This window comes from Durio zibethinus, chromosome 21 (assembly GCF_047325235.1).
Source record: "Durio zibethinus cultivar Kanyao isolate XHJ-2024 chromosome 21, ASM4732523v1, whole genome shotgun sequence".
Classification (NCBI taxonomy): domain Eukaryota; kingdom Viridiplantae; phylum Streptophyta; class Magnoliopsida; order Malvales; family Malvaceae; genus Durio; species Durio zibethinus.
This window is the reverse complement of record NC_143182.1, coordinates 20,808,673-20,880,761: the sequence shown is the minus strand read 5'-3', so window position 1 is coordinate 20,880,761 and position 72,089 is coordinate 20,808,673. Positions and strand designations below refer to the sequence as shown.

Here is a 72,089-nt window from a genome sequence, read left to right as displayed (position 1 = left end):
GATTCATGGCCCAAAGTGCAATTTTTCATTTGGGTTTAAGCCCAATAATTGTTAATTGGATTTAGGCTTTTGGCTCAATTAATATTTTGTTTTCTTTTATGTTATTTTATTTTTATTTTTTTCTAATTTTGTTACTAGATTTCCTAATAAACAAGAAAAAAAATGTAACAATAATAAAAAAAAATGAAAGGTAAATCAACAAAATTTTAGAATCTTGTATGTGTGAATCGAGCAAACAGGGTTTGAAATTTCATAAAATTGGAAACCAAAATCAAATTGAAATCCTTGTCCATAATCAAATTAAAATGAAATCCCAAAATTTAAACCCTAATTGAATCTATTAAAACCCTTAAAATTTCTACTCAAAAAGATATAAATCAAGCTTAAAATCCACATGTAGACAAGGGGAAGGATACAAAAAAAAAAAAAGAGAACAAGCTTAGGTTTTTTTTTAAGCTTGCTGTTTTCTAGATTTTTTTTGGAACGTTTCATTTGTTTTCAAGTGTAGATTTTGGGTTCAATATTGATAGGATTCTAGAAATAGGGTTAAGGGATTTTTAGGTTTCTTTTTTTTTGGAAAAAAACATTAAATTTTCCAGTGTTGTTTGAAGAATTCAGCAATCAAAATCTGGGTTTTCAACCAAATTCTGGAATTGTTGAACTAGCTTGTTGAAATTTTAGAGAGAGGTGAGAGGAAAATGGGTAGAGAGAGAAATAAAGGGGGGCTTTTTAAGGAGAAATGAATATTTATTCCCTAGCTACACGACGTCATTTTGGGAGAATAGGAATTCCAAGATCCGCATGTTTCACATCATCCGACCCTAACCCAATCCCATCTATTGCCTTAAGCTGAGCTGCACGGGAATCGAGCCGAGCCACTTTAGCTATCCATCGTGCCTAGAGCCAACCGCGCAGCCCAATCATTTTCCAAGCCAATTTCAGGTACATTTTTACTTTTGTTTATTTAATAGTTTTACTTATTTATTTGTATATTCATCTACTATTTCCCTAAAAAATTATTTATATTTTTCTTAAATAAAAAGCCTTATCAACAAATTGCAAGGTAATTTTCTTTTTAAATATTATTTTATCAACAATCCTACAATTTTATTTACTTCAAAAAAAATAAAAATAAAAGCCTTACTAATAGATTGAAGGGCTAGTACTTTTCAAAAATAAAGTTTTATTAACATATTGGAGAACTTTATGATTTTCAAAAAAATCAAGTTTAAAAAAATAAAATAATATTTCTTGTATTTTTGCATAAAATCTTATCAACAGATGGGAGAGTAATTTTCAACAAAAAATCTTATCAATAGATTGGAGGGCATTATTGGCTATAACCCAGTTTATAGATGTTTGTTTTTAAACATAAAATTAAATGAATACAATAATGGAGCCTCTTCAAAGTGTGATAAACACTCTCCTTGAATACTCTTGTGGTGAGGAAGTATTCTTGAATTATTACCAACTTATTTGAGTAATTTAAGAAAAATTTTTAATATTAAATTATTTGGTAAATTTTAAATATGTTTTAAGGCTTGGATAACTTGAAGTTAGGTTGGTATCTCTTTTGGATAGGTGTTGTGAGGGTGCTATAACCTATCTCATACATAACTATACTTTTGGACTTAATATAGTTTCATGGAATAGAATATACTATTTAAAGATACTTAAATTAATCTTGGGACTTTTCTTTAAATGAGATAGATTCTGTCAAGTGATTAATCACATCTTAATAAAAAAAGATTGATGATGACTCCTTTAGCCTATTTCTAGTGGTAGGTCCATGAATCTATACGTCATGATAGTTTAATGACTCTACTGGGGACATCGAGATTTGGGCCAGTGAATGATTTCTTGTTATCCAAGCTTAACCTAATAAATTTAAGATTTGTTTTTTCTCTTACTTGTATTTTATTTATTTGTTCATTCATTCATTTTATATATCTATCATTCATTTGTATATGTAAAATCTGAGCTCTGTACCCGAGTTTTATCATTTAGGAAAGAGTAAAGTACCTATGCCTTCTTGAGATTTCATGTCTCTACTTAAGCTAGCGAAATGCTCTCACTCAAATTGAACCTTTTCTACTTGTAACCTATAATGGGTGATGATTAGGATGTCTTATTAGTCTGTGATGGACAATATTAATGTAAGAAATAATTTGCGAACCTTTAGAAATAACTCAAACTACATATAGATAACCTTATGAGCTTAACCCATAAGTAGAGCCATGTTTCCTTAACCTTTAAAGTTTACCTGAATTAAATGCCATGCTAGTTGTTGTATTTATTTAAGGGTATGTTTCATTATTTGTGTATTGATTGACTAATTTTTTTGCTTATTTTGCATATTTGTAAAAGCATTCATATAGATTACATAGCATACTTGCCCTAGTGATATTTTTAACAAAAGATCTCACAGAACCTGCTGAACATCTAGGTTGCACCTCGTCTTTATTCTCCAACTATGAGTCACCTAATGATGTGAAGGTGGAGTCTGAAACAAGGTAACAAAAAAAAAAGTGATTGCTTACCACCATACTATGTTTCCACCCTTACTAAAAAAGTTCATTTGCTCCTTAAACAAATTGATTTGAATGACTTGTCAGATATATGAAAAAAGTATAAGTCAACCCAAACAATTAACTTTTTATGAGAAGGATGGTCATATTGCACATCTCCTTTCAAATATGGTTGAATATTCCCTTATCTGAGCTATGGTGCAATTATAGGATCCTTCGTATAGATGCTTCATCTTTAATGAGGTTGATATAACACTAATTATAGAAGAGTATTCTACACTGATGAATTTGCATCTCTAGTCACCAGATAATATATATGTTAAGAGGCAGAAAATAGCTTTTCGCAAGAAATTAGCATATCGCATAGGAGTAAAAAAGGAAGATGTAAATGTACAAGTTCAGGAAAGAAATGACCATATTCGTTTGCTTTAGGAGTTTTTCCATGACTTTATCATAAAATATTTGAATGATGATTAAGGGATAGATATGTTTGCTTTGGCTATATATGGCATGATGGTATTTCCCAGGGTCTTGGGTCATATTGAAATAGAAGAGATTGATTTCTTCTAGCTTATGGAAAAATATCGCAATCTCTAATTTACAATTTTAGTTGAAACGATCAAATCTTTGAACCATTGTCATAAAAAAGGTAAAGAGCATTTCGTGGGCTATCTACCATTATTACACTTGTTGATGAAAAGTCATTTTGAGTGTAAGAAGAATGTATTTTCCAAATTGTACTTCCACAATCAAGCCCTGATTAATAAGTTTTGTGAGAGTGAATGCCCAAAGCCCAAACCCAAGGAGGAATGGATGGCCTTGCTACAAGGTCTTACTTACATTCAGGTAAAATCATTAAATCTATAGATGAATCATGAATCGATGTTATACCAATGTGGAGACAAGAATGGAGTTCCACTTTTAGGTTTATGGGGAGTAACGAGTTATGCATTGTTTTTGGTTCAAAGGTAGTTTGAGGTAGAACTGTTTGTTCCTATGACATACAAACTCACTGAAGTAGATTTTTTATATAGTGAGCAAAAAATGCTACAAAGGGTGGATAATGTAATCAAGGCATAGAAGAGGCCCAAGAGAGTGAGTCTTGGGTTATTTACTAATAAAGTCACTTATAAGTATTTCATGTGGAGAGCTAAGAGGGTTAAGGAGGTTGTTTTTAAACTCAAACATCATTGCCACCCAGTAAATAGAGGGTTAGATGAGATACCCTCGGAATTAGAATTTGCAAAGAAGGAATTTGAGGTTAAAAAAAATAAGATGAAGCAAAAGATTCTAGGACTTTAAGAAGAGAAAAAGCAATGGAAAGATAAGGCAAAAAAATTAAAAGTTTGAGTCCGCAAGATCTCTAAAGAGCATGATACAATAGTTAAGTATTTTGCTAAACTTCATTAAAAACACAAAAATTTAGAAACTGAGAAAAAAACCCAAAAGGTTGTTAGGAAGTGTGACAATGCCCTTAAAGAGTTGATGGAGTTGCATCAAAAGCATAAAAGATTGTGCATTCAAGTAAAGGCTAAAGAAGTAAACATCATTGATTTGACTTATAAGAATTAAAAACTGAAAAGAGAATGTTCCCAAATAGAGGATGATTATGTTAAGGCCCAATAAGAAGATGAGATGTTTAGAAGATATACTCAGACATTAAAGCAAAAGTTGGATGAACAAAGGAACCATATCATGGCACTCACGAAGGAACATAGAAAGTTATCTTACCAAGCATGGTTCAGTAAAAAAAAAGATTTGGAAAGGCAAAAGTATATAGAATATCTTGCAACTTATATAAGTAAGGCAATGATCAAAGCAGGAGAGATGATTGAAAAAGCTGAGGCATTAAGAACAATGGTTATACCATCGGGGAAATATGGATAGCACCTGTTGAACTTCATCAAAGAGGTTAAGGATCAGTATGAACAGATTAGGCATTTTTATAAATGGAGAATAATAGATTTAATGTAAAAAAAACTTTAGTGGAATAAATGAAAATTCACTTTTGCTGAAATTTTTTTAAAAAGACAAATAACTTCTTTTTCATGCATTGCATTCATTCATTTATAATCATTGACCATGTTAATTTATAATAAGGTCATTAATTTTAGATTGTGGTATATAAGGTTCAAGGATAACTCAACATCAATATAACACTTTGGCTCAAGATAAGAAAATGGAAAAAGATAATGCGAACCTTGTTGAGAAGTTGGAAAAATCTCATGAGGAAATTAAAGGAGAATTGAGCAAGATCCTTGAAATTTTGGGTAAGCTAAATAAGAGAAAAGTAGTGGAGAAAGATGTTTCACATGAAGTCACCTATCCACTATATCTTTCAAGTTATGGCCTTCACCAACCTAATCCACTCAAAGCTTCTTACCACAACATCCTGCATTCCCAAACTATAATTACCCACGAATGCCATATACAATCAGCCAAGGAAATGTTCAAAGTTATATTAATCTTTTTTTTGTTCAAAAGGTAGTTGAGTCGGTCCAAATCTCGAATTTGGATGAATCAAAGGATTTGGACATATCAAAGGAAAAATTAAAGTTAAAAGTGGCTGAGTCCTTAAAAGACTCTAAAATTGATCACGCGATGAATATGCTTGAAGAGAGACTACAAGTCATGGAAGGGATATATTTTTATAGTTCTATGGATGTCGTTGGGCTTTGTTTAGTACCATATATGGTGATACCCCCGAAGTTAAAAGTATCAAAGTTTGAGAAATATGATGACACCAAGTGCCCTATCACACATGTTACAATGTACTATCATAAAATGTCAACCCATGTTAGTGAGGAGAAATTGCTCATGCATACATTTCATGACAGTTTAACAAGGTTTACTATAAGATGGTATGTCCAATTGGATAAGAACCACATATGATCTTAAAAGGATTTATCCCAATCCTTCATCAACTAATACTGCCATATCATAGATATGGCTCTTTATCATCTTTCGTTGCAAAGTATGGAAAAAAAGGTGACTGAATCTTTTAAAGAGTATGCCCAGAGGTAGTGGGATATAATTGCTTATGTCCAACCACCTTAACTGAAAAAAAATAATGGTTCTGTTTGTGAGTAGTTTAAAGTCACCCTATTATGAGAAAATGATAGGAACTAAGATTAAAATTTCACTGACATAGTGTCTCAGGTGAGATCATTGAAAATACCATCAAGAATGGTAAACTTGAGGAAAAAAAACCCTCTACTGCCAAAAGAATGGCCAAGAATAAGGAAAGTGAAACTCAAGCTGTGAGTTTTGAAAGGCAACAACATAGAAGCTATACCCTTTATCCCCAACCTATCTATCTCATATATTATCCTACTATAAACTATGCTTCAGCTTTCCCATACCAACTAGCTCCATGACTTTCTTATCCACCTGTTTATCAGTTGACATTTAGACTACTATACAACCCTAACACCTCGATGGTTGCAAGACCTTTTGCTTGTCCAGCCAACCTAACAAATGATACACAAGAACCACAAAATAACCGAGAAAAACCTACCTTCAATCCTATTCCCATGAGCTATATAAAGTTGTACCAAAAACTTTACAAAAATTATTTGGTAGCTACTATCCTTATAAAATCACTTAAACCTTTTTACCCCAAGTGATATGATTCTACTACTTACTATGACTATCACTGTGGAATAGCTAGCCATTCCATAAAAAATTACACTTTTTTAAAGCATAAGGTGCAAAGTTTGATTAAAGAAAAGCTAATTAATTTTGACACCAGTGGAAAGGCAACACCCAATGTTAATGGCAATCCATTGCCAAGTCATGTAATGAATGCTTTGAATAGAGACAAAAAAACGTATAAAGAGAAGAGTATAAGAGATCAAGATGCCATTCAGTTAGTTGTATGATGCTCTGTATGAGGTTGGTATGGTAAAACCAGTAGACTCGCGTATCTATCATGAGAGATGCGTCTCAAATCAAAAGTGCAAATACCACAGTAAGGCTTTAAGCCATTATATTGAAACATGCAAACAATTCCATGATGAAGTATAGAGGTTAATGGACTCATGTCAGATCAAATTGTATGAGGAAGCAGAAACCTTAAAAATTGTTAAAATGGCTATGACTGATATGTCAAAATGGGTGCCAAAGCCAATAACCATACATTATGGTGAGAAGCCAAAAACAGTCATAGACAAACTTATTCCTAGGCCAATGACTTTCAAAATCCCAAGCCTATTCCCATACAAGGATGAAAAAGCTACCATAGAAGTATAGTTGTGTAGTGACAGTTCAAGGGCAAGAGAAGACTATGCCAAAATCAAATGCCACCAACATAACTGGTGTAGGTGGCATAATCAGAAATAAAAGATGTTATTCTTTATAGGTGATAGAACACGTAAGAAAAAAAGAAAGTAACATCAAGGGAAAAACAAGTTGAGCCAGATTTAATTTTAAAAAAAGACAACTTATAGCCTGTACCTAAAAAAAAAAGCCTACGAATTCTTGAAGCTGGTAAAACATAGTGAGTATTTTATGGTTGAACAGTTAAACAAGATGCCAGCTAGAATTTCTCTATTGTCATTACTATTAAATTTAAAACTATATTGCAACACTTTGTTAAAGGTGTTAAATCAAGCTTATCATGTTTTTAGAATATGTGAACCATCTTGTTAAGAATTTGGTGGTACCACACTACATAGCCTTCAATGATGATAAAATCCCACCTGAAAAAAAAGTATATAGGCTCTTCATATCACAGTTAAGTGTAAGAGTCGCACTGTAACAAAGGTCCTTATTGATAATGGGTCGACTATTAATGTTCTACCCATGTTTACCCTAGCAAGACTACTCATTGATATATCCTACATCAAAAGTAGTTACATGGTGGTCTAAGCATTTGATGAGATTGAAAGTGAGGTATTGAAAGATATTAAGAAGCCTATACAAATCAAACCTTACATCCTCAATGTCAAATTTTAGGTCATAAACATTTCTCCATCATATAACTATTTGTTGGGAAGGCCATGGATCCACATGGCAGGTGCTGTTCCACTTTTTTACATCAAAAAGTCAAATTTCATGTGAAGGATCAACTTGTGATTGTGGCTGAAGAAGAGGACTTGTTAGTAACTCAACCTATGAATGCTCACTATGTAAAAGCTACAGAAAAATTGTTAAAGTGTTCTTATCGATCCTTTAAACTTGTTAACACTGTGGGTGAAGGATCTAAGCTACACTAACCAGAGTTTAGTAGAATCGTGATCATTCAAATGATTAATAAAAGTTGGAATCTTAAAGTTAGGCTAGGCAAAAACTTACAGGGGATAAAAGAACCACTAATGATTACAAACAATAATGAAAAACTAGGCCTGGGTATGAAGTTGAGGAATGAGAGATAAAGAGGATGAGAGATAATGGTAGAGGAAGAAGGACAATGAGAAACATGCCAAGGGTTATCCCGCACCTACTTGAAACATTTAGGCCCAGAGGATACATGTGCCTAGGAGCGAAGAAAGATGCCAAAAAGGAATTAAGCATAGAAGAAGCTTTCACTGAACTGTCCATCCAACTGATAATCAAAAAAGTCCAAAAAAAATAGTGTCAGTTCATCCATGTCCACCAGACTTTGAATTGAAAAATTAGAGTATCATTCAGATGCATACTGTCTTTGATATATTCTCAATGTAATTACAACTCCTAATTGCTTATGCCTAAAAGTATTGGGATGGTCTTTTATGTATGGGTCTCTTATTATCCATTATCTTAATAAAAAATAAGAATATGCATTTTGTTCATTTCTTCTATTCAATTTACATCTATTTTCTCATCAAAGCATTTTGCCAATACTTTTCATTTCATTTAATTTTAGGTCTTTAAATGAATATGAAGATAATCATGATAATAATCAGGGATTTAATTTTGAAAATACAATTAATGCTGATGAACTCAACATTGAAGAAGACTTTGAAAAAAATACATTACCTTTAAATTTAATGAGATTGATTGAGCATGAGAATAAATCTATTGAACCTCATCAGAAAGTTACTGAGTTGATCAATTTAGGGGACGAAGAAAACAAAAGAGAGGTTAAGATTAGCACATGACTTTCAGCTACTAAAAGACAAAGGTTAGTGGATCTGTTTTGAAAATTTGTAGATGTGTTTACTTGGTCTTATTAGGATATATCTGGGCTTAACACTAAAATAGTGAAACATAAGCTACCTTTGAAACCCGAATATAAGCCTATTCCACAAAAATTGAGAAGAATGAAGCCTAAAATATTGTTAAAGGTTTAAAAAATAGGTACAAAAGCAATTTGATGTAAGCTTTCTGCAAGTGGCTAAATATCCCGAGTGGGTGGCTAACATAATACCTATTTCTAAAAAAGACAAAAAGGTATGAATGTGTATAGATTATCACAATTTGAACAAGGTTAGCCCAAAGGACAATTTTTCTCTATCTCATATTGATACATTGGTGGATAATATGGCTTGATATTTGGTTTTCTCTTTTATGGATGAATTTTTTAGTTATAATTAGACAAAAGATGGCCTAGGATGACATAAAAAAGACAACTTTTATAACTATGTAGAGTACCTTTTGTTATAAGGTTATACTTTTTAGATTGAAAAATGCTAAGGCAATTTATCAAAGGGCTATGGTGATACTCTTCCATGATATGATGCATAAAGAAATTGAGGTATATGTGGATGACATGATCACAAAGTCTCGAGAAAGAAAAGACCATGTAGCAAACCTTAAAAAATTGTTTGAGAAGTTAAGAAAATTTTAGCTTAAGTTGAATCCATCCAAATGCACATTCAGAGTCAAGTCAAGGAAATTACTAGGTTTCGTGGTAAGTGAAAAGGGAATTAAAGTCAACCTTAACAAGATACGAACCATCCAGAGCCTGTCTTGGCTAAGTACACCAAAGGAAGTTCAAGGCTTTCTAGGCAGATTGAATTACATTTCTCGATTTATCTCTTAACTTACTTCCAAGTGTGATCCCATCTTCAAACTTTTCTAAAAAAATAACCTTAGTGAATGGAATGGAGAATGTCAAGAAGCTTTTGATAAAATTAAATAGTACCTATCAAATCTTCCAATACTACTACCACTTATTCCATGAAGGCTATTAATTTTGTATTTAATTGTACATGAGAGGTTAATGAGATGTGTGCTTAGGCAACACGATGAACGTGATAAAAAAGAAAAAGCTATTTACTACTTGAGCAAAAAATTCACAGAGTACAAGTTTAAGTATTCATCATTGAAGAAAATGTGTTGTGCTTTGGCTTAAACAGCTAAGAGACTCAAGCAGTACATGATTTACTATACCACTTGGCTTATAGCTAAATTAGACCCAATCAAGTACATCTTTGAGAAACCAACATTGTTAAAGAGGATTACAAGATACTAAGTAATGCTTTTAGAATATGATATTCTATATGTGAGCCAAAAGGCAATTAAAGGAAGTGCCATTGTAGAATTTCTTGTGGACCATGCCGTTGAAAGCTATAAGCTAATGGAACTCAATTTTTTGGATGAAAAATTAATGGTTGTCTCAAAATTAGAGAAAGAAGATGATGATGAAAAGTCATGGAGAATGTATTTTGATAGGTTTGTTAATGCCTTAGAGAATGGAATTGGGGCAATTTTGATATCCGTCGAAGGGTGCTATTATCCCATTATAGCAAGGTTGAACTTCAATTACACCAATAATGTGGCTAAATATGAGGCACATGTTACGAGTTTACAAGCTACTTTGGACAAAAAAATTAAGGTACTAAAGGTGTTTGGAAACTTGTCTTTGGTTTTTTATCAACTGAAGGGAGAATGGGAGATGTGAGATTCAAAGCTTATCTCATACCATAAATATATCTCATAATTATGCAAGAAGTTTAGGGAAGTCTAATTTGAACATTTACCTTATGAAGAAAATCAGATTGTAGATGCTTTAGTCACTCTGGTCATAATGATCCTGATTGATGATAATGCTGAGATTTAGCCTATTAGGTTGGATGTAAGGGACATGCCAGTTCATTATACCAATGTAAAGGAGGAAAGAGATGGAAAGCCTTAATACTATAATATCTTACAATACTTAAGGAATCAATAATACCCAGATCAAGTAACAGAGAATGATAAATGAGTCTTAAGGAGATTAACTATAAGATTCTTTTTAGACAAAAAGGTTCTTTATAAGAGAAGCAGAGATCAGGTGCTATTGCATTGTGTAAATGCATCTAAGGCAAAGAAGATTATTGAAGATGTGTATGACAAGATATGTGAGGTACATGCGAATGGACACATGATGGTAAGATAGATTATGAGGGCTAGATATTATTGGTTAATAATAAAAAGTGATTGCATCGATTATACTTGAAAATATCATAAATGTCATATTTATGCCAATAAGATTCATACCCCACCCACTACTTTGCATGTTTTGACATCACCTTGACCATTTTCTATGTGGGGCATGGATGTCATTGGTCCTATTACCTTAAAAGCATTGAATGGGAATATATTCATCTTTGTGATGATTGATTACTTCACTAAATGGGTCGAAGCAGCTTTTTTTGCAAATGTGACACATTTAATGGTCTGCAAGTTTGTCAAGAAAAAAATAATCTACAGATATAAACTCTTAGAAAAGATTATCTTAGATAATGCTAAGAATTTAAATAGTAAGATAATGTAAGAAGTATGTGTTCAATTTAAAATTAAGCACCATAATTCAGCACCGTTTCATCTAAAGATGAATGGAATGATAGAAACTACTAATAAAAACATAAAAAAAATTTGAAAAAAATGACTGAGACATATAAAGATTGACATGAGAAACTACTTTTTACTTTACATGATTATCGAACGTTAATACGCATCTCTATTAGGGTAATTTCATTTTTCATAGTTTATGGGATGGAGACTGTATTACCAGTGGAAGTAGAAATCCCATTTTTGAGAGTTTTAAGAGAAACCGAATTAGAACAAGCTAAATAGATTCAAGAGCGCTATGAACAACCAAACTTCATTGAAGAGAAGAGACTACCGGTGCTATGTCATGGTCAACTATACCAAAAAAAGATGATGAGAGCTTATGACAAAAAGGCCTAACCTCATCAATTTCGAAAAGGAAAATTGGTGTTGAAAAGAATTCTCTCGAGTTAGCATGATAATAAAGAAAAATGAACTCCAAATTTAGAAGGGTCGTATGTTGTAAAAAAAGCTTTTTCGAGAAGAGTATTAATCTTAATGAAGATGGATGAGATCATCTCTCCAATCCTATAAATTCTGATGCTATGAAAAAGTATTTTTCTTGAAAAAAAAAAGAATTCAAATCAAAAACCTAAAAGGGTGATTTAGACTAAATGAAGGTTTACCTACGTTGAAAACTTGTAAAGGCGATTTGGATAAAAAGGATACAACATCATTTGGGAAAACCAAAATTGGTATATTTTGAAAGGCAGTAAAATGTTGAGGGCGTCATATAGTTGAGTTTTTTAAGAAATTCAAGATATGTTGTCATGATTATTTGATTGTTTATTTTGGAGTATTATTATCCCAAAGAGCCATCTTTGTATGCCTTTATCTTGTCTCATTGCCATATGTTTTTTCTCTAAATAAATGATATTCATATTATTCTATTCATGCCTCACATTCAACCCTTACCTATTCTTTTTTATTTAAATGCTTTGCCATGAATAAAAGAAATGTATAATTTGTAGCTTATATTTTGAAATTAGGATAATGATTAATAATTGAACAATGTCATAAGAGATTGTATATTACTTTGAAAGAGTTGAAAAAGATGAAGGCAAAAGATGAAATGCTCTAAGTTAGGTAAAGATATTGGTTTTGAAAATTCCTCTAAAAGATAAAAGTGAGTGTTCTTTTTGAATTAATCTGATTTCGTCCCCTTCATTAGAAATATGAAGAGTTTGGGATGCAAAAGAAAGAGTCTTGAGAACTTTAGTACCACAATCGAAATTTCATTTAATGACATCTATGGATTGGCATTAGTTGGCATTTACATAGGACATGCATTTTTCATTTATCAATGTCATCATTCGTATTATCATCTATTGTATACAAAATTTTAACTTTGATGAAAATTTTTGAATCTGTGATTCTGATAACATTCTCTATATGGTAAGAGCTTTATTTTAAAGGAGTTTCTCCTAAAGACCTCCAAGTAAAGTCTATAAAGCTTCCAGATATGATTTTTGTGGTTATCTTCAACCTTGGCTCAGGCCAGGTCATTGTAATTTTTTGACCCGTGGTTCAATCTTGGTCATTCATTTTGATCTCGACGCTATCCAGATCATGTTTGCTTTCAAACTTGTGGTTCATTCTCGATCGTTCATTTTGATCTTGGCTTAGTCCAGATCATGTTTGCTTTCAAACCTATTGTTCATTCTCAGTTGCTCATTTTAATCTTGGCTCGATCTAGATCATTTTATTTTTAGACTTGTGATTTATTCCTAGTCGCTCATTTGATATTGGTTCAGTCTAGATCATTTCATTTCAAATATTTGGCTCATTCCTAGTTGCTTATTTTGATCTCGGCTCAATTCAGATCATTTTATTTTTAAACTTGTAGTTCATTCCCGATCACTCATTTTTTACTTTTGCTCAATTAATGTCAATTTAATTTTCTGACCTGCAATTTAACCTTGGTCATTCATCCTCAGTTTTGTTTCAATCTAGATCATTTAATTTTTTGACCGTGACTCAGTGTCTGTCATCTTTATTTTTGTATTTTAACACACACTTTATTTACTTTTGAATTTGACTCGGTTCAATCATTTTCACTTTTAATTTGACTTCAATTTTTGGGCTTGGACATAACAGCTGTTTATGTTTTTGTATCATTCATATTTCACAAAAATGTGCAAAGAGAGATAATTGTAGACACCTATTTTCGCTCAGGGCATGTGACCTATGATCGATTGTGATTTTTATCAGGATCTTTGGGTCCCAGGTGAACTTATTACGGTTTATAACCCAAAGTGTGGTTTTTCATTTAGTCTTTAAGCCCAATAATTGTTAACTGGATTTGGGCTTTTAGCCCAATTAATATTATGTTTTTTTTCTAATTTTTTTACTGAAATTTCTAATAAACAAGAAAAAAAGAATGTTTCAATAATAAAAAAAATGAAAGGTAAATCAGCAAAATTTTGAAATCTCGTATGAGTGAATCAGGCAAACAGGGTTTGAAAATTTCATAAAATTGGAAACTAAAATTAGACTATAATCATTGTCCACAATCGAATCAAAATGAAATCCCAAAACTTAAGCCCTAATTGAATATGTTAAAAACCTTAAAATTTCTACTAAAAAAGATAAAAATCAAGCACAAAATCCACATGCAGAAAAGGGGAAGGATATGAAAAAAAAGAGAACAGGCTTAGATTTTTTTGAAAGCTTGCTATTTTTTGGATTTTTTTCTAATGTTTCTTTTGTTTTTAGGCGTAGATTCTGGGTTCAATATTGAATGGATTCTAATAATAGAGTTGAGGGGTTTTTTTTTAGAAAAATAGTTGAATTTTTCAATGGTGTTTGAAGAATCCAGCAACTGGAATCTTGGGTTTTCAATCGGATTCTAGAATTGTTGAACTAGCTTGTTGAAATTTTAGAGACAAGTAAGAAAGGAAAACAGGGAGAGAGAAAAATAGAATGGGGCCTTTTGAGGAGAAAGTGAAATTTTCAATATTTATACCCTAGCTACATGGTGTCGTTTTGGAAGAATAGGAATTCCAAGATCCATATGTTTTATCATATTTTGGCCTGACCCATTATGCCATCCAACACTTACTCGATCCCATCTATTGCCTTGAGCTGAGCCACACAGGAGCAAAGCTGAGCCGTTTTAGTCGTCCATCGTGCATGGAGCCAGCCACACAGCCCAATCATTTTCTAAGCCAAATTCAGGTACATTTTTATTTTTGTTTATTTAATCGTTTTACTTATTTATTTATTTATATATTCATCTATTACTTCCTTAAAAAATTATATATTTTTTTCTTAAATAAAAGGCTTACCAATAGATTGGAAGATAATTTTTTTTAAATAGTGTTTTATCAACATATTGGAGAATCCTACAATTTTATTTATTTCAAAAAAAATAAAAACAAAAAGCCATACCAATAGATTGGAGGGCCAATACTTTTAAAAAATAAGGCTTTACCAATATATTAGAGAGCCTTATGATTTTCAAAAAAATCAAGTTTAAAAAAATAATAAAATAATATTTCTTATCTTTTTACATAAAATCTTGCCAGTAGATTGGAGGATAATTTTCAATAAAAAGTCTTACCAATAAATTAAAGGACATTATTAGTTATAAACCCAATTTATGGATATTTGTTTCTAGATGCAAAATTAAATGAATCCAACGATTGAGCTTATTTAAAGTGTGACAAATAGTCTCTTTGAATACTTCTAAGGTAAGAAAAAATTCTTAAATTATTACTAACATATTAGAGTAATTTAAGGAAAATTTTTAATATTAAATTATTTGGTAAATTTTAAATATGTTTTAAGGCTTTGATAACTTGAAATCAGACTGATACCCTCCTTTGAATGGGTGTTGCAAAGGTGCTATAACCTTTCTCACGTATAACCGTACTCTTAGACCTAAATCTGGTTTCGTGGACTAGAATCTACTATTTAAAGATACCTAAATTAATCTTAAGACTTTTTTTTAAATGAAACAGATTCTGTCAGGTGACCAATCATACTTTAACAAAAAAATATTGGTGGTGACTCTTTTAGTCTATGTTTAGCGGTAGGTCCATGAATTTATATGTTATGACAAAATTAGAAGAGATTGAGAGGGTCTATGGATATTAATAATGAGTAAGTTTGATTTAATGTATGTTTGTAATTCTTTTCAAATAGTGATTTTTTTTTATCCGTGAACATAGGTTGATTGGGTTGAACTATGTTAAATTACTGTCTCTTATATGATTGATTGATTATTTGATTTTGCTTATACTAATATTTAATTGGACTAAGGCTTTTAGCCTAACAAGTGATATCAGAGCTGTGGTTATTTCTAACAAGTGGTATCAGTGCTGTGGTGATCCTTATCAAGTTCTAATGATTCGCGCTATGGGAAGAAGCAAGTCTAGAAAAGCTTGATTTAAGAAAGAAGTTCGAGTTCATATTTTAAAGATTTGTTTATGTAAAGCATAAAGACACATAAGAGAAGATGATTATGAGACTTCCATTGCAAGTGGAGCCAAGCTTGTCTAGTATAAAGATTGGTGATTGATAAAATTTGAGTCAAAGTAGAGATTGTTGGGAATAGTAACACAAATCCCATAAGTGATTTGTTTAGGATTGGCTAAATATTACTTGATGGATAAGAAAACTTGCAAAAGAAGAATTATAAAAGGAAAAGGAGTCTTGATAGAAGAATTCTAATAGGACAATGATTCTTGATAGGCAAGTTTGTATACTTATAAATAGGTAAAGTCTCTATAAAGTTAGGTATGAGAAAAAGATGTAAAAGAGTTGTAAGATTTTATGAGACAGACACTTATAAGACAATTGGAGATTTACGTCTTATGAATGTGTATATTTGAATGTTTATGAGTAGACTAGAGGAGACTGAAATGGTATACATAGATATGGTTTATGGGTGCACATGGGTATGTATTTGTTTGGATTGAGAATACTCCATACGACTCGAAGAGATTAAGATGGTCTATGAATATTAATAGTGAGTGAGATTAATTTGATGTATGTTTGTAATTCTTTTTAACTAATGGATCTTCTTTTTAACATAGCCAAACCATGTTAAATTATTATCTCTTATGTGATTGATTGATTGATTATTTAATTTTACTTCCACTGAAATTTAATTGGATTAAGACTTTTATCTTAACAAATGGTATTAGATCTATGGTGATCCCTAACAATTTGCACAATTCATTTCCCATAAAGGGTAATCAATATTAGCTATGCTTCCACATCTTATGGTTGTTCTGCAGTTTGAGTATCGTGGATCATCAACACTCAGAATTGTTGGAACTTCGATCGAGGCAAAAGGAAAAAAGAAGAGAGCCAGAAGGGGAGAGATTGAAAGAGAATTTGAATACATTTAGTTGAAGTTACAGAAATGAACGATGGAATAAGTTTATGAACGATCGATGTTGAAGCAAGATTAATAATAGAGTAGAAAGGGTGATGAAGTGAATTCCATTTCTTGTCTTTCATTGATGAGGCTTTTGATAAAGTTCCAACAATGTACATTGTAAAATTCAACGATGGAGAAGTTCGTGCATATGGAATCTTTATTGGTCAATGTTAACATCTAGGAAAATTGGCTAGGAGTGTTACCAAGTTCTTCTACGGATACGACTCCAGGGAAGCAGACAAAAACTTCAATCGAAGAAAGAGATGGAAGTAATTGCTTTGAAAACGCAATATGTGGATCACAAAAGATCTTCTTAAAACATATTAAGATTTTTCTTATGTATTTAATAGGGTAAATGAAGATCAAACAAATGAAATGGAACTTGACTTTTATTCTATATCAACCTACAAGCATAGCTACTCACATTTCTCAAATCATTTCGTATTAACAGAAAAAGGATTCTGCTGATCTGAGCTGTTGAGAGTTCATATGCCCAGAATTTCTTGTTGAATGCAGGAGACATTTAGTCTCCTACTTTTGTAAGAGAAGAAATGAAAAACTTTTTCAACAAAGGCTACAAAAATAATTATTTTAACAATATATTTTCAATTATAGAATTTTGAAAAATACCCTTTTTTTTTTAAAGAGTAACCAACTTCATTCATTGATTTGAGATACAATCCATTCGTAAAAACGGTTCAAGAAAACTAGGGTAGTCTTCAACCCAAAACTTATCCTTACTGATTTGGATCCCATATTTTGCCAAATTAACTTTTTTTCATTATACATTACGTTTTCTTATCTTAAAACTATAGTCTATGTTAAGTCTGCTAAAGCCCTCTTAGTAGCATTTTTTGGTTTTCATAATATATTTTTAAGATAGATTATTATTATTTTTTTTTAATCTTAAAAACTTAGTTCATATTGAATCTATAGAGTTTTGAAAATAACTTTTCTATAATATAATTTCAAAATAGACTACATTTTTTATCTTAAAAACATAATTTATGTTGAAACTTTAAAATTTTGAAAATAATTACTTTCATAATATATTTAAAAAATGATGTTTTCATAATATATTTTCAACAGAGATTACATAAAAATGTAGTATATGCCCAAATTTTAAATTTTTGAAAAATAATTTTTTAATAAATTGAAGACAAAAATTTTATTATAATCCATAAATTTGTTAAATATATTTTAATTTCAAATAATTACAATATGATTTAAAAAATATGCATATGTCAACCATTACAATTATATATTTTGTTAAATAAATTCAAACAATTGTAAAAGTTGAATATAAATTTCTTCCTGTTGAATAAAACACAATACAAGTAAAAATTAAATTAATTTCTATATTTTAATAAAATGAAATTTAAACTTGAACATTATCAGGTGTCAAAGGATTGGACTTGAAATATCATTGTACGTTTTATCATACAATTTTTCATATGGAAAAATAAAATAGACTATGATTTTTTTTTTTTTTCAAGATAAAGGATGAACAAATTTGTATTCCGAAAGAATATTAGAAAATCTCAAAAAGAAAAAGATTTCGGATTTCCCTTTATTTTTACCTTCTTATCAGTGTTGGAAACGTAATATTCAGATTTGATTTCTTAAAAGAATTCTACTTTTTCTAACCAAACACCTCTAAAGAGTATTTTTCGTACTTGTCAATGTTTAAATACAGAAAGAAAATTAGATAGCATTATCATTACTGCCGTGGATTCATTTAATATGGTATCCCTAGTGGACCGTGGTTTACACGTAGAAATCAAATCAATCTCTCCCACTCCAGTTCTAACCTTTCATTCAATTTGCTATGGACAAGTCCTGCAACACTCCCATTTCACATCTGGCCCTACATATACAATTTAATATAAACAAAATGGTGCCAAAAATAATAGAGATTTCATATCTTGGAAGTCCATAATTCTTGATCTTTAATATAACTTTATTAATTTATTTTTAAACAAAATTTCCATATATTGGTATATGATTTTTTTTAGGATAAAAAATTCATTAGAATTGATATTTCATTAATTTTTATAAATACTATTAAATTATAAGTTATTTTTTTAAATAAAGTGATTATAAGAAGTTTCACGGTAAAAGATTTTGAATCATTACCGGAGAAGATCACAATCAAAATTAAAGGATTAGCTAATAAGTATTTATCTTATATTAAAAGATTATAACTAATTCAATTAATTGTGCTCATGCAAGATTGAATAGTGGACTAAAAAATTGAAATGGATAGTGACAAGAATGATAAGCAAGGCACTGATATTAATAGTATTGTTAATTACTTAGGATGCTCATATATACCACACATGGAGACAAAGCAATTTCATATTATTCAAGAATGAAAAAGAAACATAAAATTATATGATATGAATATGCTATAACAATTTAAAGCTTCTTTGGATAAATAAAATACAACTTAAAAAAAAAACATACACATACGCATGAAAGTAACCCGCTTATTCTTAAGGAAAAATGAAACGACGACTTTTTTAGCCCAAGTGAACAACTTTTAAATAAGCCCAGCCACTAATGAAAATAGCCATTGTTGCTTTAGTGAAGAAAAAAAAAGCCCAGCTAAGGGCCTTTAGATAAGACCAATAATTAATAGCAGACAAGCCCAATAACAACTTAAGATGCTAAAATCATTAGCCGAAAAGATATGCAGTAATTTTGGTCCATCATCTGATCTATTACGTAAAGATAAAAGATAAAATTGAGTTTTATCTCAACTTTTTTTTATTGAATAATAAAAAAAAAAGCCTTCATTGAATCAAATAGCAATCAAGTTATAGAATCAGAGTGTTTTATCTAATATTCTCTTTATTATAATCTTACAATTAATCAATTATAACAAAAAGTTATACACAAACTAAACTGTATAAATAACGAATATATCTAACATCTAACAAAAAGAATATATTATTCTTTTAGATCTCTTTTGTCAAGCTGAGTTGATGGTGAAGGTGACCAACCCTGTTGAACTCCTTTTAGACAAACCCTAAGAAAGCCATATTATTCATATAAACCTGGTAATGCTAAAGTAAGTGACCTTTAACGCCATATGAGACATACTACCCACGAATATTAAGTTACTAAAACCTTTAGGAAAAACAAAAAGAATTTGAAGCAAATTAATGTACAAGAAACTTTACGATCTTATAACCTTCTACATTGAACAAAAATAACTCATTTTCAATATTAACAAAGTTCAGTCCATCTCTTAAGTTCAAATCCCAAGAAAATATATAAATTCTAACTATTCAATTTCCTATAATATATATACAAAGCAATTTTTATAATTTATATAAATAGAGGATGATCGAATTAACCTCGCAACCTTGAGTTGTGATTGCTATAATCACTTTATTTTGTAAGGAGTTTTTTAAAAAAGTTTTTCAAGATAGTTTTGATTAAATTGAATTTAATTATTAATTCAATTATCAGATATTTAATTTGAATTAATGATTATTCGAGTTAAAACTAAATTTAATTTTTGAGTTTGTTCCAATTAAGCCAAATTTTAAAATTCAATTTCGGCTTTTGAATTGTTAATTGAATTTCGAGATTTTCTAATTGGACTACAAAATTTGCTTTTAGATCCTTAAATCATTAACTGGGCTTTAGCCCAAGTAAGATTTGATTTGTCTATTTCTTTTATTTCTTTTTTATTTTTTTATTTTAATATTTATTTTAAAAAATAGAATATCAAAACAAAAAATAAGAAAAGGAGAGAATCCGATTAAAATGTTTTGAAAAGATTGAAAACATTAAAATCAAGAAAGAAATCAAAGAAAAATCAATCAATTTTCAATTTGGAAAGGCTTGAGTCAAAGAAAAATAAAAGGGAAAATAAAATTAGGATTAGATCCACCTCAATTCTTCCATTTTGATTAAACCCTTCGTTCAAAATCAAGTCTTCAATTCCTTTGAAGTTAAGTCCAAATTTATTTGAAGCAAATGTTATTTTTCAGAAGATAAAAGTTACCTAGACTTTTGAAGTGACGTCAAAACTTCTTCGATCCAAGATCAAATCATCTAGGCCTTTGAAGCAAAGTTTGAATTTATTCAATTTAAAATCAAATCATCAAGATCTTTTAAATAAAGTTCAAATTTATTTAATTCAAAAATAAGTCATCAAGATCGTTAAAGCAAATTTCTTTTTTAAGATTAAATTCATTTAATTCAATTCAAGTTATCATGATTCTTGGAACAAATTTTTTCTGAATAATATAATTAAAGAATTTTCTTTGTTTTAAAATTTTTTAGTAATTATAACTTTTATAAATTTGATAAATAAAATTATTATTTATCTTCAATTTTTTCAGTCTCATTTTCGATTGGAAAATTTTGTGTGCAACTCAGAGGGCATTCGGATGCCCATGTATTTTATTCCAAAATACTTTTCAAACATGACATTTGAATAATCTTGGTCAAGCATCTAAAGGCCTTTAGCGTAAAAACATTCCAGATATTATTTTTCATTTTGAAACACATGGAATTCGAATCCTTTACATGGGCATTCCAACGTACTATATAAAAAGTCTTTCAAATCGATTATTTTATACCCTAAATCAATTTTCTTGGTTTTGGAATATTTCCAAAGCAATTGTATAGTTTTTTTTTATACAAAGAGTGTATATGGTAGCAAACTCATCCATGGAGGGTGGATGTTTCTCAACACTAGTTTCTCATCCAATTAATTAACAGATAAGTTTAATCAATTTTGTTTTATTTCTTTCACTATATTTGAATTCTAACACTCTTTTTTTTCGAACTTACTTTGTAATTGTTAAATTATAATTATTTGTTTAATTATTTTTAAAAAATCATTTCAAATATTAATATGTTATGTCATAATAAATACAATATGTCAATAGTTTTATACCATTCACTTGCAATGTACATAAAGAAAAAAAAAAACTAATATATTTAAAAGAATGAAATCAAAATAAAGGTTTTTTTTTTTTTTTTTTTTACTTTTGAAGATCAAAGTAAGATAATTTTTGTGGGATAAAGTAAGTAAAAGACTATAAGGCTTGAAGAAATAAAGGAAACAAAGATCTGCTTCATCTAGTCAATATTTCCTTCATCTAGTCTCAATCAGCAGCAATGGTGCTTAAATCGATCGGTGAGGAATTGACAAGGACTAATGGATGACAATTAGCCATAATAAAAGGACTTGGGAATAAATAAATAATAAATATATAAAAGAAGTTGGAAAATTTGCCCTTTGTTTGACTAGCGACAATCTTGTTGTCCATCCAAGCGCGGTCAAATTATGCAGGTCTCAGAATGTTGTGAAATTTTAGAATTTAATTTATGTATTATAATTCATATAAATTTAATTTTTACATAATTTTAATTTAATTATCTTAGTTTAATTATTAATTTTATTAAATTTTTGTGGTTAAAAATGCTAGCATGGTCTTGACTTGATGACTGCTGACGTAACAACTTAAATTATTAAAATCAATTGTTAAATTATACAAAAAATTTTTATATTTACATGAAATTTAAAATTTAGTATTTGTATTTGCACAAAATTTAAAACTTAGTCTCTCTATAATAAAAATTTTGAATTTTTTAGAATTTTTTAACTTTTTTAAAAAATAAATTTACTTTTTTCAATATTTTATTTTTTTAATTTCATTTTTTGAATTTTTAATATTTTTAAATTTAAAAATATCATAATGTATTGGTCCAAAGACTCAATAGTTATACATAAAAAATAAGAGTCACCACTAATCTTTTTAGGTGTTATTAGTCACCAATCTTATTTTTAAATAAACCATAAAATTAATTAAGATTTATTTAAAAAAATCTTTTGGTCTACGAATAAAAATTGGATTTGAAATACGGTTATGTATGAGAAAAGTTATAATACTCCAATAACACCTGTATTAAAACAATATCAATTAATTTTGTGTTGTCTCCAATAACACCTGTATTAAAACAATATCAATTAATTTTGTGTTGTCTATTTAGCTTGACAAAATTTCTCAAAAAAAAAAAAATTCAAGAGAATTTAAAATTGGAAATTATTTTTAAATTACTCTAATATTTTAGCAAAAATTTAAAAATATTTCTTCTCTTAGAAATATTCAAGATATCTATTGACATTCTTAAAAAGTTCCATCATCAAATTCAAAAATATTATTTTTTATTTATTTATTAGAATCTTTGATATTAAATAATTTTTTAAATATTCTAATATTTTAGCAGTATTTAAAAAATAATACTTCACTTAAGAATTTACATCAAGAATACTATTATAATTTTTTAATAATTTCACCATTGGAAGATTCAAAACAAAAATAGTTTTTTTATTCTAAAGAAAAATTAATATTTCAAATTTTTTCTAAATTTTTTTAAATTTTATTTATTATAAAGAAAAGTTGATATTTCAACTTTTTCTTTTAATTGATTTTGTATATTTTATTTCATTTTTATTCTTACATAATTGAGGAAAACTTAGTATTGCTATTTTTCTTAAATATTTTCAATTTTTTATTTTAAGAAAAAAAAATGATATTTCAACTTTTTTTTAGCACTTTTCAAAATTTATTTTATTTTTTATTTGTCAAATTTTATTTATATTCTTAAAAAATGTAAGAAAAATTGATATTTCAGATGGTTTTCGTCATACCAGCGGACAAAGGTAAATGGGCGTAGATTTGTTTGGGTCCTTATGTGGGCATATGTAGGTCTGTATAAGGATTGATAGATATACTATAAAAAATATATAAGGATGACATATAACAGGAATAAAGTGAAAGAAAAGACAAGGAAACATTCTCCTTTTAAGTCCAAATGTTAGTATCCCTATCCCATGCGACAAGTTTTGGTCATACTATCCGCGCAGTTGATTGGTTAGAACGTGACTACTTCTTGTTTGAGCAGACTGCAAAGTGATACCTACTAAATATCACCACACTTCTAAGTGATAACTGATAAATATCGATCATTGTAGTTACATTTTATGCATTGATAAATTTAAAGTATATTATGTCATGCAAATGTACAATGAATGCATGGAACAATGCTTGTTAGATTTTTTCACTGACAGACAAGTTAATAATGACTCATTTCTGTGAGGAAGTTATTTTAGGCTTTGTTCCTACTTCTATGAATGATTCTTCAGAAGTTTATCAGTGGCAGTTTAGTTTATTTGGGCTGTTGTTGCTGTACTTTTAAGTTGAGGCTTAGGTATGTTGCCTAATCGCATCACTCTATTAAAAATCTCAATTTTGTTTGTGACATATGCTGATATGCATTCTCTTATCCTTGAAAATATCAGGGTTGGCAGCCCCTTTTGGAAATGATTGTCTCCTGTCAGTGTTTTCTTGGCCATCATTGCATTTGCTTGATATCAAACTGTTGAGGTTTCCTTCTATATGCAAGCAGAGTTTGGTTTGAATTTGAATGCATGATGTAATGCGTTTTCCTTTTGATAAGTGTGATGCTTTAGTAAACCAGACGAAGGTGCTGACAAAAGCATATCAAAAAACACCAATAAATAATGAGGAAGACAAAAAATGAGCTTGGTGCTTCCTTGCATACAAATTTCTAAGCGAAAATTAGAAAAGTTTGCTTAGAATTAGGCACTGACTCGGCGTTACCTGTCGAACCCCCAAATAATATGAGCTTGTTATTCTCCTGGGCAGACTTCGTAGGAGAAGGTGAACTGCAGAGTCTTCAATCCTTATATGTATAGCTCTTCCCAAAGTTCTGTGAGTTATGATGCAAGATTGAGCCACCATTCAGTCAAAGGAAGAAACTTTCATCAGAATCTCAACCTGCCAAAGACTAATGAACAGCATTCTCCTGTTCTTAACCATTTAAAATTTTGGGAAAGTCTTATCCAAAAAATTCTTCTTGACAATGTTTCTAGAGTCACATCAAATGATTGAACAGATAATTAGAATTCCTGAAAGTAGAATATTTTATCATCCTTTTTCTTGACATGTCTCTTTTTAGTCTATCCTTTTTGTATATATATATATATATATTTTTCTAAAATGTTCCTAATTGCGCTCATTTTTTTCTAGGTATGATTACTCTGGCTATGGACAGTCAACTGGGAAGGTTGGTCACCTGGCTTCTCGTTTCTTAGTTGCTAATGTTGGGAGCAAAAGTTGCCCTTATTCATATTAGCTATAGCAATTTAACTATCATAATGGACATTTTAAATAATTACACAGTAATCTCTGGCCAACGCTTTCCTTCTATTTTTCCACTAATGAAACAGAGTGTTCATTTAATGTGCGAGATTTGAATTCTAAGAATGCTCTGAGTGTAAGCCTGTTGGGCAGTTGGTTTTATATCATATAGTATCTAAATGTATTGGATGATGTTAATCCAAATATTTGCAGTATTCTATGTTTTTCCTATCATTTTGATATTTTATTCTCAAGTTTTTTGCAAACTGTACATTAATTTGCTGTGTTCAATGGGTTTCAAAATCTATGAATTTTCTGCGCAGCCATGTTATTTCTGATTTATTGTATGTAATGAACAACCATTTTACTGCTTTGCTGAAAACCTGCATTTTAATAGTCACTTTCTTTTATTGGAAACAGCCAACTGAGTGTAATACATATTCAGACATCGATGTAGCATATAAGTGCCTTAGGAACAGTATGGAGTTAAAGATGAACAACAGATATTATATGGTCAGTCTGTTGGTAGTGGACCTACTGTCGATCTTGCTTCTCGTTCGCCAAACTTGAGAGGTGTGGTTCTACATAGCCCAATTTTGTCTGGCATGAGAGTATTGTACTCTGTTAAAAAGACATACTGGTTTGACATTTATAAGGTAAGTCTTTGTTAGTCACCCTATTTCAATTTTCTTGTTTTATCTTATGGGCTGTGACCTTCATTACTGGGTTTTTTTCCCCATTCTAATTTTCAGAATATTGTCAAAATTGGTGCGGTGAACTGTCAAGTTTTGGTAATTCACGTAAGTATTGTTCCCATTGTTTTAATATTTATCCTTCCCATCTTGTTTCATCACCAATTTCTCCCTTCTCTCTCTCTCTCTCTCTCTCCAGCCTGCTTTGATTTGACACGTTAACATTAGTATTGCATGTTTCTTCTGGTAAGTAGGTGTTTTGGTATTATTAGGCACCCATATGATGTTCCAAACTGTGAACAAATTTCTATCTTGAAAATTTTATCCAAACAATCTAAGAAAGAAAATCTTGAAAGATTGGTTTGAAGAAAACTCAACCTTGACAAAAATATCATGGGTCATGGATTCTCAATACGAATACTTGTGCTAAATGAATATTTAAACCTCCTTACGTGTTTTAGCTAAATCAGTCTGGATTTGGTTTATTGTTTTGTCTGTGATAAATGGTTAATTGAGATTCTTATGTGAAATTAAATAAAGCTAACGGCATTGTGCACAAGTGATGCATTTTAGTTCATAGGTACCAATGAATTAACTTATCTTTAAAACTTCATATTGTGCCAAATGTTATGTAGGTTTTGAGAATTTCAGACTTTGTTAAGAAAGAGAGAAGTAGATATGTGTTTTTAGCCAGAAAGAGATATATATATATATATATATATATATATAAATAGATATGTTTTTTTTGGGTCTTTGAACACAGCGCAAGTGCAGTTTGCTTTTGTTTCTTGTTTTTTCTCCCTATGTTCAGGTTTGGGGTGAGTGGTGACTGTGGTTAACTGTGACAACTGAACACATCTGCCCACTTGCTCATAGTCCCTAAATATATTGATATTAAGGAGAGCTCTTATACATTTCTTTTTTTTTATTATTATTATTTTTTTAAATTCTTAGTTTGGAAGTAGTGATGAAGCTCATTTTGTTCCTTTGGCAGGGGACAGCGGATGAAGTTGTTGATTGCTCCCATGGTAAACAGCTTTGGGAGCTTTGCCAGCATAAGTACGATCCGTTATGGGTGAATGGAGGTGGACATTGCAATCTTGAGATCTATCCAGAATTCATTAGACATCTGAAGAAATTTGTACTATCCCTAAACAAATCAAAAGCAGCCTCAAATGGTTCTGAAAAAACGGCAGTAAACAATGACCATCAAAGCAAACCATCTGATCGTGGAACTTCAAATACTTTTGAATCGGGTGCTGACCTTCCAGAAGCTTCCAGAAACAGTTTAGATAGTCGACTTGAGAAGTCTAAGAAGTCAAACAAGCCTGAGAAGTCTCGAATGAGTACTGACCGCGTCGATCGGTTTAGGAGAAAAAAGGTCTTAGTCTGGTGATTACTTACAGGAAGAGCATCTTAAATAAAGCATGCGCATCTATCCACTTGAGCAGGTAATTTACTTTTTACTTCTGCTTTTGTAATGTTGCATTGCATCACAGTCCAGCATAAGTTATCAGATTGAGTGTGATTTTTCTCATAAATGTTATAATTTTTTTGTATGTATCTTCAGAAAACAAAGTCCACTTAAGCGAAAAGTCTTAACATTATAAATTCTACTGTGAAAACAACAGCCCCAATGCTAAATGAAAGTATTCTATCAGTTTCTGCTATAATGTGCTGATCTGTCTTAGTTGAATCTTGTAAACTTTTTCTTGCTTTTCTTGGCAGGCTTTAGATTTCTCAAAAACATTACCTGGCAGGTTGAAATATCAAATGACTCATGAAAAAAACAACTAATTAGGAATCCATTACTGAGCGGTGGCCTTAGTAGTATTAAAATCATGCATCAAAAGGGGCTGCCTTGAGTAGCCAAATACATGCATTTCTTATTGAACCAAACCTTAGGTACATGGTTAGTTTTGTTTTCTTTGGTACAAAAAAGTTTAGGTGATGAGAGGTTATTTTATTACAAAGTTTTGGATAAATCGCAAGTCTCAATGAGAACCAACATTAAATTTACAGATCGTTCACAAAGGAAAGCTGCTAGTTGGAATAGTTTAATGAGATATCAAACTAAACTTTATTGTATCTTAGGCATTTCAGTAAGTCTTATTGCATACCATAACTTGTGGAGACGAAATAAGCCAAGGTAAATGGTATTTGACGCACGTGTGGCTACCATTTACTTTTACGCTTGAAGGTTTCATTTTTGAATCAATTCGAGGCTTAAAAGGCAAGACGAACACCTGTACTCAAGTGGAAGTTCTTCAACAGAAGCAACAAAGTGCTTCGTGTTAGCAAGTCTAGTAATTAATAAGGGCACTAAGCAACAAAGTGCTTCGTGTTAGCAAGTCTAATAATTAATAAGGGCACTAGAAATGGTTCCGATTTACCATTATCAATTTTTACCTAAGTTTGGATACAAAGACAAGTAAAAAAGAAGTAAAAAATCTTATACATTAACCCTCAAATCTATCATTCAATGGAATCAATTTTAAAATTACCCTATATATAGTTATATATATATATATATAGAGAGAGAGAGAGAGAGAGAGAGAGATGAAATTTAGTGATCCCACTAAATCATGCTAGTGGCCTGGAAATCAATGGTATGATCAACAAAACGAAAATAGATAGAGAGGAACTTTTATTTTGTCTACTGATCAAATGAAACAGTTGCAACTTGTAATTGCAATGATAACAAGCGACAGATGAATCCAAACTATATCGGTTTTCGATTAGGGGAAAACGGAAAGTAGTTTTTATTTGAAGCCATAAAATGCACAAAAAACAGTGCTTGTAAATCACGATTAAGTGCATGAGTTTTCGCTGCAATTGTAAACTCATAATCGTAGTTTACATTGCCATTTTCAACTTTGCAATTAATTACAAAATTTTCAAATGAAACTAGGCCTACAATGATCATGTTGTGGAATCAGATTTAGGGGATCTTACTGGAGATGATACGAAAGGTCTAGGTGGAAATTCCAATGAATGAAGGCTCCCTTGCAACATTTCTAACACCTTTGTCATTGATGGTCGATCAGATGGATCAGATTGAATGCACCAAAGGCTCACTACAATCAACTTCCTTGTTATTTCTTCTTCCTCTTCATCTGTCACTCCATGAAGATTCAAGTCCATTGCCTGATCAAGATGTTTGTAAATCCATGAGGGAAAATATATTTCACTGGTTTGAGCCACCCCAACATCGACATTTTTTCTTCCTCCAACCATTTCAAGGACCATCATTCCATAGCTATAGACATCAGATTTATGAGAAACTACTCCAAAGTTTCGACAAAACACTTCTGGAGCAATATATCCAATTGTTCCTCTAGCTTCTGCCATGGAAACCATGCTCTCCTTTCTTTCGCATAATTTAGACAGACCAAAATCAGAGATTTTGGGACCAAAGCTCTCATCTAAAAGGATATTGTGAGGTTTTATGTCGAAATGCAGGATCCTTGTGTTACAACCCTGATGCAAGTATTCCAGCCCTCTAGCAATTCCAAGTGCAATGTCAAACAAAGTTTTCCATTCTAGTTGACGTCTTTGGTCTGATCCTTGGCAGTATATGAACTTATCCAATGATCCATTGGGCATAAATTCATAAATCAAAGCTCTTTTTGATTTCTCATAACAAAAGCCTAGTAGACTGACTATATTGACATGAGAAGTTCTACTGATGCTAGCCACTTCATTCATAAATTCCTCTCCATTCCCCTTGGATTCACTCAGGACTTTCACTGCAACAAATCGTCCATTAGACAATTTACCTTTGTATACACTGCCATATCCTCCCTGACCTAATTTATCTACAAATTTATCCGTAATTTTCTTGATGTCTGAATGAGAATATCGCAGTGGAGCTAGAGAACAATGTTTTCTAATGAATGCATCAATCCTTTCTTTATGCTTTACCTTTCTCTGCCAGACAGTCCATGAAATTTCGTTTGATGCTGATTCTCCCTTGTTCCTATATATAATGAAATATATTGTGCAGATTAATCCTATAATTGAAGCTGCAGCGCCTGTCAAGCCTGTATATGTATGTAGAAAATGTTAGACAACTTAGTTAGGAATAATTAGATTACAAAAAATAACAACAAACTAAATTTTATATCTAATAACAAATGATTAGATAAAATATATAAATTATATTTATTGTATAATTAAAAATATCATGAATTAAATTTTTATTATTGTCCCAAAACTTTTAACCTAGTGATTAAAGACGTTTACAAAAATATTAAGAGTTTGGTTTCAAATCAAACCAAATCAAACTTCTCCTCCTTTCTTTTTTAGTAAGGCTTTACCCTCTTGGTTTAACAAAAAAAAAAAAAATATTATTAAAATTAAAAATTTAATATTTTATCAATAAATTATACAACTATTGATAAAAGGGGTAAATTATAAGTTAGGATATAAAGCTAAAATATTTTATACAGGTTGAACTTGCTCCTATTTCTATGATTAGAAGACTTATTATTATAAAATTATGTATTCCTTCTTCTTTATTAAATGAATAAAAATAAGTACAAAATGATTGTTACTTTATAGGTAACGGATATAGGCCGCTGATTATAAAAAGGCAAAATCGGTTAGATAGCCTCGGTTTTGTTTTATTTAGTGTTCTCTTTGTTTTTCTTTTCTTGTGTTTTTACTAATGAGCAATTTTTTTTTTCTATTCATAACCTCAAATGTTAAAATGAATTAAAAATTCAATTACCATTAAAACTTTATATTTTTTTAGTGATTAAGTTTAATAGATTCAAAAAATAACAGAAACAAATAAAAAATATTTTAATTTTATCTTTTGAATTTATTAAAATCAATAATTAAAAAATATATAAAATTAAAAAATTTTTCATCGATACAAATTAATTTCTCCTAAATGTATATATATAAAATTATAAAAAAAATATTATTTCGTACCTATGATTAGTCCAAGCTTCAAATTGGAGGCACCTGTTTCTACAAAGATTAAGAAAAAATAATTAGTATTAATGTATGTGATTTCCTGAATTATAATCATGAAAACCAAAAATGTTTAAATAAAAATTGTTTTTGGTCGAAAAATTCTGATAACTAAAGTCAGTCGATTTCGAAAAGATTTGGATATGAAAAACACTTTTTACATTAGAAACTTTTCTTGATGAGATAGACATTATGTATATGCATCTACCAATGGAATTTAAGTTTCTTAATAAGAGGTTCGATCAGGATGAGCAAGATTATGGAAGGAATTTGTAGTGGGAATGATAGAAATTCAACACAAGAGGTTGTCAAGTGTCAAGTTTGTCAATAAATAGAAGAAAAACAAATGGTACTCTATTAATGACAGAAAATTTTTATTTGTGTAGAGGAGAATCAATTTCTCTTTGAAAATTTCGATAACTACGCCAAATGGATGAATGTTAATCTGACAAAACCTACTTCTAGGTGTTGAGATACTAGTGACTATGGGTACTCAGGATACCTGTACCTGATACTATTATTGAATACAAAGGATTGCAAAAAATGTAATCTAGGTAATTGATTTAATGCTGATGCTGAAGGATGCAAATTTCAACTAAAAATAAAACTGGAAAAATTGAAGATAAATAAAATTTTAATTTACCATAGTTGTAAATTACAATCTTTGATAATTTTAAAATAAAGAAAGATCATCCTATTCTTTCCTTTAGCATATATTCACCTCAAGGGTCATCACTTATTCTTTAATTTAATAAATTTCAACCCAAAATTTAGGATTGCTTGAAATTATTGAAATTTGACCTCAAAATTTAAGAAGTCTTGAAAATTTTGGAACTTGATCCGAAGTTAGAGATTCTTGAAATATGGTCCCTAAAGATTCTTGAATTTGGCCTTAATTTAGAGTTTTTAAAATTTGATCCCAATTTAAGGATTCTTAAAATTTGATGTCAATTTAAGAATTTTTTAAATTTGATCTTAATTTAGGGATTTTTGAAATTTAGTCTCAATTTAGGGATTTTTGGATATTCAGTCTTTGATTTTCATATCTTCCGTTTTAGATTTGTTTGTTGAAATTTTAAAAACTTTGTTTTTAGATTTTTTTTGTCTTGAACTTGTGTGAGCTTTGGAGATTTTGATTTTTCAAATTATCTCTTCCTTCAATTTGGCATCTTGAATTGTTTGTTGGAACTCTAAAAACTTTGTTCTTTCAGATATACCTTCTTGAACTTATGACAGTTTTGGAGAGTTTGAATCTTCAAATCTTCTTTTCCTCAATTGTCTTATTGAATTTGTTTGTTGGAATTTTCGACACTTTGTTCTTTAGATTGTTCATCTTGAACTTATGAAAAGACTTTAATTCTTCAAATCTTTTCTTAGTTGTCTCATGAACCAATTTTGTAACATCTTATTGCTAGTATCAAGCCTTAACAAGAAGTTTGACACATTAGGATCAAAACCCTGAGTACAATGTGAAGGTAGATCATAATGTTCAATAAGAGGTCCTTATGATTGCCTTACAAATCCTTTTAATGGAGGCTTAAAAGCATTTGATTCTTCCAAGCTAGTAAGTGAAAAAGTCAAATTCTCTAAATCTTGAGCAATTTCATCATCTTCATAGCTGATAAAGGAAGTTGAATTTTTTTTGTTTTGTTTTAATGGTTCCACTTTATTATTTTGTTATTCAAGCAACACTTCTTCTATAAAAGCATTTTCTAAATAAAACTTAGCACCACCAAAATCAACCTTTATTGTAGAAAATGGTTTAGAATCAACAATAATTGTCTTTACTTGACCATTTCTATGATATTTGGTGCATTAATGATGTGCTTTAGTGTATGAATGTTTGCCTTAACAACATGTTTTATGTTGTCTTAGCATCAAATAATAGATTTGATCCATATAACTAATAAAAAGTTAAATCTAAGTAATGTTTGGTTTTAGAAAACATAAGCATTTTTCATTTCATTTTCTTGGAAAATGAAAAACAAGAGTGAAAATTTCTTTGATAATGAAAAATGGAATAAATTTTTAGAAAACATAAATGAAAATGAGCTCAAATATGAAAAGATATATATATATATATATTGTTTTCAATTATGAAAACAAAGAATATCATGTTTTTTTTGCTTATGTTTTGTAAGTTAAGAAGCTGGTCCCATATTAAAATACTTTTGGAAGTTATTAATTAATAAATATATATTATATATTTATACTTAAATGCAATTAATAACAATCATTACCATAATTGCCTTTTTTTTCTTATTTTGTATTTTTAGAAAACTTTTTTTTTGTTGACCAAATACATTTTCTAGAAAACAAAAACTTTTTTTCTAGAAAATCAAAATAAAAAATGAAAATAAAAAACATTTTCTCAAATCAATCAGAGCCTAACTTTTTTCAAGAGCTTTTTGTCCCATTTCATTTAATCCTTAAATCACAAAGCGACTTTGCTACAATTTATCTAAAGGAACTCTAAGTTTCTTCATTGTCTTCAAAGGAAGGACGTTGATAACAAATTCATCATCTAATAAGATTCGATTGATCTTTTGCTTACGAGCATATCCAGCAATGAAGAATGGTTGATTACGAGGAGTAAATCTTAACAACAAATCTTCATAAAAATCAATCTCGTAACACAAGAATAACCAACTTCAAATGCTACTTTATCAATATTGTTGTCTTTATTTTCAACCTCTTAATTTCCACCAACATGGTAACAAGTTACGGAAACCCAACTTTCTTTTTTTGAACTGAATTGGCATTATTCATTCAAATTGATTAGTCTTCTTAAATTTTGGCCCATTGAATTTTCATGCTTAGACTAAATTGTTTTTGTTTGAATCACCTTTGATGTTGGCTTTTTAGTTGATTGTTTGATTATCTTGGCTCTTCTTATATTTACACAAGCTTTTATGGATTCCTTTTTTGACCTCTTTTATGTGTAACTAGGATCCATCTTTCATTATCTTAAGCTTTAGTTTAAGGATGACTATTGCCTATATTCACTTGAATAACAATTAAAATGCTTGCACTTGGAACTAGTAATATTTAATCAAAAGAATAAAATTTTATTGTCATACCCAACAAATTAGATTGAGAAATCATACTTATTGATGCCAAATTTAATCTCGCAGTTTTTTCCTCAAACTCAATTTTCCATCCTTATGGAGTTGCAAGATTTTATCTTTAAGAACAAAGAACTTCTCCACTAAGTGACTAATAAAGCATTGGTACTTGCAATAGTTGGGCTTATTCATTCTATTAGCTTCCTTAGGCTGCTTAATTTTTAATAACTAGATTAGCTTAGACTTGAAAGGTATTTCAAGTATATTTGAAACATCTAAATTAAGGAAATGATACATTTTTTCTTGTCTTTCTTTCAAAATGGTCATCCATTTACCTTTAACTTAAGAATTTGGCTATTGAGATTTCTTTAAATTGGAAGATATCTTATGAGACTTAGTATTCATAATTATGGGCAATTTGCTTTTTCCATTGTCAGTAAAAGTTTTGCCACATTTGTGATTATCTTTCTTTTCTTTTTTTTTTTTTACTTTTGCATATAAGGGCCTTGACTTCTAACAAGTATCATACTTAGCTCCATATCATATGCACCTTCAAAAGTCTTAAGATTGATACTTTAAAAAATATCAAGGGCAGAAGACTTAAATAATCATTCTCTGTAATTAAGGTTCAGATTTCTCTGTCTATATGGATATAGTTAATCATGGGTTCGTCCTTTCATTGCCATGAGCTTACGAGCTTAATCATGCTAACTATGTAGTAAGTGCTATAAAATCGATTAAGAAATTCATGCTGAAGTTGTTTCCAGTTGTTGATTGTCCTAAACTCAAAATTTGTGTCTCAATCGAAGGCATCGCCTTTTATAGAGCGAACAAATTACTTCACTAAAAGATCTTTATTAGTGCTAGCATTATTACAAGTTTTCACAATGCGAGCAACATGTTGGCATAGATTTTATATATCATTGAACTTTTCAAACTTTAAAAGGTTGGTAATTCTTATGCACCTTCAAACAATCAATCCTTTAAGAATATAATTTATCATATATGTATGAAGATTGAATGACACTATCAATTTTATCCTTAATTGCTTCTTTCATAAGATTTTTAAGTTGTCTAACAGTTATCACTGTATTGAGCTTTTGTTGAGAAATCTTGGCAACTTATATATTGGAATTCCAACTATCATCTTGGAGGACTGAGTGATGATTTGTTCATATAAAGTTATTGGTTGATTTACATTAAGATTATTAATCTTATCCTTTATGAAGGTAATCTAGTTATCTTTTTCATTATTGCTTGATACAAAGGATTCCACAATTTTTGCAAAAAATGCAACTTGTTTTTCCAAAAAAGTTGTGCTAATTGTCATAATAGTCACTAACCCAAATTTTTCTTTTTAAGAAGACAATGAAACATAAGTGCAAATTGATTTGTTATTTTGTTCTTTGAATGATAATCAACAGCTTACACTTGATCAAGAAGAAGAAGTTGCCTAATAGAAGATTCTTCTAAACCTTGATTTGAAAAAAGTATCTTAGAGTGTATTTTGGTTAGGCACTAAAAGAGTTTAAACTTGCATTTTTTTCAAGAACTTTTTTCTTTCTTTTAGTGCTATAAGGATCAACATGAACATAAATGCTTGATTATGATTTAGAGAAGACTACACGATTTGCTTGAATAGGCTTGAGGCTTGCTTGTTAGCATAGGTTTTTTGGTGCCATTGCAGCTTGAAAACTTGAACTTTGAAGAAAATAGATGAAAGGCAAAAATTGTCCCACCAACTTGCTAGAAATTTGTACACATAAATTTTAAGTAAAAAATAAGATAGGAAAAATTAGAAACAAATAATAATTTTGTTTATCAAACTTGAAATTACAAACTTTAGAAATTCTTAAAACAAACAAAAATCTTCTGATTCTTTCTTTTAGTATAAATTCGTTTCAAGGATCCTGATAACTTATTCTTAAATTGAAAAAATTTGAACCCATAATTTAAGAATCCTTGAAATTCTTAAAATTTGATCCTAAAATTTAAGGAGTCTTAAAAATCCTGGAACTTAGCCCCAATTTAAGGATTCTTGAAATTTGGTTTCAATTTAGTGATTTTTGGAATTTTATCCTAATTTAAGTTCTTGAAATTTGATTCCAATTTAGGGATTCTTGAAATTTGATCCCAATTTAGGGATTCTTGGAACTTAATCCCAATTTAGAGATTTTTAAAATTTGATCTTAATTTAGGGATTTTTAGAATTTGATATCAATTTACGGATTTTTTAGATCTTCAAGCTTTAATCTTTAGATCTTTCTACTTGGATTTGTTTGTTGAAATTCTAAAGACTTTGTTCTTTAGATTTTCCTTCTTTAACTTGTGGGAACTCTCAAGACTTTGGTTCTTTCGATCTTCACTTCCCCCAATTGTTTTCTTGAATTTGTTTGCTGGAACTCTAGAAACTTTGCTCTTCAGATCTTCTTTCTTGAAGTTGTGGTAGCTTTGGAGACTTCGATTTTTCAAGCCTTCTCTTCCCTCAATTGTTTTATGGAATTTTCTTGCTAGAACTTTGGAGATTTTGATTTTTCAAATCTTTTTTACACCATTTATCTCTAGGTTTTTTTTTTTTTTAGTTATATTCTTAATCTTTATTCTTAAACTTGTAAGCTTTTAGAGATTTTGATTGTTCAAATCTTATGTTTCCCATTTGTCTTCATGTTTTCTTTTTCTTAATTGTGTTCTTGATCTTTGTTCTTAAACTACTGAGAATTATGGAGACTTTATTTATTCAATTTTTTTTTTCACATTTTTCTTAAGATTTTCTTTTTTAAAAAATTATGTGTCAAATCGTTTAGAGGAACTCTATATTTATATTGATAGGAGATGCTAAATGAGAGTTTTAAGAGAACTTAACATTTTTTATTTTATCTCTAAATTTTTTAATTTAATTAGAAATAAAAGAATGACTCACAGATGAAATTTGATTTGATGATCCATATACTATCTCTAAATTATTTTGATTTATCTAAAAATAAAAATTGATAATTTGTAAGAAAATTCTGATTAATTGGATTACGAGTCTTTGAAATTTGATTGAAGAAACATGTTTCATCTTGATTTGCCAATAGTAATTTTGATAAATCTTCAATTCCCTTATTTAGTAACAAATTAAAATTTTAATTCATAACCAAATATAGCTAAAAGAAAATTTTCAAAGGACAAGTGTCACTTTATAATTGATCAAAAAATTTCTCTATATATAGTTTCGGTCTTGCGAAATTTGGACCCATTCGGTTGTCGGTGGACTCGGCACTACTGGTGAAGAAATGAATTAAAATCCATCCCAATTCCAAGTAAGTTCCAGTCGGGAACGAGTCAATACTTGAAACAGGAGGAAGGTTTGCCCTTTTTTCCTATCATGGCAGGCTAATGGACAATTTAATATTACTAAAGTCCAAACGATACCTATCATCCCCGCTTGATGAATATAGAATCGGAACAAAAACTACATCGACCAAAAAACTTAATTATTTGGTCGAATGAAAGAAGATCGATATCCTAATCAAATTTGTTATCCAATTTCTGTCTTGGAATGAGACTAAAATGCTTGTGAACGACTCTTTCAAATAACATCCTATGACTTAAAAGTAAGAGATTTTAACAGGCATAGCGTATAAGAAGGAAGATGTACCTGGGGAGCTTGAGGAACAAACGGCAAGATAGGATCCGTTTGAGCAGTAACATAAAAATCCACCCAAGGTGAGGTTGTACCCACACTGCCCACCAGAGTTCAGACACCGGTTACAGAAAGAATCGTTTGCAGACCAGTGAAGCTCAAAACCAGTTGTAAGCGCTTCTTGCAGAGTATCCGAATTTCGATTTGCCTCCAACAACTGAACTTGTGAATTCAGAACAGGAATAATGACACTGTTGTTGCAAGATCCTAAGGATGTGCTTATTAAAGTAGCAACGCTCCCCAAGGACGTTTGTGTGATATTCCTTGTAACACAATAACCTATGACCTCTGTTGAGTTTATTGTGCAGTTAAATTGACTTGAAATCCACTGAAGATCTTGTAGATCTGGAACTGTAAGGGGATGACAACCATAATACAGCCTTATATCCAGAGTACCGTTGTTGATTTCAAAGGGGCTGTTAGTGAAAGTGGAGTTGATGAGAGAAGTTGGACAAATACTGCCAGAATAATCAGCTCTAGCTACTTCAAGGACTTGAAAATTATTTATATACCGGACTTGGTAAGTAGCTGAATTGATTGTAATCTCTGGAGTATTTTGATTGCAATTCAGCCTGAAGCCAGGGTAGCCACAACTTTCTGGCCGATCCAATCCCCAGAAAGGATAACCAATATTCTGAATGTCTCCACAAGAGAATCGTGCACTGCAGCTCGAAATATTCCCATCATTGGCAAACACAGGCTGTGCGGTAAGAATCAGGATCAAACTTATGATCATGAAGAACCAAAACTTGGATGGCAACAAAGGGGGATGCATTTTCGGAGAAAGGGGGGTCAAGAGACTACTTGGTAGAGAACAAGAAATACTTAGGTTATAAAATGAGAAGTTGAAGATGAATTGGTTTTAATCATGATAATCAAGTTGCTGGTCTTTGACGAAGTGAAGGGTGAAATTTTTCAAAAGGAAGCTTCAATTGGCAGCATTAAGCACCGGTCAATGGAATTTTAGGTAGCCTAGAAATAATATATAGTAAATGTAGGTAACCTAGTCTAATTTATAGTTGTGAACCACTCGATATATACAGATATATATATATATATATATATATATAGATAGATATATATCTTTGAGTTGCTTGTGGGAAATCTTTAATTCTATATATTCTAGCTCTCTCAACTCCCAAGACTCAGAAATATAAACTCAGCTCGAGTGCTTAAAAAGTCAAAGAAACCGGCAACAGGAGAATACAACTGATTTTATAATTGAATAAACCAATATCTAAATAGACTAAATGGTTTTCTTGGGCTTAAAATTACCAAGGTCAACAAGATGACACCAATCTTCTAAAGTTTTGGTGCTTATACAATAATCCTAACATCCAGGGCATTGATTTTAGGGGATATAGAACTAATGTCACACAGTTGCTCAGTAAAAGAACTCAGGATTGGTTTGAATCCTCTTGAGAGCAATCCAGAGAAGCTATGGTCCAAGGTTGAAATTATTTGAGGAAGAACCACTATCAAAGCCTAAAAATCTCCTAACTGAATAATGTGATTAATCTGAAAGATACAAGGGGATATGAGCAGAATCCTTGAAATTCTAAAGCTTAGAAAACCAACCATAAGATCAGGGGAGACATGGTATTTGATGGGCAAATAGAAGAAGTTTGGTCCCTATGCATGTTTAAATTACAATTTGAAGCTTCATTTATAGTCAGCTACTGTGTTTTTTTGTTAGTAAATTTAAGAAAAACAAAAATAGCAAAAAAGAAGAAAATATAATTTTGAGGTATGAATAACATTATCTTAAAGGTAATTATACCTATAGAATACAACAAAACCTTAAAACTCTCTAAATCAGAAGTAATAAAATTAATCAAGTAAAAAGATCTATTTATAACAAATGAACAGTCATTAATTAAGTTAATTTAAAAAGTCATGATATTTTGTATAGTCATATTTTATTATTTAAATAAACTTTACTTAAACAGTGATATTTTTCATTGTTTTAATATATTTATTTAGAATCAGTAATATTTTGAAATAAATAAATAATAATAATAATAAAAATTTAAAAATTAAATCTATTTGTCCAAGTGTTTATCTTTAATTTTTAAAATTGTCTAATCCATTAGAAAAACTTTTAATAAACCCAAATGATTTGATCCACTCCAACATTTAACTTAATTATTTAAATAATATAAATAATTTCTTTTAAATTATATATAAGTGATCTTTCTACTCAATGTAGGATACAACTAATTCTAAACTACCAACAATTTTTTCTGAGCATGGAGATCCCGCTTTGTAGCCTCCCGTAAACGGTGCTTTCTGCATCCAGCAGTGGTCAAATGTATGAGCAACAAAAAGGGGAAATATTTCATTTTGGTCTGCTGATGGAGTTTGTAACTGGAAAGAAATAAGCGACAAATGGAATTGGAGGCTGAATTGGTATCAGATTTTTGGGAGATCAGCCGGTCAAAATATTGAGAGTTAATGGAGTCATCTCATTAACTGCAGAGAGAGAGTAGGATTACAAACTCATGCTGCAAAAGCTAAATTTGATGCAACTACTATGAAACATTGAATACCAGAACGAGCCAGACCAAGAGGGTTATGACACTCCGGAAAGGGTTATCTTCTCTCAGGAGTCAAGATACTATTCACCACCAGGAAGTTTTCTAAAACATACAGCTGCACAAAATTACAGTAGAAGAGCTATAACATACCTTGTGTTGTCGGTGAACATGTGGTTTCACTAGGTTGATCACGGCAAAAACAAATGAAACTATTTGTAGTCTGATTATATCCGCAAACCCCATCAGAATCACTGCATCTTCTGCATCGATCACTATCTACTTCCCATTGCAATTCAAAACCTCCCTTCAAAGCATCATTCACAGTCAACGGGTTCCCCTCTAGAATCTGAGCCGCTCTTTCATAAATTGGAACAATCACACTTTGATGGCATACCACCGCACGAGGATCGACCAGAAGACTTGTGACAGCATATGACACATCCATAATGACACCATTTATGGTACAGTTATTTCCAAAAATAACCAACGAGGGTGGGTAGCAACCATAGAATAGGGTCAGGTTTCTGAGGTTTGAGCCAAAATCGAAGTGATTGAAGTCGATGGTGGTGTTTATTAGTTCCGTTGGGCAATAACCATTCCAGTAATCCTCTCTAGCAACCTGTAGAATTTGCTGTCGAGGGTTTACATCAAGAATTCGTAACGTGTTTTGGCCCATCGTGATCTTTGCTACTTCATCTTCGCACTTCAGCTCGAACCCTGGTGGGCCACAGTAACTTGCACGGTTCATTCCCCAGAAAGGGTAATCAAAAGCTATGCTTCCACATCTTATGGTTGTCCTGCAGTCTGAGTACCGTGGATCATCGACGCAAATAGTAGTTGGAACTCCGATCAAGGCAAAAAGAAAGAAGAAAAGAGCCAGAAGGGAAGAGATTGAAAAAGAATTTGGATACATTTTAGTTGAAGTTACACAAACGAACGGTGGAATAAGTTTATGAAGGATCAATATTGAAGCAAGACTGGTAACAGAGAAGAAAGGGTGATGAAGTCAATTCCGTTTCTCGTCTCTCATTGATGAGGCTTTTACTCAACTGTCCGATAAGGGATATTGTAAAATTCAACGATTGAGAAAGTTCTTCTGTAATCTTTATTGGTCAATGTTGAAACCATTTATTCAAGCTTGAATTGTATATATATATTATCCTTTTCTAATCTGGAAAGCTACAAAAACTTGCATCAGGTGCCTAGAATTCTAGATTGTCTATTAACATAGTGTAAAATTGGCTCTAGAGTGTAGCCATATTCTATGAATACATCTCCAGGGAAGAAGACTAAAACTTCATTAGCAGAATTAGATGGAAGTTGGAAGTTATTGCTTTGATAGCAGAATTAGATGGAACTTGGAAGTAATTGCTTTGAATACGAAACAAGTGGACCACAAAAGATCTTCTTAAAACATAGTAAGATTTTTCTAATGTAGAATTGACAAGTTATTCAAGAGGTTAAATGAAGATCAAACCAATGAAATGGAACCTGACATCTATATCAACCTACACGGACAGCTACTTGTTAGTCACAATGTCCGCAACCAATTAGGCATTCCTGCAAGTGTAAGCATAATTAAATCATTAATCATTTATATAAAAAATAAAATTTTAATATAATTTGACACTCTATTTTCTTACATTCACGGACAAAAAAATCATTAATTATAAAGAATTATAAATATATAATCATATCAATTAACATTTTAAATTATAACTCATAGATATTCTCCTTTTCATTTAATCTTATAAAGTATTCTTGATCCAAATATTAAACAATTATCACATCTACGAATCATTCATTCTCCTCTAATCCTATAAAGTATAATCAATAAAATATATATTTATATATGTATATTTGTGAATACTCTTCCTTAACCTCATATGTTGTTATCTTGCAAAACCTTATAACTTTTATTATATCTTTCTTTCATATCTAACTCTATTAAGATTCTTACTATTTATAAGCCTTACCCACCAAAAATCAATTTTTTCTTAGAATTCTTATCTTACAAATAGAGATGATAAAACAACTTGCATTTGATTAATTTTAACCCACTCCAATATGATATGAATGGCTTTTTTAGATCAAGGCTAAGGTTGGAGGCAAGTAGGGTATTTTTCTAAAAAATCAAAGTCAGGTAAGAGATGGGGTTTAGGGTACTATGCCTTATTATATAAAATTATATTTATTAAGATATTTTAATAAAATTATTATTTAATATCTTAATTTAAAATATTTGTCATAACGTCTAGATCCATAGATTTATCGTTAGACATTGACTTAAGAAGTCCCCACTAATATTTTTTATCTAGGTGCGATTGACCACCTAAGAAATCTATCTTTTTAAGGAACACCTAAATCTGAGGGTCCCTAAAAAAATAGGTTTAGGTCTACTAACCAGAATAGGGTCTAGGAGTACGATTACGTGTGAGGAAGGTTATAGCACCCTCACAACGCCCATTGAAAGATAGTACCAGCTTAATTTTGTGTTATCCAATAAGCCTTAAAAATTTACCAAGTAATTAATTATTAAAAATTATTCTCAATTGACTCTAATACTTTTAGCAAAAAATTGAAAAAATTTTCTCACCTCAAGTGTATGCAAGAAGGCTATTGTTTCACTTGCAGAGACTCTATCGTCGGATTATTTAACATTAAAGAAAATTCAAGAAACAAAAAGAAAAAGAAATAAAATGAAAAAAAATGATTCAACTTTAGATATAAATAATTTTCTCTTCAAAAACTCATTGCTTTTGTACAAGAAAAATTGATACTTTCAACTTTTTCCCAAAATATTTTTCTGAAACTTTAATTTCGAGAAAAATTGATATTTTTAACTTTTCCTCAAAAATAATTTTTAGAAAACTTATTTTCAAGGAAATTTGATACTTTCAACTTTTTCTCAAAAATAATTTTTAGAAAACTTATTTTCAAGAAAAATTGATACTTTCAACTTTTTCTCAAAAATATTTTTTTAGAAAACTTATTTTCAAGGAAAATTGATACTTTCAACTTTTACTCAAAAATATATTTTTTTGAAATTTTGTTTAAAGAAAATCAAAAAATAAAATAAAATAAAATAAAAATAAAGATAAAAATAAAAATAAAATAAAGAATACTAAACAATTCTAATCTAATCAATAAATAATAATAATAATAATAATAAATAAGAAAGAAAAAAAAAACCTCTGGAATGGCTTGGCTCGGCTGGAAAACGGCTCGACCCAAGATAAAAAAAAACGGCTCGAAGACATGGCTCGGGGATGTCGGCTCGACTTGGCTCCAGGGATAAGCTAGCACGCGGTTTAACGAATCGGGTCGCAATCGAGTCGGGTCAGCCTAAACAAAAACATACGGATCCTGGTAACGTACTAACACTAAAATGACGTCATTTTGCATGGGTATAAAAGGTAAAGAATCAGTTTTTTCTTCAAATGCGCCTTCCCCATTCTCTCTTTTCCCCTTAACTTTCTCCTCATTCTCTCTACCCGAAGAAAATAACCTAGAATTCGGTTGAATTTCCATCGAATTCTGAAAAATAATGTCGAAAACTTCAAAGTTGGCCTGAAAACTCGTCGAAAAATTCAAGGTTCACCAGAAAATTTCACCGGATTCTAAAAAATTTCCAAAAATTTTTCAAAAAAAAAACTTCAAAAATTCTATAAAATATCTCACAGATTCCTAAAGCTGTATCTAACACACCAGAACCTTTTTAGCTTCTATTTTTTCTCTGTGTATCCTTTTCGTGTATGTTCCAGCACTTATTTATAGGGATTAATCAGAAGAGTTTCTGATTAATCTCAATTCCTTATGGGATTAGGATTCATTCTTTGAATCCAATCCAAACTCTTTCAATCCTCTGATTCACAGCAGAACCTCCTTCTATAACCAAAAATTATATCTATCAAAACAGAATTCAGACCGAATAAACCAACCAAAATAATGATAATAATAATAATAATAATAATATATACATTAATCAATAAATATAAAAAAATATTGATAGATAAATAAAAATAATAATAATAATAGATAAGTATAAAAAATATACAATAATAAATAAAAAAATAATATTAATGGATAACTAATAAAAATATATATTATTAGATATAATATATATAATAAAAAAATAAAGATAATAAAAATAAAAATAAAAATAAAATGGGCCATTTTGCCCCATTTGGATCGGCCCAATTGATCCGGGCCTGGACTAAATTGGGTGTCTACAGCTGCCCTTTTTTGCACATTTTTTGTGAAACAGGAATTGTGCAAAGACGTAGACACCCATTCAAAACTCAACTGGATATTTTATTTTTTTTTTTGTTAAAATTTTGATCAAAGCTCCTCTAAGTAGAGGCTCAACGACTTTAAAAAAATAAACAAAACTTCTCTAAATAGAGGCTCCACGACCTTGAAAATAAATGGCTCCTCTAATCAGAGGCTCAATGACTTTGAAAAATAAATGGCTCCTCTAATCGGAGGCTTAACGACTTTGAAAAATAAGTTGCTCCTCTAAACAGAGGCTCAACGACTTTGGAAAGGTAAATTGCTCCTCTAAATAGAGGCTCAACGACTTTGAAAAATAATTAAAGCTCCTCTAAACAGAGGCTCAACAACTTTGGAAAGGTGAATACTCATTGACAATCATGTCCAAAGGAATTAAAGATCGTGTTTGAAGGAATTTCCGAAGATTATGCTCCAAAGGTCTTACAAATCAATCCTGATACGCGAAATATCCTATTTTAAGGATAAAAAACTTACCGACAAGCTTTTTCTCCAATTTGAAAAAGTTTTCCCATCGGTCTTTTTCATACGAAATTTGGAATACCCCTACTTTTTGAATTTATGCACTATACTTTCCAAATGCAGTATATGCTATGCGGAATGCAATGCATGTTATGCAAATGCTGACTGATTAATTTCCATTCAGTTATGGCATTCAAGTTTCTCAAACTCTTTTCTTGGGCCTTAAACTCTTTGTTCTTCAAAGACCAAGTTACGCTATTCTTCTGAGATCGAGCTAATGTAACTCTCAATCATCTCTTCCACTTAATTCTCACATTCTTTCTATAAGAAATCTCTTTCCAAATTCAATGTCCTTATCCAGAACTAAACATCTCGATTCTACCTTTATCACTCTTGACTTTTTCAATGTAATGTAAAATTTTTCATGCCATTGTTCATTTATCAATCATTATTTCAAACTCAAAAAGTAAGAATGCATTTGCACATTTCTTCCATTGTAGGGTATTAAGAAGAAAAGAATAAGAATGGTTAGGAAATAGTCAACAAAAAAGCCACACAAAGAGTAAAGTAAAATATCTTTTATTAGCAAAAATGTTGACAAACTTTGGCCAAGAAAGAATTACAAATAGGCATAGGGAAATAATGCCCAAAAATGAACAATCGGACAATCATGATAACACATTTCAAGGTTCTTCTGAAAACTCAATCATCTGATGTATTTAACAATTTAGAGCTCCTCTGAATTTACTAGCCTCCATGCCAATGAATTTTTAAATTTGATGCTGTATTCTCTTTATCTAAGCTGCCTTTTCAGGTTTTCAACTTAGATAAACCCCCTATGACTCAAACTACCCTTTTAGGGTTTTCGCCTTGAGTTTTCCGTTTTCATTCACTTTTTCTTTTTTTTTTTTTCATTTCATTTTTTCTCTTTTTTTAAGCATAATACTTTTTCACAGCATCAAAATTTATAAGATGGGGTAAATCATTTCCATCCATCTCAATCAATATCAGTGCTTCACCCGAGAAAGCCCGTTTCACCACATACGATCTTTCCTAATTCAGAGTCTATTTTTCTCTATTATTATGCTGGGTTGAGAGGATTCTTTTTAAAACCAACTCTTCTTCTTGAAAGCAATAGGGTCAAAATTTTTTGTCATGAGATCTCATCATTCTTCTTTGATATAGCTGACCATGGCACAATGCACTCAATCTCTTTTCTTCTATGAAATTTAATTATTCATAGCATTCTCGAATCCATTCAGCTTCTTCCAATTTAACTTCTTTTAGAGCCCTCAAAGATGGGATCTTCACTTCTACTGGTAGTACAGCTTCCATCCCATAAACCAAAGAAAATGAAGTTGCCCTAGTAAAGGTGCGCACTGACGTTTGATATGCATGCAATGTAAATGGTAACTTTTCATGCTAATCTTTATAAGTCTCAGTCATCTTCTCAAGAATTTTTTTGATATTTTTGTTAGCTGTTTCAACTGCCTCATTCATTTTCGGATGGTAGGGTGCTGAGTTATGATGTTTGATCTTGTATTGAGCACATATTTCTTTCATCATCTTACTATTTAGATTCTTGATATTGTTTGAAATAATTCTCTCCGAAAGCTCATATCTACAGATGATCTCTTTTTTTATGAACTTGCAAACCACAGATCGTGTTATATTTGTATATAATGCTGCCTCTACCCATTTTATGAAGTAATCTATCATCACAAAAATAAACCTATGCCCATTAGAAGCTTTTGGGGTGATAGGACTAATGACATCCATGCCCTACATTAAGAATGGCCAAAGTGGTGCCAAAACATGTAAAACAGATGACGGAGCATAAATCTTATCAGCATATATTTGACATTTATGACATTTACGAGCATAATCAATGCCATCACTCTCTATTGTTAATCAGTAGTATCATACTCTCATGATCTTTCTTACTATTATATGTCCACTGGCATATGCCCCATATATTCCATTATGCACTTCTTTAATGATTTTTCTTACTTCAGCCTTACTTACGCATCTCAGTAATACTTGATCACGACTTTTTTTGTACAAAACATCATCATCTAGGAAAAAGCTTATAGCTAATCTTTGAATGACCCTTTTATCGTTCTCTGTTGCTTGAACTGGTATTTTTGATCCTTAATATACTATAAGATATCATAATACCAGGGCTTTCCATCCTCTTCTTCTTCTACATTGGAGCAATGAGCTGGCATATCCTTAACATCTAGCTTGATAGGCTGAATGTTAGTATTTTTATTAATTCGAATCATTGTAGCCAGAGTAGCCAAGGCATCGATAATCATATTTTCTTCTCGAGGTAAATGGTCAAACTGGATATCTTCAAAATGTTTTATCAACTCTAAAATATACTTATGATATAAAACGAGTTTTGAATCTCTTGTCTCTCATTCTCCTTTCAACTGATATATAACTAGAGCTGAGTCCTCAAACACTTTTAATACTTTCATTCTTCTATCTATAGCAGCTTGTAAACCCATAACACATGCCTCATATTCAATGATGTTATTTGTACAATTAAAATTTAACCTCGCTGTTATAAGATAATATTGTTCTTTTAAAGAGATTAGAATCACCCAAATTTTATGTCCCAAGACATTAGTAGCTCCATCAAAATACATTCTCTAACACTTTTCTTCATGCTTTCCCTTCTCCAATTGGGAAATAGTCATTAGATCTTCATCAAAAAATTTCAATCTCATTCGTTCATATTCTTCAGTAGCACGATCTGCAAGAAACTCGCTATAGCACTCCCTTTTATTACCTTTTGGCTTACATATATAATATCATATTTCGAGAGCATTACTTACCATCTAGCAATTCTTCCAAATAAAAAAAATTTCTCAAAGATGTATTTAATTGGATTTAGTTTTGTTATGAGTCATGTGGTATGATAGAGCATATACTGTCAGAGTCTTTTGGCAGTCCATGCTAATGCACAATATATTTTCTCCAATGAGAAATACTTAGATTTATATTCTGTGAACTTTTTACTCAGATAGTAAATAGCTCTCTTTTTTCGACTTACTCATCTTGCTACCCTAGCACACATTCTGTTGAATTCTCACACACTGTCAAGTGAATTCTCACACACTGTTAAGTATAGAATTAAGGGTTTCCTTGAAACAGGTGGCACCAACACTGGAAGATTTGACAAGTATTACTTAATTTTATCAAAAATCACTTGGCATTCCTCATTCTATTCTTCAGGATTACTCTTGCGAAGAAGCTTAAATATGGGATCACATTTGTAGGTGAGCTAAGAGATGAATCAAGAAATGTAATTCAATCTTCCCAAAAAAATCTCGAACTTTCTTTGGTGTACTCGGAGGTGATAAATTTTGAATAGCTCATATCTTATCTGGATTGACTTCAATCCCTCTTTCACTGACCACAAAGCCTAGTAACTTCTCTAACTTTACCCCAAAGGTGCACTTGACTGGGTTTAACTTGAGCTAAAATCCTCTCAATCTCTCAAATAACTTTTTGAGGTTGGTGATATGATCTTCATCTTCATAAGATTTTACAATCATATCATCTATGTATACCTCAATCTCTTTGTGTATCATGTCATGGAAGAGCATTACCATGGTCTTTTGATATGTTACCCCAGCATTTTTTAACCAAAAAGGCATGACTTTGTAACAAAAGGTTCTCCACATAGTCACAAAAGTAGTTTTATTTATTTATTTATTTATTATTATTATTATTATTTATTAAATTAGAATTGTTTAGTATTTTTTATTTTATTTTATTTTTATTTTTTTCCTTTATTTTTATTTTATTTTTTTGTTATTATTTTCTTTAAATAAATTTCAAAAAAATATTTTTAAGGAAAAGTTGAAAGTATCAATTTTCTTTGAAAATAATTTTTCTAAAAAATATTTTTGAGGAAAAGTTGAAAATATTAATTTTCCTTGAGAAAAAGTTGAAAGTATCAATTTTCCTTGAAAATAAGTTTTCTAAAAAATATTTTTGAGAAAAAGTTGAAAGTATCAAATTTCCTTGAAAATAAGTTTTTTTTTTTAAAAAATATTTTCGAGGAAAAGTTGAAAGTATTAATTTTATTCGAAATTAAAGTTTCTAAAAAATATTTTGGGAAAAAGTTGAAAGTATCAATTTTTCTTGTACAAAAGCAATGAATTTTTAAAGAGAAAAGAGTTTATATCTAAAGCAATCATTTTTTTTCTTTTTTATTTTCTTGAATTTTCTTTAATGTTAAATAATCTAACGATGGAGCCTCTACAAGTGAAACAATAGTTTTCTTTCATACACTTGAGGTGAGAGAATTTTTTCAATTTTCTGCTAAAAGTATTAGAGTCAATTGAAAATAATTTCTAATAATTAATTACTTGATAAATTTTTAAAGCTTATTGGATAACATAAAATTAAGCTGGTATCATCTTTCGATGGGCGTTATGAGGGTGCTATCACCTTCCTCACACATAACCGAACTCTCGAACCCTGTTCTGGTTAGTAAACCTGAACCTATTCTTTTAGGGACCCTTAAACTTAGGTGTTCCCTGAAAGGATAGATTCCTTAGGTGGTCAATCGTACCTAGATAAAAAAGATTGGTGGCGACTCCTTCAAGTCAATATTTAGCGATAGATCATCAGATCTAGACGTTATAACAGCTTGACGACTCCGCTAGGGACGTTTGAGAGTTAGGCCAGCAAATAAATTTGTGTTATCCAAAAGCCTAATAAAATTGAACCTTTTTGTATATATATTTTATTATTCATTCATGTTTATTTACTTTATTAATTATGTCATTCATATGCATATGCATAACATGAGCTCTATACCCAAGCTCCATCCCTCTAAGAGAAAGTAAAGTACTTATTACTTTCGTGAGGTTTAATGCCTCCACAGTGGCTAGCGAAATACTCCCACTCAAATTGAATATTTTTCGCTTGTAGCTTGTAATGGGTGAGGATTATGGTGCCTGACTAGTCTGTGATGGACAAGGATGTAAGAAGCAATTTGGAAACCTTTAGACTTTAACCTCAAACCAAATATAGTGAACCTTAAGAGTGCCTAACTTATAGACAGAGCCATCATTTTTCCTTTTTAGAATTAACCAAAAGCATAGGGTTCATTCCTCTTATTCTGTGTGATGTTTTAATTTACTTAGTTATTTATTTATTCTTTTTTTTCTGGGTATACTAACCTTTTCTCTTATTCTTTTGCATTGGTTCATGCTCATATCATAAAGTTGCATAAAAAACATTTGCTTGAAAGACGATCTTCAACAAAAATTTTTTATAGACTCCACAGAACGACTAATTTGTTCTTCATTTGTATTAACACCTTGTGAGTCACCCAACGAAGTAAGGGTCCAGTAAAAAAAGATTCAACTGAAGATGGGGGATTGTTTACCAATTGGATATGATTCTACCTTGTTTCAAGAAACATATATCCTCCTCAAACAAAATAATCTAGAAGATTTGGTTGATATATGAAAGAAGATGAGTCCGTCAAGATAAGAGCAGTTTTGCCAGAGACACGGGCATATAGCACACCTTCTAGCAGTAGTTATCGACGATCAACTAATCAGAGCTGCAGCACAATTTTGGGATCCTCTATACAAGTGTTTCATCTTCAATGAAGTTGATATGACACCAACCATCGAAGAATATTTGACTTTGTTGGGTTTGCACCTCAAGGCTCCCGATAAGATATATGTCAAAAAACACAAGTCAGAATTTCGTAAGGGTTTAGCTCAACTCATGGGCATAGACAAAGAAGTTATGGATTCTGATACAAAGAAGAAACAAGAACAGGTTTGCCTACTGTGAAAGTTCTTTCATGAGTTTCTATTGTAACATGCCAACGAAGAACGAGGGTTAGATGTATTTGCCTTAGCTATATACGAAATAGTGATCTTCCCAAAGGTTTTGAGTTATATTGAGATAGCGATGGTTAACTTCTTCGAGAGTGTGATCAATGGCTATAACCCTTCAATGGTAATATTAGCAGAGACTATCAGATCTTTGAGTTACTATCGTCAGAATAGAGGACGCTTTATAAGCTGCATGTAGTTATTATACTTATGGATAAAAAGTCATTTCGAATGGGGAAAATGTGCTTTCTCGAAGCTTTATGTCCATAATCGAGCTTCGATCAAGGAATTCTATGAAAGTGGGTGATCAGAATAAAAGTCTAAAAGGGAATGGATAACTTTCCTACAAAAATTGACCAATGCTAAAGTAAGATGGTTGGCCCCGTGGATGAATCATGAACCTATGTTGTATCAGTGTAGGAATAATACAGTGGTCCCACTTTTGGGTTTATGGAGAGCAACAAATTATGCATCACTCCTAGTGAGAAGGCAGTTTGAGGCAGAACAGTTCATTCCTATGACGCATAGGCTTCATCAGTTAAATTTTTCTTACAGTGAGCCAAAAGCATTTCAGAAGATGAATGAGATGATTAAAGCATGGAAAAATCCCCGAAAAGTGAGTCCTGGATCGTTTACTGATAAAGTCACTCCAGGGTATTTGGTTTGGAAAGCAAAATGAAGATAAAAAATGGTATTCACTTATGAAAGCTTTCAACTACCAACAGGAGGAAAGCTTGAAGAGACACAATCAGAATTAGAGCTTGCGACAAAAGAATTTGAGTATGAAAAAGGGTAAGTTAAAGTAAGAAATCCAGAAGCTTCGAGAAGAAAAAGTCCAGTGAAAAGATAGAGTTGAAAGTCATTAAGCTAGAGTTCACAAGGTTGCTAGAGAGCGTGATACATCTATTGAAGATTTAGCAGAGCTACACCAAGAACATAAAAGGTTATGTGTGAGAGAAAGGGCCAAAGAGATAACCATTGTTAAGCTGATTGAAGAGAATGCAAGATTGAAGTAAGAGTATGCTAAACTAAAAGAAGAAAGTACCCAAGTACAAACAAAGAATAACATGTTAAATAGCTATCTAAGTAGGCTGAGACAAAAGTTGAATGAACAAGAAGATCATATTGCTACATTAGTTAGAAAGCATAGAGAGTTATCATACCAAGTTTGATGTGATAAAAGAGAGAACTTAGGAAGATAGAAATACATTAAACACCTAACGATCCAAATTTGTAAAGGGGTATGCAAGGCAAGAGAGATGGTGGAAGAGGCAGAAGCATTGAAATAAGTGGTGACCTTAATAAGAGAGCATGGGCAGCGTCTGTTAAACTTCATCGAAGAAGCCAAGGCCCAGTATGAACAGATTAAGCAATTTTATGGTTATAACTCTAGGATGATAAATTCAATGTAAATAAAATTTTTTTGGAATAAATGAAATCTTTTAGTTAAATACCGTCTTAAGGTAAATATTTTTTGCATACATGCATTTTTCATTCATTACATTCTCACTCATTACACTTAACAAAGTAACCATGAGATAGTCATATAAATTTGCTAATTTTAAGATATAGTATTCAAGGTTCAAAGATAGCTCCATTTAGCGAGAACCCTATCCATCGATATAACACAAGAGCCAAAGCCAGACAAATGGAGCAGAAAAATTCTCATAGATTTAAAAAATTGGAGAAAGCACAGGAGAAGATTGAGAATGAGTTGAGCAAGATTCTAGATGCTCTCAATAAACTGAACAAGGGAAAAAGAATAGAAAAAAATACAAGGTAACAAGTCCCCCAATTACAAGAAGTGGTCGACCCATTGTATCTTCCAGGTTTTGGTCCACCTCAAGTCCAGTCGACACAAGAGATTCCATCACAACACTTCGCATATCCTGCATATCCTGAAATGCCATCAACCTCAAATCTAAGGTATTACCATAGCTATGTAAATCCTATCTTTATTAAAAAGGTAGTAGAACTGATTCCTGATCTAGATGACTTGAAAAATAAAGAGAAAGAAAAAGTAAAAGCGACGGAGTCTCAGGAAGATCCAAAGATTAGTATGCTTGAACGAAGGTTACGGGCCGTAAAAGGGATTAGATTTTATGGTTCTATTGATGCTGTTGGGCTATGCTTAGTCCCGGATATAGTCATTCTACCAAAGTTCAAAGTACCAAAATTTAAGAAATATGATGGTACGAAATGCCCCAAAACTCATATCACCATGTATTACCGGAAGATGGTAGCCCATACCCATAATGAAAAATTATTGATGCATGCTTTTCAAGATAGCCTTACAGGCTCTGCTGCCAAGTAGTATGTCCAGCTGGACAGAACCCACATTCGCTCTTGGAGCGATATGGTCATGACTTTATCAGTCAATATCAACATATTATCGATCTAGCTATTGATCGTTTATTTTTACAGAACCTGGAGAAAAAGACAACTGAGTCTTTTAAAGAATATACCTAGAGATGGAGAGATGTAGCTTCTCAGGTACAACCTCCTCTGACTGAGAAAGAGACTACAGTGCTGTTTGTTAGTATTTTGAAACCTCCTTATTAAAAAGATTATAAGGAACACAATCAAAAATTTCGTTGATATGATAATTTCGAGAGAAATTATCGAGAGTGCCATCAAGAATGACAAGTTGGAAGGAGGTGAAGCATCTAACAAAAAAGTCTTAAAGAAAAAAGAGACTGAAGCTTAAGCTGTGAGCTTTGATAGACAGTAATTTGGGGGTTATCAATCCTACTCACCATAAGGATACCTTTCATATTACCCTACTGTAAATAACACTTCCCCTTACCCATACCAACTATTTATATAGTCATCTTACCCCCAAACATATCAACCTCCTCTTAAGCCTCAAAATACCACATATAGTCTTAACACTCAGCTTACCTCAAGACCCCAAACTCGTTCAGCTAGCCCAATGGATGGTTCACGGAAGCAACGAACTATTCATGAAAAACCTGTATTTAACCCAATCCCAATGACCTATACAAAATTATATCGTGAGCTTTATAACAGTCATCTGATTGCTCCTAGTAAATTAAAGCCCCTCAAGCCATCTTACCCTAAGTGGTATGATCCTACAGCCCATTGTGACTATCACTATAGGATTGCTGATCACTCCACTGAAAATTACACCATCTTGAAACACAAAGTGCAACGATTGATCAAGGATGGAATGATTAGCTTTGATACAGGAGAGGTGACTACACCAAATGTTAGTGGCAATCCTTTACCTAATCATAATATGAATGTTTTGAGTGAAGAATAAGAGTGCCATTTGAAGAAAGAAGTGGCAGACATTAAGACACCTCTCAGTCAACTATTTGATGTTTTATGAAAAATTGATATGGTAGAACCAGTGAGTCCACAGAGCTATCATGAAGTATATATAGCGGGCACTAGTTATAAATATCATAGTGGGGCAATGGATCACTCTATCGAAACTTGTGAGTAGTTTCACCAAGAGGTGTAAAAACTCTTGAATTCATACCAGATGGAGGTTTACGAAAAAAAAGAAGACTTAGAAAGTGTCCATGACTGATAAGCCTACAAAGCTATTTCTAAAGCCGATAACAATTCATTGTGGGAACAAGCTAAAGTCAATCATAGACAAATTCATTATCAGGCCAATAACTTTTAAAGTTTTGATCCCCTTCTCATATAAGGATGATAAAGTTGTACCTTAAAAATATAGTCGCGATACAGTAGTTTAGGGGCAAGAAAGGGATGTCTCTAAGCTGACGTATCTAATATAACTGGTGTAGGAGGCATTACTCAAAGTGGAAGGTGTTACACTCTAGAAATATTAGAGAAGGCTAGAAAAGAGAAAGCCAAAGAAAGAGAAAGATGAAATAACCCTGAAGTAGAACTCGAGAAAGATCACCCGAAGCCAGTGTTAGAAAAAGAGGCTTGTGAATTCTTAAAGTTGGTAAAACATAATGAGTATTCAGTTGTTGAATAGTTGAACAAAATGCCAGCACGAATCTTATTACTATCACTGCTGTTAAACTCAAAGCCACACCAAAATGTCCTGCTGAAAGTATTGAACCAGGCATATGTGGAACATAATGTATTTGTTGAATATGTGAACCACCTGGCTGAAAATTTAGTCATGTCGAATTACATTTCATTTAGCGATGATGAAATTTCCTCGAAAGAAAGGAGAAACGCCAAAGCTTTGCATAACATGATCAAGTGCAAAAGCCATATCATAGCCAAAGTCCTTATTGATAATGGCTCCGCTATCAACGTCATGCCTATATCAATTTTGGCAAGGTTACCCATTGACTACTTTCATATGAAAGATAGTCAGATGATCGTGAAAGTTTTTTATGGTACCAGAAGAGAAGTCCTGGGGGATATCGAGATGTCCTTGCAAATTGGGTCGTGCACTTTAAATGTTAAGTTTCAAGTGATGGATATCTCTCCATCCTACAGTTACCTATTGAGAAAGTCATGGATTCACATGGCAGGAGCTATGCCCTCTATCTTGCACCAAAAGATCAAGTTTAATGTAAAAGGTCAATTGGTAGTGGTAGTTGGGAAGGAAGACATATTAGTGACCTAATCGTTGAATGTTCCGTATGTAGAGGTTACCAAAGAAGTAGTAAAATGCTCTTATCGATCTTTTGAGCTAGTTAATTTTATAGGTGAAGGACTTAAAAATTAGCCTTTTTCAAGGATAGTGATGAGCCAAGTCATCAATAAGGGCTGGTATCTAGGATTAGGATTGGGTAAAAACTTACAGGGAATAAAGGAACCTCCGATAGTGGTAGACAATAATGAAAATGTTAGGCCTAGGCTATGAAGTAGCAGAATGAGAGATCAAGAGAAGGCCAGTAGAAAAAATAACAAGACTAATGGTTATCCCACACCTGTACAAGACTTTCAGACTTGAAGGATTCATGTATCTAGATACAGAAAAAAGTGTGAAAAGAACTTTTGCCCAATTAACCATTAATGCTATTGAAGATGAAGTGGGGCTTAATCAAGAGGGGTGGGTCTGCCTTTGTCTGCCAGATTATGATCTGAACAATTGGAGTGCCATTGAAGTGCATGTGACTTTTGAAACTAATACAATGTAATTGTAACATCCCAATAGCTATTGCCCAAGGCATTGGAGTGATCTTTCTTGTTTGGGCCATTTATTTTTTATTTTAATAAAGATTAGGAAGGATGTATTTTCATTCATTTCTTCTTGTATCTTCACTATTGCCATTTTTTCAAACACATCTTGTCAACATATCCCATTTCATCTAATTTTAGGTCCTTAAATGAACATGAAGATAATAATGATAACAATCAAGAGGTTAGTATTGAGAATTCAATTAACACTGATGACCTTGACAATGAAAAAAATTTGAAAGAATATGTTATGCCTCCAGACTTAATGAGATTGATTGAACAAGAAAATAAGCTAATTGAGCCTCATCAGGAGATAGTTGCTTAGTGAATCTGGAAGATGAAAAGAATAAGAAAGATGTCAGAATTGGCACTTCACTTTCATCATGAGATAGGCAATATTTAGCAAATTTACTTTGAGAATTCATAGATGTATTTGCTTGATCTTACCAGGATATACCAAGACTGAGCACGGAGATAATAGAGCACAGATTACCCCTAAAGCCAGAATGTAAGTCAGTCCAACAGAAACTGAGACGAATGAAGCTTGAAATGCTACTAAAGATCAAAGAAAAGGTGAAAAAATAGTTTGATGTCGGTTTTCTAAAAATGGCTAAGTATCCAGAATGTGTAGCCAATATAGTACCAGTTTCTAAGAAAGATGAAAAGGTATGAATGTATGTAGACTATCGTGATTTGAATAGGGCTAGTCCAAAAGATAACTTTCTTTTATCACATATCGACACACTGGTAGATAACACGGCTAAACATTCAATTTTCTCCTTTATGGATGGGTTCTTAGGGTATAATTAGATAAAAATGGCTGTAGATGATATGGAAAAAACCACTTTCGTGGCCTTGTGGGGAACTTTTTGTTACAAAGTCATGCCTTTTGGGTTAAAAAATTTTGGGCCAACATATCAAAGGGTTATGGTAACACTTTTCCATGACATGATGCACAAAAAGATTGAGGTGTATGTAGACAATATGATTGCAAAATCTTGTGAGAATAAAGATCATGTCACCAGCCTCAAAAAGTTATTTAAGAGATTAAAAAAGTTTCAGCTCAAGTTAAACCCAGTCAAGTGCACATTTGAGGTAAGGTCAGGAAGTTACCAGGCTTTGTGGTCAGTGAAAGAGAAATTGAAGTCGATCCAAACAAGATACGGGCCATTCAAAATTTGTCACCTCCAAGTACACCAAAAGAAGTTTGAAGTTTTCAGGAAAGATTGAATTACGTTTCTCGATTTATCTCTCAGCTTACCTATAAATGTGATACCGTATTTAAGCTTCTCCACAAGAATAATCCTAGAAAATGGAATGAAGAATGTTAAGTGGCTTTTGATAAAATTAAGCAATACTTGTCAAACCCTCTAGTGTTGGTGCCACTTGTTCCAGGGAAACCTTTAATTTTATACTTGACAGTGTGTGAAAATTCAATGAGATGTGTGCTAAGGCAACAATATGAGTCTAGCCGAAAAAAGAGATCTATTTACTATCTGAGTAAAAAGTTCACAGAATATGAATCTAAATATTTCTCATTGGAGAAAATGTGTTGTGCATTAGTGTGGACTGCTAAAAAACTCAGATAGTATATGCTCTATCATACCACATGACTCATAGCAAAACTGGATCCAATTAAATATATCTTCGAGAAGCCTTCTTTGTTTGAAAGAATTGCTAGATGATAAGTAATGCTCTCGAAATATGATATTATATATGTAAGCCAAAAGGCAATAAAAAGAGGTGTTATAGCAAAATTTCTTGCAGATTGTGCTACTGAAGAATATGAACCAATGAGGTTGAAATTCCTTGATGAAGATCTAATGACTATTTCTCAACTGGAGAAAGGGAAGCATGAAAAAAAAATTGGAGAATGTATTTTAATGGAGCTGCCAATGCCTTGGGACATGAAATTGGAGTAATTTTAATCTTTCCAAAAGAACAATACTGCCCTGTAACAGCAAGGTTAAATTTTAATTGCACAAATAACATCGTTGAATATGAAGCATATGTCATGGGCTTACAAGCTGCTATAGATAGAAAAGTGAAAGCATAAATAATGTTTGGGGACTCAGCTCTAGTTATATATCAGTTGAAAGGGGAATGGGAGATGAGAGATTCAAAACTCGTTCCACATCATAAGTATATTCGAGAGTTGATAAAACAATTTAAAGATATCCAGTTTGACCATTTACCTTGAAAAGAGAATCTGATTATCGATGCATTGGCTACTCTGACTGTAATGATTCAAATTAATGACAATACTGACATTCAGCCCATTAGGCTAGATGTTAAGGATATGCCAGCTCATTGCTCCAATGTAAAAGAGAAAAAAGATGAGAAGCCCTGGTATTATGATATCTTACAGTATATTAAAGATCAACAATACCCAGTTCAAGCAATAAAAAATGATAAAAAGGTCATCCGAAGATTGACTATGAGCTTTTTCCTGGATAGGGGTGTTCTGTACAAAAAAAGTCGTGATCAAGTATTACTAAGATGCGTAAGTAAGGCTGAAGCAAGAAAAATTATTGAAAAAGTGCATGATGAACTATGTGAGGCACATGCTAGTGGACATATGATGGTAAGACAGATCATGAAAGCATGATACTATTGGTTGACAATGAAGAGTGATTGCATTGACTATGCTCGTAAATACCATAAATACCAGATATATGTTGATAAGATCCATGCTCTGCTATCTGCTTTACATGTTATGGCACCACCTTGGTCATTCTCAATGTGAGGCATGGATGTCATTGGTCATATCACCCCAAAGGCTTCTAATAGGCATAGATTTATTTTTATGATGATAGATTACTTCACAAAATGGATGAAGGTAGCATCATATGCAAATGTAATCGATCTGTGGTTTGTAAGTTCATAAAGAGATAGATCATCTGTAGATATGAATTTTCAGAGAGAATTATTTCAGACAATGCCAAGAATCTAAATGGTAAGATGATGCAAGAAATATGTGCTCAATACAAGATCAAGCCTCATAACTCGACACCATACCTCTGAAAATGAATGGGGCAGTTGAGACAGTCAACAAGAACATAAAAAAATTCTTGAGAAGATGACTGAGACTTATAAAGATTGACATGAGAAGTTACCATTTGCACTACATGCATATCGAACATCAGTGTGCACCTCTACTTGGGCAACCTCATTTTTTTTGATTTATAGGTTGGAAGCTGTATTACCAATGAAAGTAAAAATCTCATCTTTGAAGGTTCTAAAAGAAGTTAGATTAGAAGAAACTGAATGGATTCGAGAATGCTATGAATAGTTAAATTTTATAAAAGAAAAGAGATTGACTGCACTGTGCCATAGTCAGTTATATCAAAGAAGAATGATGAGGGCTCATGACAAAAAGATTTGACCCCGTTGCTTTCGAGAAAGAGAGTTAATCTTGAAGAGAATCCTCTCAATCCAACATAATAATAAAGAAAAATGGACTCCGAATTAGGAAGGCCCGTATGTAGTGAAACAAGCTTTCTCGAGTAGAGTACTGATACTGACTAATATGAATGAAAATGATTTACCCCTTCCTATAAATTCTGATGCTGTAAAAAAATACTATGCTTAAAAAAAATGAAATGAAAAAAATGAAAAAGAAAAAAAAGAAAAAAAAAGTTAATGAAAAAGGAGGACTCAAGGCGAAAACCCTAAAAGGGCAGTTTGAGTCATAGGGGGTTTATCTAAGTTGAAAACCTAAAAAAATAGCTTAAATAAGGAGAATACAGCATCAAATTTGAAAATCCATTGGCATAGAGGCTAGCAAATTCGGAGGAGCTCTAAGTTGTTAAGTACATCAGATGATTGAGTTTTTAAAAAACCTTCAAATGTGTTATCATGATTGTCCGATTATTCATTTTTGGGCTTTATCCCCCATACTTATCCTTGTAATTCTTCCTTGGTCAAAGTTTACCAACATTTTGCTAATAAAAGACATTCTATTTCACTCTTTGTGTGCCTCTTCTGTTGACTGCTTCCTAACTATTTTTATTCTTTTCTTTTTAATACCCTACAATGGAAGAAATGTGCAAATGCATTCTTACTTTTTAATATTGAAATAATGATTGATAAATGAATAATGGCATGAAAGATTTTTACATTACATTGAAAAAGTCAAGAGTGATAAAGGTAGAATTGAGATGTTCAGTTCCTTATAAGGACATTGAATTTGGAAAGAGATTTCTTATAGAAAAAATATAAGAATTGAGCGAAAGAGATGATTGAGAGCTACACTGGCTTGATCTTAGAAGAGTAACATAATTTGGTCTTTGAAGAATCAAGGGTTCGAGGCCTAAGAAAGGAGCTTGAGAAACTTGAGTACCACAATTGAATAGGAATTAATTAGCCAACATTTGCATAGCATGCATTGAATTTCACATGCATTGCATAGCATATACTACATTCAAGAAAATATAGTGCATAAATTCAAGAAGCAGGGGTATTCCAACATCCCACATAGAGAAGACAAATGTGAAGACATTTTCAAATTTGAGAAAAAGCTTGTCAGGTAAGTTTCTAATCCTTGAAATAAGATGTCTCTCGGTATCAAGGTTGATTTGTAAGACCTTTGGGCATAATCTCTTGAAATTTCTTCAAACACGATTTTCAACTCCTTTGGACATGATTGTCAAGGAGCAATTTATTTTTCAAAGTTGTGATGCCTCTGATTAGAGGAGCAATCTATTCTTCAAAGTTGTGATGCCTCTGTTTAGAGGAGCAGTTTATTTTCAAAAGTTTGTTGAGCCTCTGATTAGAGGAGCTTTATTTATTTTTCAAAGTCGTAGAGCCTCTGATTAGAGGAGCAATTTACTTCCCAAAAGTCGTTAAGCCTCTGATTAGAAGAGCTTTGTTTATTTATTTTCAAAGTCGTTAAGCCTCTAATTAGAGGAGCTTTGTTTATGTTTTTCAAAGTCATTGAGCCTTTGCTTAAAGGAACTTTGATCAAAATTTTAACGGAAAAAAGCAAAAAAAAAAAAGAAAAGGGTCAAGTGGAGTCTTGAATGGGTGTCTACGTCTTTGCGCAATTTTTGTTTCACAGAAAATGTGCAAAGGGGGCTATTGTACACACTCAATTTAGTCCAAGCCCAGATCAATTGGGCCTGATCCAAATGAGTAAGCCCATTTTAGTTTGTTTTATTTTATTTTTATTCTGTATTTTGTATTTTGTATTTTATTTATTTATTTATTATTACTATTTATTAATATATATTTTTTATTATTACTTATCTCTTTATATATCTATTATTATTATTATTTATCTATTAACATTTTTTTTTACCTAATTATTTTCTTTTAATTATCCATTAACATTTTTTTATTTGATTTGATTTTCTTTTTCTTCTTATTCGACTGGGATTGGGATGGAAATTTGGAATTCTACCATGGATTTGGGATTCAATCAGAGTCCATATTGGATTCAAGGATTAAATCCCAATTCAATGAGGAGTTGAGATTGATCAGAAACTATTCTGATCAATTCCTATAAATAGATCCACGAATCACAAAGACTAGAACAAAGAAATGCAGACACTGACTGAGAAAAAAAGTGAAAAGAGAAAGGAAAAGGCGTTCAGAAGGGTGAGAAGCAATTTCAAGAAATTTTTAAAATTTTGGCGAATTTTTTTCTGAAAATTTTTGAAAAATTTTCAGATTTCGGTTGAATTTTTCGATGACTTTTTCAACATCAATTGAATTTTTCGTCTAGCTACCCAGTTTTCAGCAACTATTTCTAGAAATCGATCAACTTTTCGACGAACTTTCGACGAAAAACCTAGATTCTGGTGATATTTTCCAGAATCTGACAAGATTTAACCGGAGTTCTTCGTCTGTTTAGAGAGAGGGGATAGAAAAGGAAGGGAAGAGAGAGAGAGGGAAAGATCGATCTGCTGAAAAATAGATGAATTAGCCTTTTATACCCGTTAAAAATGATGTCATTTTGGCGTTACTGTTCCTAAAAGATTTACGCGTTTTGAAATCGGACAACCCGACTCAAGCATCAACCCGCTTTTGACCCGCATGCAACCCGAGCGCAAGCCGTTTCCCGAGCCGAGTCGCATACTCCCGAACCGTGTCTCCGAGCCATTTTTTTTCTTCAAGCCGAGCCGAGCCGCTAAACCGAGCCGTTCCCAGGTTTTTATTTATTTATTTATTTATTTATTTATTTATTATTTTTATTATTATTATTTATTAGATTAGAATTGTTTAGTTTTTTTATTTTATTTTATTTTTTCCTTTATTTTTTTTCTTTATTTTTATTTTTTTTGTTATTATTTTCTTTAAATAAATTTCAAAAAAATATTTTTAAGGAAAAGTTGAAAGTATCAATTTTTCTTGAAAATAAGTTTTCTAAAAAATACTTTTGAGGAAAAGTTAAAAGTATCAATTTTTCTTGAAAATAATTTTTCTAAAAAATATTTTTGAGGAAAAATTAAAAGTATCAATTTTTCTTAAAAATAAGTTTTCTAAAAAATATTTTTGAGGAAAAGTTGAAAGTATTAATTTTCTTCGAAATTAAAGTTTCTAAAAAATATTTTGGGAAAAAGTTGAAAGTATCAATTTTTCTTGTACAAAACCAATGAATTTTTGAAGAGAAAAGAGTTTATATCTAAAGCAATCATTTTTTTTCTTTTTTTTTTATTTTCTTGAATTTTTTTTAATGCTAAATAATCTGACGATGGAGCATCTGCAAGTGAAACAATAATTTTCTTGTATACTCTTAAGGTGAGAGAATTTTTTTAATTTTCTGCTAAAAGTAGTCAATTGAGAATAATTTTCAATAATTAATTACTTCGTAAATTTTTAAGGCTTATTGGATAACACAAAATTAAGCTGGTACCATTTTTTGATGAGCGTTGTGAGGGTGCTATTGTCACGGGTCGAGACTTAAGCTCCGAACCCGCGCGGCTCCGGGATCCGGGCATTCACCCTTCCGGCGTCCCAGATCAGCCTTCCTGCCACGGTTCACACCCTTGTGAGGTATTGTCCGCTCTGGCCCCCCTGGCCTCACGGTTTTGTCCTACAAAAGACGCCTCACAAGGCGGAAGTGGTGTGAACCCTTATATACCCCAGTGACCCTCCTATTATGTTCGATGTGGGATTCAGGACTCATCCTTAGGTTCATGACATTCTCCCGCACCCAACCTCGTGACGCCCTCGTCACGGAGGCTATCCACCCTGCCTGCCTCCCTTGAGGTGCTTGGCGTGGATCGAACGGTTTAGGGCTGGCTCTGATACCACTTGTCACGGGTCGAGACTTAAGCTCCGAATCCGCGCGGCTCCGGGACCCGGGCATTCACCCTTCCGACGTCCCGAATCAACCTGACCGCCACGGTTCACACCCTTGTGAGGTATTGTCCGCTCTGGCCCCCCTGGCCTCACGGTTTTGTCCTACAAAAGGCGCCTCACAAGGCGGAGATGGTGTGAACCCTTTTATACCCCAGTGACCCTCCTATTATGTTCGATGTGGGATTCAGGACTCCCCCTTAGGTCCGTGACATTCTCCCGCACCCAACCTCGTGACACCCTCGTCTCGGAGGCTGGCCACCCTGCCTACCTCCCTCGAGGTGCTTGGCATGGATCGAACGGTTTAGGGCTGGCTCTGATACCACTTGTCACGGGTCGAGACTTAAGCTCCGAACCCGCGCGGCTCCGGGACCCGGGCATTCACCCTTCCGGCATCCCAGATCAGCCTTCCTGCCACGGTTCACACCCTTGTGAGGTATTATCCGCTCTGGCCCCCTTGGCCTCACGGTTTTGTCCTACAAAAGGCGTCTCACAAGGCGGAAGTGGTGTGAACCCTTATATACCCCAGTGACCCTCCTATTATGTTCGATGTGGGATTCAGGACTCATCCTTAGGTTCGTGACACTATCACTTTCCTCACACATAACCGAACTTTCGAACCTTGTTCTAGTTAGTAGACCTGAACCTATTCTTTTAGGGACCCTTAAACTTAGGTGTTCCTAAAAGGATAGATTCCCTAGGTGATCAATCGTACCTAGATAAAAAAGATTTATGATGTACGACTCTTTCAAGTCAATGTTTAGCAATAGATCCCCAGATCTAGACGTTATGATAGGTTTTAATCATGATAATCAAGTTGCTGGTCTTTGACGAAGTGAAGGGTGAAATTTTTCAAAAGGAAGCTTCAATTGGCAGCATTAAGCACCGGTCAATGGAATTTTAGGTAGCCTAGAAATAATATAGAGTAAATGTAAGTAACCTAGTCTAATTTATAGCGGTGAAGTATATATTCTTGAGTTGCTTGTGGGAAATCTATAATTCTATATATTCTAGCTCTCTCACGACTATGAAGGTATAAATTCAGTTCGACTTTCTTAAAAAGTAAAAGAAACCAGCAACAGAGAAATATCTACTGATTTTATAATTGAATAAATCAATATCTAGATAGAGTAAATAGTTTTCTTGGGCTTAAAATTACCAAGATCAACAAGATAAGACCAATCTTCTAAAATTTTGTTGCTTATACAATAGTGAGAGTTAATGGAGTGTTCTCATTAACTGCATAGAGAGAGTAGGATTGCAAACTCGTGCTGCAAAGGTTAAATTTTGGAAAAACAACCAGCATAACAAAATTACGGCAGAAGGGCTATAACATGCCTTGTGTCGGTGAAGAACATGTGGTTTCACTAGGTCGATCACGGCGAAAGGAAATGAAACTATTTGTAGTCTGATTATATCCGCAAACCCCATCATAATCTCGGCATCCTCTGCATTGATCAGTATCTCCTTCCCATTGCAATTCAAAACCACCCTTCAAAGCATCATTCACAGTCGATTGGTTCAACCCTAGATTCTGAGCCGCTGCCTCCGAAATTGGAACTACTGGTGAAGAAATGAATTAAAATCCATCCCAATTCCCCAGTAAGTTCCAGTCGGGAACGAGTCAATACTTGAAACAGGAGGAAGGTTTGCCCTTTTTTCCTATCATGGCAGGCTAATGGACAATTTAATATTACTAAAGTCCAAACGATACCTATCATCCCTGCTTGATGAATATAGAATCGGAACAAAAACTAAATCGACCAAAAAACTTAATTATTTGGTCGAATGAAAGAAGATCGATATCCTAATCAAATTTGTTTTCCAATTTCTGTCTTGGAATGAGACTAAAATGCTTGTGAACGACTCTTTCAAATAACATCCTATGACTTAAAAGTAAGAGATTTTAACAGGCATAGCGTATAAGAAGGAAGATGTACCTGGGGAGCTTGAGGAACAAACGGCAAGATAGGATCCGTTTGAGCAGTAACATAAAAATCCCCCCAAGGTGAGGTTGTACCCACACTGCCCACCAGAGTTCAGACACCGGTTACAGAAAGTATCGTTTGCAGACCAGTGAAGCTCAAAACCAGCTGTAAGCGCTTCTAGCAGAGTATCCGAATTTCGATTTGCCTCCAACAACTGAACTTGTGAATTCAGGACAGGAATAATGACACTGTTGTTGCAAGATCATAAGGATGTGCTTACTACAGTAGCAACGCTCCCCAAGGACGTTTGTGTGATATTCCTTGTAACATAATAACCTATGACATCTGTTGAGGTTATTGTGCAGTTAAATTGACTTGAAATCCACTGAAGATCTTGTAGACCTGGAACTGTAAGGGGATGACAACCATAATACAGCCTTATATCCAGAGTATCGTTGTTGATTTCAAAGGGGCTGTTAGTGAAAGTGGAGTTGATGAGAGAAGTTGGACAAATACTGCCAGAATAATCAGCTCTAGCTACTTCAAGGACTCGAGAATTATATATGTACCGGACTTGGTAAGTAGCTGAATTGATTGTAATCTCTGGAGTATTTTGATTGCAATCCAGCCTGAAGCCAGGGTAGCCACAACTTTCTGGCCGATCCAAACCAATATTCTGAATGTCTCCACAAGAGAATCGTGCACCGCAGCTCGAAATATTCCCATCATTGCAAACACAGGCTGTGCGGTAAGAATCAGGATCAAACTTATGATCATGAAGAACCAAAACTTGGATGGCAACAAAGGGGGATGCATTTTCGGAGAAAGTGGGGTCAAGAGACGACTTGGTAGAGAACAAGAAATACTTAGGTTATAAAATGAGAAGTTGAAGATGAATTGGTTTCGTAGACACCCAATTTGGTTCAGGTTCGGATCAATTGAGCCTGGTCCAAATGGATAAACCCATTTCAGTTTGTTTTATTTTATTTTTTATTTTTATTTTATATTTTGTATTTTATTTATTTATTTATTTATTATTATATTTATTAATATATATATTTTATTATTACTTATCTGTTTATATATCTATTATTATTATTATTATTTATCTATTATTATTATTATTTATCTATTAGCATTTTTATTTATCTAATTATTTTCTTTTAATTATCTATTAACATTTTTTTATTTGATTTTATTTTCTTTTTCTTCTTATTCAGCTGGGATTGAGATAGAAATTTAGAATTCTACCGTGGATTTAGGATTCAATCAGAGTTCATATTGGATTCAAGGATTGAATCCCAATCCAAAGAGGAGTTGGGATTGATCAGAAACTCTTTTGATCAATCCCTATAAATAGATCCACGAATCACAAAGACTAGAAACAAAGAAATGCAGACACTGATTGAGAAAAAGAGCGAAAAGAGAAAGGAAAATGCATTCAAAAGGGCGAGAAGCAATTTCAGGAATTTTTTAGAATTTTGGCAAATTTTTTTCTAAAAATTTTTGAAAAATTTTCAGATTTCGGTTGAATTTTTAAGCCAAATTTAAATTTTTCGATGACTTTTTTGGCACCGGTTGAATTTTTCGGCTAGCTACCCAATTTTCGGCAACTATTTCCAGAAATCGATCAACTTTTCGACGAACTTCCGGTGAAAAACCTAGATTTTGATGATATTTTTCAGAATTCGATGAGATTCAACCAGAGTTCTTCGTCTGTTTAGAGAGAAGGGAGAGAAAAGAAAGGGAAGAGAAAGAGAGTGTGGGAAGGATCAGTCTGCTGAAAAATAGATGAATTAGCCTTTTATACCTGTTAAAAACAACGTCGTTTTGGCGTTATTGTTCCCAGAGGATTCGCGCGTTTTGAAATCGGACGACCCGACCCGAGCGTCAACCCACTTTTGACCTGCGTGTAACCCGAGTGCGAGCCGTTTTCGGAGCCAAGCCGAGCCGAGAGTTGGGTCTCCGAGCAATTTTTCTTCCTCAAGCTGAGCCGAGCCGAGCTGCTAAATCGAGCCGTTCCCAGGTTTTTTTTTTTTTTATTAAATTAGAATTGTTTAGTATTATTTTATTTTATTTTTATTTTTTCCTTTATTTTTATTTTTTTGTTATTATTTTCTTTAAATAAATTTCAAAAAAATATTTTTAAGGAAAAGTTGAAAGTATCAATTTTCCTTGAAAATAAGTTTTCTAAAAAATTTTTTTGAGGAAAAGTTGAAAGTATCAATTTTTATTGAAAATAGGTTTTTTTTTCTAAAAAATATTTTCGAAAAAAAGTTGAAAGTATCAATTTTCTTCGAAATTAAAGTTTTTAAAAAATATTTTGAGAAAAAATTGAAAGTATCAATTTTTCTTGTACAAAAGCAATGAATTTTTGAATAGAAAAGAGTTTATATCTAAAGCAATCATTTTTTTTTCTTTTTATTTTCTTGAACTTTCTTTAATGTTAAATAATCCGACGATGGAGCCTTTGCAAGTGAAACAGTAGTTTTGTTACATACTCTTGAGGTAAGGGAATTTTTTCAATTTTTTGCTAAATGTATTAGAGTCAATTGAGAATAATTTCTAATAATTAATTATTTGATAAATTTTTAAGGCTTATTGGATAACACAAAATTAAATTGGTACTATCTTTCGATGGACGTTGTGAGGGTGCTATCACCTTCCTCACACGTAACCGAACTCCCGAACCCTGCTCTGGTTAGTAGACCTAAACCTATTCTTTTAGGGACCCTTAAACTTAGGTGTTCCTTGAAAGGATAGATTCTTTAGGTGGCCAATCGCACCTAGATAAAAAAGATTGGTGGTGACTTCTTCAAGTCAATGTTTTGCGATAGATCCCTAGATCTAGACGTTATGACAGCTTGGTGACTTCATTGGGACGTCTGAGAGTTAGGTCAGCAAATAAATTTGTGTTATCCAAAAGCCTAATAAAATTGAACCTTTTTGTATATATATTTTATTATTCATTCATGTTTATTTACTTTATTAATTATGTCATTCATATGCATATGCATAACATGAGCTCTATACCCGAGCTTTGTCCTTCTAGGAAGAAGTAAAGTACCTATTACTTTCGTGAGGTTTAATGACTCCGCAGTGGCTAGCGAAATACTCCCACTCAAATTGAACCTTTTTCGCTTATAGCCTGTAATGGGTGAGGATTAGGGTGCCTTACTAGTCTGTGATGGACAAAGATATAAGGAGCAATTTGGGAACCTTTAGACTTTAACCTCAAACCATATTTAGTGAACCTTAAGAGTGCCTAACCTATAGATAGAGCTATCATTCTTCCTTTTTAGAATTAACCAAAAGCATAGGGTTCATTTCTTTTATTCTGTGTGATGTTTTAATTTACTTAGTTATTTATTTATTCCTTTTTTTTTCTGGGAATACTAACCTTTTCTCTCTTTTTTTGCATTGGTTCATGCTCATATCATAAAGTTGCATAAAGAACATTTGCTTGAAAGATGGTCTTCAACAAAATTTTTTTATGGACTCCACAAAACGACTAGTTTGTTCTTTATCTGTATTAGCACCTTGTGAGTCACCCAACGAAGTAAGGGTCTAATAAAAAAAGATTCAACTGAAGATGGGAGATTGTTTACCAATCGAATATGATTCAACCTTGTCTCAAGAAATATCTATCCTCCTCAAATAAAATAATCTAGAAGATTTGGTTGATATATAGAAGAAGATGAGTCCATCAAGACAAGAGCAGTTTTGCCAGAGACACGGGCATATAGCACACCTTCTAGCAATAGTTGTCCACGATCAACTAATCAGAGTTGCAACACAATTTTGGGATCCTGCATACAAGTGTTTCATCTTCAATGAAGTTGATATGACACCAACCATCGAAGAATATTCAATTTTGTTGGGTTTACACCTCAAGACTCCCGATAAGATATATGTCAAAAAACACAAGTTAGAATTTCGTAAGGGTTTAGCTCAACTCATAGGGATAGAGAAAAAAGTTGTAGATTCTCATACAAAGAAAAAACAAGAATAGGTTTACCTACCGTGGAAGTTCTTTCATGAGTTTCTATTGCAACATGCCAACGAAGAACTGGGGTTAGATGTATTTGCCTTAGCTATATACGAAATAGTGATCTTCCCAAAGGTTTTGGGTTATATTGAGATAGCGATGGTTAACTTCTTCGAGAGTGTGATCAATGGTTGTAATCTTTCAACGGTAATATTAGCAGAGATTATCTGATCTTTGAGTTACTATCGTTAGAATGGAGGGTGCTTTATAGGCTACATGCAGTTACTATACTTATGGATGAAAAGTCATTTCAAATGGGGAAAATGTGCTTTCTCAAAGCTTTATGTCCGTAATCGAGCTCCGATCAAAAAATTTTGTGAAAGAGGGTGGTCAGAACAAAAGTCTAAAAAAGAATAGATAATTTTTCTACAAAAATTGACCAGTACCGAAGTAAGATGGTTGGCCCCGTAGATGAATCATGAACCTATGTTGTATCAGTGTGGGGATAATACAGTGGTCCCACTTTTGGGTTTATGAGGAGTGACAAATTATGCACCACTCCTAGTGAGAAGGTAGTTTGGGGCAGAACAGTTCATTCCTATGACGCATAGGCTTTATCAGTTAGATTTCTCTTCAAGTGAGCTAAAAGCATTTCAGAGGATGAATGAGATGATTAAAGCATGAAAAAATCTCCGAAGAGTGAGTCCTGAACCATTTACTAATAAAGTCACTCTAGGGTATTTGGTTTGGAGAGCAAAACGAAGACAAAAAATGATATTCACTTATGAAAGCTTTCAACCGCCAATAGGAGGAAAGCTTGAAGAGACAAAAAAATTTGAGTCTGAAAAGGGTAAGTTAAAGTAAGAAATCCAGAAGCTTCGATAAGAAAAAGACCAGTGGAAAGATAGAGCTAAAAGTCGTGAAGCCAGAGTTCACAAGATTGTTAGAAAGCGCGATACAACTATTGAAAACTTAGCAGAGCTACACCAAGAACATAAAAGGTTATGTGTGAGAGAAAGGGCCAAAGAGATAACAATTGTTAAGCTGACTGAAGAGAATGCAAGATTGAAGCAAGAGTATGCTGAATTGGAAAAAGAAAGTACCCAAGTACAGATAGCGAATAACATGCTGAATAGCTATCTAAGCAGGCTGAGACAAAGTTGAATGAACAAGAAGACCATATTGTTGTATTGGTTAAAAAGCATAGAGAGTTATCATACCAAGTCTAGAGTGATAAAAGAGAGAACTTAAGAAGACAGAAATACATTGAGTACCTAACGACCCAAATTTATAAAAGGTATGCAAGACAAGAGAGATTGTGGAAGAGGCAAAGGCATTGAAACAAGTGGTGACCCCAGTAGGAGAGCATGGGCAGCATCTGTTAAACTTCATCTAAGAAGCCAAGGCCCAGTATGAACAGATCAAGCAATTTTATGGTTATAACTCTAGGATGATAAATTCAATATAAATAAAAGTTTTTTGGAATAAATGAAATCTTTTAGTTAAATACCGTCTTAAGGCAAATGTTTTTTGCATACATGCATTTTTCATTCATTGCATTCTCTCTCATTACACTTAACAAAGTAACCATGAGATAGTCATATAAATTTGCTAATTCTAAGATATGGTATTCAAGGTTTAAGGATAGCTCCATCTAGCGAGAACCCTATCCATCGATATAACACAAGAGTCAGAACTAGACAAATGGAGCAAAAAAATTCTCATAGTTTTAAAAAATTAGAGAAAACACAGGAGAAAATTGAAAATGAGTTGAGCAAGATTCTAGATGCTCTCAATAAGCTGAACAAGGAAAAAAGAATAGAAGAAAATACAAGCCAACAAGTCCCCTCATTACAAGAAGTGGTCGACCCTTTGTATCCTCTAAGTTTTGGTCCATCTCAAGCCCAGTCTACACAAGAGATTCCATCACAACACTTCGCATATCTTGCATATCATGGAATGCCATCAACCTTCAATCTAGGGCATTACCATAGCTATGTAAATTCTGTCTTTACTGAAAAGGTAGTAGAATCGATTCATGATCTAGATGACTTGAAAAATAAAGAGAAAGAAAAAGCAAAAGCGACGGAGTCTCAAGAAGATCCAAAGATTAGTATGCTTGAACAAAGGTTACAGGCTGTAGAAGGGATTAGATTTTATGGTTCTATTAATGCTATTGGGCTATGCTTAGTCACGAATGTAGTCATTCCAACAAAGTTTAAAGTACCAAAATTTAAAAAATATGATGGTACAAAATGCCTCAAAACTCATATCACCATGTATTGTCGAAAGATGGCAGCCTATGCCCATAATGAAAAACTATTAATGCATGTTTTTCAAGATAGCCTTACAGGCTCTACTATCAGATGGTATATCCAGCTAGACAGAACTTGCATTCACTCTTGAAGCGATATGGCTCATGACTTCATCAATCAATATCGACATATTATCAATCTGGCTCCTAATCGTTTATCTTTACAGAACCTAAAGAAAAAGACAAATGAATTTTTTAAAGAATATGCCCAGAGATGGAGAGATGTAGCTTCTCAGGTACAATCTCCTCTAACTGAGAAAGAGACTACAGTATTATTTGTTAGCACTTTGAAATCTCCCTATTATGGAAAGATGATAGGAAATGTAACCAAAAATTTTACTGATATAATAATTTCGAAAGAAATTATCGAGAGTGCCATCAAAAATGGCAAGTTGGAAGGAGGTGAAACATCTAACAAAAGAGTCCCAAAGAAGAAAGAGACTGAAGCTCAGGCTGTGAGCTTTAATAGATAGCAATTCGGGGGTTATCAACCTTACTCATCATAAGGATACCTTCCATATTACCGTGCTATAAATAACGCTTTCCCTTACCCATACCAACCATTTGTACAGTCATCTTACCCCCAAACATATCAAACTCCTCTTAGGCCTCAGAATACCACATATAGTCCTAACACTCAGCCTACTTCAAAACCTCAAACTCGTCTAGCTAGCCTAATGGGTGATTCACGGGAGCAACGAACTACTCACGAAAAACTTGTATTTAACCCAATCCCAATGACCTATATAGAATTATATCATAAGCTTTATAATAGTCATCTTATTGCTCCTAGTAAATTAGAGCCCCTTAAGCCACCTTACCCTAAGTGGTATAATCCACAGCCCATTGTGACTATCACTATGGGATTGCTGGTCACTCCACTGAAAATTACACCGTCTTAAAACACAAAGTGCAACGATTGATCAAGGATGGAATGATTAGCTTTGATATAGGAGGGGTGATTACACCAAATGTTAGTGGCAATC

General features: G+C 32.1%; 3 protein-coding genes across 4 annotated transcripts; 1 reads left to right on the top strand and 2 right to left on the bottom strand.

Moving 5' to 3' along the window:
- Positions 1-25,067: 25,067 nt before the first annotated feature.
- On the top strand, positions 25,068-27,284 carry LOC111306588 (uncharacterized). The gene is made up of 3 exons (XM_089750629.1): positions 25,068-25,501; positions 25,598-25,645; positions 26,532-27,284. The coding sequence occupies exons 1-3, from the start codon at positions 25,451-25,453 to the stop codon at positions 26,931-26,933; spliced, it is 501 nt and encodes a 166-aa protein (XP_089606755.1). The 5' UTR covers positions 25,068-25,450; the 3' UTR covers positions 26,934-27,284.
- A 1,050-nt stretch (positions 27,285-28,334) lies between these two features.
- LOC111305762 (LEAF RUST 10 DISEASE-RESISTANCE LOCUS RECEPTOR-LIKE PROTEIN KINASE-like 2.7) lies at positions 28,335-38,361 on the bottom strand. The gene is made up of 3 exons (XM_022903541.2): positions 37,223-38,361; positions 30,476-30,514; positions 28,335-29,580 (listed from the first exon to the last, which is right to left on the bottom strand). The coding sequence occupies exons 1-3, from the start codon at positions 38,040-38,042 to the stop codon at positions 28,460-28,462; spliced, it is 1,980 nt and encodes a 659-aa protein (XP_022759276.2). The 5' UTR covers positions 38,043-38,361; the 3' UTR covers positions 28,335-28,459.
- Positions 38,362-39,410: 1,049 nt separating this feature from the next.
- Positions 39,411-65,673, bottom strand: LOC111306587 (LEAF RUST 10 DISEASE-RESISTANCE LOCUS RECEPTOR-LIKE PROTEIN KINASE-like 2.1). 2 transcript variants are annotated; one of them, XM_022904406.2, is made up of 3 exons: positions 64,814-65,673; positions 39,955-41,364; positions 39,411-39,739 (listed from the first exon to the last, which is right to left on the bottom strand). In XM_022904406.2, exons 2-3 carry the CDS (start codon positions 40,715-40,717, stop codon positions 39,696-39,698), a joined length of 807 nt encoding a protein of 268 aa, XP_022760141.2. In that variant the 5' UTR covers positions 40,718-41,364; positions 64,814-65,673; the 3' UTR covers positions 39,411-39,695. The 2 variants fall into 2 exon arrangements, with proteins under 2 accessions (XP_022760141.2, XP_089606754.1); XM_089750628.1 differs by having other exon boundaries at positions 39,415-39,634.
- Positions 65,674-72,089: the final 6,416 nt, after the last annotated feature.

What these genes read in the sequence shown, in the direction of transcription:
- LOC111306588 (XM_089750629.1), top strand. Translation starts at nt 25,451, where the DNA reads ATGAGAGTATTGTACTCTGTTAAAAAGACATACTGGTTTGACATTTAT. An exon ending in ACTGGTTTGACATTTATAAG is followed by an intron (nt 25,502 to 25,597) that starts GTAAGTCTTTGT and finishes TCTAATTTTCAG; the next exon opens with AATATTGTCAAAATTGGTGC. An exon ending in GTCAAGTTTTGGTAATTCAC is followed by an intron (nt 25,646 to 26,531) that starts GTAAGTATTGTT and finishes TTCCTTTGGCAG; the next exon opens with GGGACAGCGGATGAAGTTGT.
- LOC111305762 (XM_022903541.2), bottom strand. Translation starts at nt 38,042, where the DNA reads ATGCATCCCCCTTTGTTGCCATCCAAGTTTTGGTTCTTCATGATCATA. An exon ending in TTGTTCCTCAAGCTCCCCAG is followed by an intron (nt 30,515 to 37,222) that starts GTACATCTTCCT and finishes TAATCTTTGTAG; the next exon opens with AAACAGGTGCCTCCAATTTG. An exon ending in GAAGCTTGGACTAATCATAG is followed by an intron (nt 29,581 to 30,475) that starts GTACGAAATAAT and finishes ATACATATACAG; the next exon opens with GCTTGACAGGCGCTGCAGCT.
- LOC111306587 (XM_022904406.2), bottom strand. Translation starts at nt 40,717, where the DNA reads ATGTATCCAAATTCTTTTTCAATCTCTTCCCTTCTGGCTCTTTTCTTC. An exon ending in ATGTTCACCGACAACACAAG is followed by an intron (nt 39,740 to 39,954) that starts GTATGTTATAGC and finishes CTCTCTCTGCAG; the next exon opens with TTAATGAGATGACTCCATTA.